At 39.6% G+C, this 72089-nt stretch overlaps 3 protein-coding genes across 15 annotated transcripts in view; 2 read left to right on the top strand and 1 right to left on the bottom strand.

The window, feature by feature from the left end:
- The window catches only part of LOC113535654 (uncharacterized), a 20130-nt gene extending 4087 nt beyond the window's left edge, over positions 1 to 16043 (top strand). For 3 of the 8 annotated variants that reach the window (XM_053240006.1, XM_053240005.1, XM_053240002.1), the window contains 4 exons: positions 1 to 5841; positions 6378 to 8947; positions 9037 to 9308; positions 10723 to 16043. The exon at positions 1 to 5841 is cut by the window's left edge. In XM_053240006.1, coding sequence (XP_053095981.1) covers positions 7798 to 8919 — 1122 coding nt within the window. In that variant the 5' untranslated portion in view covers positions 1 to 5841; positions 6378 to 7797 and the 3' untranslated portion in view covers positions 8920 to 8947; positions 9037 to 9308; positions 10723 to 16043. The remainder of the gene's footprint in view (positions 5842 to 6377; positions 8948 to 9036; positions 9309 to 10722) is intronic. The other 5 variants (XR_008303751.1, XM_053240003.1, XM_053240007.1 and 2 more) reach the window with 5 other exon arrangements.
- Positions 16044 to 18365: 2322 nt separating this feature from the next.
- Positions 18366 to 51802, top strand: LOC113535751 (uncharacterized). 6 transcript variants are annotated; one of them, XM_053240376.1, is made up of 14 exons: positions 18366 to 18481; positions 23272 to 23317; positions 23419 to 23532; positions 23672 to 23800; positions 27371 to 27449; positions 36840 to 36895; positions 36995 to 37080; positions 38345 to 38608; positions 40096 to 40135; positions 43458 to 43580; positions 43665 to 43822; positions 47661 to 47821; positions 48411 to 48530; positions 49192 to 51802. In XM_053240376.1, exons 1-9 carry the CDS (start codon positions 18452 to 18454, stop codon positions 40132 to 40134), a joined length of 843 nt encoding a protein of 280 aa, XP_053096351.1. In that variant the 5' UTR covers positions 18366 to 18451; the 3' UTR covers position 40135; positions 43458 to 43580; positions 43665 to 43822; positions 47661 to 47821; positions 48411 to 48530; positions 49192 to 51802. The 6 variants fall into 6 exon arrangements, with proteins under 6 accessions (XP_053096351.1, XP_053096350.1, XP_034167314.1 ...); XM_053240375.1 differs by having other exon boundaries at positions 43665 to 47821; XM_034311423.2 differs by lacking the exons at positions 38345 to 38608; positions 43458 to 43580; positions 43665 to 43822; ... (1 more) ...; positions 48411 to 48530; positions 49192 to 51802 and adding exons at positions 33012 to 33151; positions 33247 to 33326.
- Positions 51803 to 64715: 12913 nt separating this feature from the next.
- Positions 64716 to 67220, bottom strand: LOC117599184 (uncharacterized). Its single transcript, XM_053240023.1, has 4 exons — positions 66766 to 67220; positions 66411 to 66566; positions 66194 to 66286; positions 64716 to 65735 (listed from the first exon to the last, which is right to left on the bottom strand). Exons 1-4 carry the CDS (start codon positions 67090 to 67092, stop codon positions 65427 to 65429), a joined length of 885 nt encoding a protein of 294 aa, XP_053095998.1. The 5' UTR covers positions 67093 to 67220; the 3' UTR covers positions 64716 to 65426.
- Positions 67221 to 72089: the final 4869 nt, after the last annotated feature.

The following is a 72089-nucleotide window of genomic DNA, read 5'->3' as shown; positions in this document are numbered from 1 at the left end:
CGTCATGGGGACATCAAGAGCAGGGGGAGTTCCGCTCCTCCCCTTTTTGCGGGGATTTCCCCTTTGAGCAGTTGCGCAATGAGAGCCTCAGGCACACTTTTGACCAAGTGAGAATAATCGATGGTCAGCGAATTCAGCCTAATGCTGCGCTCTCCCGCCCCTATTTTTCGATTATTAAGGATAGGTTATATTGAGTGACAAAGGACACTCAAACACAAGAGGAGATGACCCAGTTGTTGGTTCCGAAGAGCTGTCTAATGGCACGTTTCTTCTGGCTGGGCATTCGTGGTGATGTTCGCAGGTGGTGCATGGCATGTCGCGAATGTCAGCTAGTAAACCCGCCGGCCACCCCAAAAGAGCCCTTGAAAGGGCTTTGAAAGAATTGGCAGGGACCTCGTCAGGCCATTAGGGCATCGCTTTTGTATTAGTTCTAGTGGGCTATGCAACGCGATACCCGGAAGCAATGCCAGGACAAAAGCATGGGAATTTTTTGTGCAATTCCTCTGTAAATTTGCATGTTCGGTTGGGTATTGTTTCAACTCAGGACAGCTGTTATTTGATGCTACTATCAACCAACTGTTTGATGCCATACACAACAGTGCTTTGCCTTGGCGCGTTCGCTGAGTAGGCTAATGGTTGAGAGGCAGGAATTTGGCCAATAGTTGCTGCAAGCCTTTTATAATCAACCAATTGGTGTGCAAGAAGGCAGGAATAACAGAGAGGGGTTAAAGCAATGTAAATACGCACACGCATAATGAAGTATTAGACCATAAGCACATCATAATGAAACTTAAGCCAAATCCTGGACATTTTCACAAATTTAGAAATCCCAGCCGGATGCTTTTTTAAGGTCTGAAAAAGAGAAAATGTCTGGGGAAAAAGAGGACGTATGATCACCGTAATTTTCGAAATCAGATGTTATTTTTCATTAGTGATGGATCTGCCTGAAAGCAGAAAATCTTGTAGAAGTAGATGGTATTTAGTTGGTACAGGGATATTCAGTAAAATTTAGAATAATTTGCTAATGTAATAGTATATATAGTAGGCAGTATTTTATGTAGTATTTTAGTAATGTAAAAACACAATTTTCTTTACATGGTACCATATACCATTTACTGTAAAGGTAAGCAGCATTAGCTAATGTAGCTGCTGGCTAAATAATTCTTGCAATTAAAAAAGTAAATATTGTGACATTGTGTGCTGTTTAATATTTATGGATAATGTATCAAGTGACACTTTTTTTTTATAAATAATTCTAGAATTGTGCTACTAGCTGGCTAGCAATCTTTGTTGATGTAAATCATAGAACCACCTTAGTGTATGGAAATGGAAAACAGCTAAACAGCTAGCACAATCATACCGGGAGGTGAGAATGTGCCCTCGTCATAGAGTCTCTCATGCAGCACTGCCTTGTGGGAAGAAATAGCCCATAATCCACAATTACCACAACCCAAGACCTGCTTAGAGCTCCCTGAAATTTATACATAACTTATAAAATTGAGCCTGAGTTACCTAATGTTATCTAATGTTAATTAGGTTGGTAAATTAAGTAATTGGTATGCTTATATCAAGCTAAGTGACTGATCAAAGTAAAAACGTTAAATCAGCCCCTAGATATATCCATCCAACAACTGTCAAACATAAGTTTTCAAATTAATTTTATTAATTATTTATTGATTAATCACGTTTTCAATCTCTTGATAAGATGAAGTAATGTCATATTTCAAAGTAAGCATCATATTTAAATGCTTACCTCGTACAGATTTTCTGAAACCACTTCACACCGAAGACTCAAAAAGACGATGTTGCTGGGATAGCCTGGGGTAGTGGTTGGCCGCTGTATGTCCCAGGGTGCTCTCATGTCTGTGTTACCTTCTGGGTCTCCCTTTTAGTTGTCCCTTTTATGCTGTCATAGCTAGTCTTGCCAAAGTATCTGACTCATCCATCCTGATGCCCTACTTCTGGTTGGAGTTTTCATCACCTGAAAACCACTAACTTCTGCTGAGGATGGCCCCACATGGACAGTCTAAATATCAATGATCAATGATTACTGTGGATGGTACCACTTAGAAACCATGAAGATGGCTTTGGACTTCAGTTGATATGAACGGTTTTGTTACAATGGTTTAGGACTACAATTGCTTTGATAGTTTTAGGACTACAATTCCTATAAACAGTTTTGCACTCAAGTATCTATCAGTGAACAGTTGATAACTTCAACATAATAGACTTATGAAAGAACTTAATAATAAATAAACTTAATAATAATAAACTACAAAGAACTTTCATGATCACACAATTGCACCTTTTGACTATATAGTATACAGTTTAGAAGGGAATTATTTGTAATCGCGCTATCTGGTGTCACCCAGATGAGGTTGGGTTCTCTTTTGAGTCTGGTTCCTCCCAAGGTTTCTTCCTTATATCGTCTCAGGGAGTTTTTCCTTGCCATCCTCGCCTCTGGCTAGCTCATTAGTGATAAAAATCATAAATGTAAAATTTATATCTTGAATTTATATATTTCTGTAAAGCTGTTTTGTGACAGTATCCATTGTTAAAATCACTGTACAAATAAAATTGAATTGAATTTAATTGAATTGGGTCAATATGTCACAAGCACATGATCAGTGACATTCCACATGTAACCACATGTAAGTAACCATGTGATTGATTTGCTTATATCTGTAATGGCAAGCTGCAAAATGCATTATAGGCGTCATGACGTGTACCCTAGGCAAAAGATGAACCCACCTCCCTGTATTATTATTATTATTATTATTATTGTTATTATTGTTGTTGTTGTTACCATTATTATTAATGATAATTAATTACTCTTATGAAGTATATAACAATTATGAATATATGATAATAATGGTGGAATTAATCTATATTTGATATGTATCTAATGCATTTATTATAAAATATAATTTAATTATTTTTTTATAATAACCATATTTACATTGTTTCTGTTTGTTTTTCCTTAGACCTACTCCTCTATACCCCCGTTGTCAGTATGTCGTCCAAAACAGTTTCCTGCAACAATCGGAGTTTGGGTTAATAAAGGAAATATTCCATGTAGGTCTATATGTAGTGGAGGTATCATCTCCCTGCTACATCAACTATTTGTCCTAATTTGGCAGAGACACTCGTATAATCATTTGATGGTGAGTAAACAACCAAGGATGTACAGTGGGCAAGAGATAAAAAGTGATGGCCAGTATGAATCATGAAGTAAAAACTGCTAGAGTAGACATTGTTGTTGGGGAAGAGGGAGTCAGTCACAGTCACTTTGAGCAGAATATATATTTGAGTAAATACTTAGGTAACAAACATATGTCACAGGGAAGTCCCCTGAACCAGCACTATGAACGTCATGTGGATGGTTTTTTTGTAGGGTCGCCAAAACATTATAGGTACATTCTTATGGGATATTTACTCTACATCCAGTTGCTTCATAGAAATAGTCAGATTCATCCATTCTTGCTGGATAATGTTCAGTTTTCATGAATATGCGACGGTCATCCTATTGGTGTTTGTATTCAGACGGTCTCAATAAAAAAAATATCTGTTTTTTCTCTTGTATGTTGTCTTCAATGTTCCCTTGTATCTCTTGTATTCAGAAGGTCTCAATAAAAAATGATCTGCTTCTTCTCTTGTATGTAAAACAGCTGGAACCAAAAACATGCAAATGAAACAGCTGGAGCCAAAATTGCATGTTTCATGTCTGTCTTAAAAATAAATAGGGTTTCTATTCTATCACTTATTTGTTTATCCTTATGCACCAAATAATATAGTACTATAATACAGCAATAGCCTAGGCATGCATATGGTCAAATAAAGGCAGCGTTTAAGAGATGTTCACGGAAGGTCTGCTGGACATAGCACAAACGTCCTATGAGAACATCCATTTAATGTTTAAGCGATCCTACAAAAAACATCCACAGGACATTTGTAGTGTTAGTTCTGTGGCGTATTTTTGTTTGCTGGGATGACTTTGAATGCTTTTACATGAGAATACATGTTACAGTTGAGTTTTCTTTTGCCATGAAGCTACAAATTAAGTTCATCCAGTAATCACAACAATTGAAAATGTGAGGTACCATATCAGCTCTGTGACAGTTTTGCCTTTTGTCTGAAGAAATATGTTTATCTCTAGAAGAAGCTCGTAAACACAGCATAAAACTCTGCCTTGACTCACTCAGAATTCCGGTTGATTACATTGCAACACAAAGCCTGCAGGTTAATTAAGAAGTGGATATGTAGGTGGCATGTTTGGCCTAATTCACCCATGTCCTTGCTGATGATGCCTAAACAGCCCTGTGTTGTACTGACCATGCTCTGTGCACCATCAGTTGCAGTGTCTTATATGAGTTATTGTGCCCCCCTCCCCCCTCCCCCCAGACCAAGCCCTGTAGCTTTTTATTAATTAATTTATGTGTGTCATATTAAAAGTGAAAACATTTCTGCTAAATGTTTTTGTAAAATGAAATAAAAACAAAAATCAGGAAAAAATAAAGTAAAAACACACCGTGTCAGTCATATTTACATGAGGTCACATTTGGGGAAGTGTGCTCATTGGTGTGGTGCTTGACCTATGACTGCACAGAGAAAAATGGATATAAGAAAATGGCTACATGGTGCTGCCTCTTCTCGGCCTCCTCCAGCTCCAGCAACTGAAGAGGGAGCAAATAATGCACCCTCCGGCGCTACCCCTGAAGAACAAGAGCCTTCTTTGGGGAGCGGCCATGATACACCTGCTAGTATAAGCGATAGGCCGAAAGAAGTTAATGTTAACTGTGGAAGACAACCTGTATATGACTTTAGAACTGACCAGCCCAACTAAATCATTTTACAACAGTACCCGCCCAGACATTCAGTTGTAGAAAGTGTTAATTTGTCTCCACTTGGTATCACAACCAAGACTGGCTTGAATACAGTGTCAAGGTCGATGCCGCAGTTTGATTTTGCTGTCAGCAATTTACTAGCACCATCCGGTCACTGGATGACTTTGAATGAAGGCTTCCACAACTGAACAAATGCTGTGGAGAGAGATTGGGGATTTCATAAACATGAATCCTCAAATGAGCATCTCTCTTGCTATACACTGTGGAAGGAGCAAGAGTGGCATGTCAATACTGGAAAGGAGACCAACTATGAAAGAAGAGGTACTATGTTTCCTCCCTCATAGATGTTCTTGGATTTCTCATGGAAAACCAATTACCTTTACGAGGGAAGATAGAGGCCTTTGACAGCCTGTCGGAGGGGGGAAGTGGGCTTTTCCTCTTTCTAGTGGACTATACAATTAAAAAGGACCTTGAATTGGCTGCCACGGTGAAGTCAATTCCTCGGAACGCCACTTACACCTGTCACGACATGCAAAATGAACACATAAGTACACTCAGCAGTGTGGTGACAGAGGCTATAGTGGAGGAATTAGGCAACTCCTACTACACATTTAAAGTAGAAAGTAGAACCCATGACCCCACCAGATGCGATTTCATTCAATTTGTAAATGAGGCATACAAGGTCACAGAGTGCCTGCTAAAAATAGCGTCAGCTGCAGCATGGCTGCAGGATGGTTCCCCAACCTGAGTCGGGTGGTGGTGGTATGTGGCAACAGGAGTATGGTTGAGCATCAGCAGCAGACGGAGAGGAGGTGGGTTGACCTGTGTATTGTTACTGCCACTCTGCATATTTGTGTTTCTTTTTGCTTTCAGGGACAGCCGTAAACAGAGAGAGAGTGAGTGATCGAACTAGCAGAACGTGCAAAACACACACACTCCAAGGAGCATGAACATGAATGGAGCGAAATCCTTGAATTCATGATGGACACTTTTTTTGGTTTGTTTTTTTTTATTGACTTTTTGAAAGTGAAATGAAAATGAAAATCTTCTTATGCATAATTTTACATGCACTCAGGAACAATATAAGGATACAAACATTTTTCTGAATTTACATTATTTTCATGAATAACAAGTTTCTTGTGTACATGCCTGTAGTAATGATTTATGCATAAATCTGTTCATATTTAGATAAATTGATAAATATGATAAATTCTTACTGGACTTCCTTTGTCTAGCGTAACTCTAGTCATACATTTAATTTGTGGATTGTTAATGCTATACTTATTAAATGTTAGGAAAGACTGATGTTCTATTTTTATAACTGTTATGTAAACAAGACAATAAAGTTTGTGTTTAAATGTATTTATTTTATTATTTATTCCACATTTTTTTTATAATAAACATAATGTAATTGGACTCTCATTAGTAATTATGCCATTGAAGCCAGCTAATCTATTCGGTTCAGCATAGTCCAAATACAAAGCATGTTGTAGTAAGATTTGCCCATATTTATGGATGCTCTCTTTTCCTCAGAGAAACCTGCATCTGCCAGAATGAAGCTACTGAAGGGAGATGTCACTCCTGATCTCCAGACTGAAGGGGAAACAGGAGGTGAAAAGGATGTTAAGAAATTTCCCCCAACGTTCCAATGCCACGCTAAAAGCTGCCGCCACTAAAAATCCATCTCCTGCGAGTGCCACATTGGTGGGATTGCCGCACCACCCCCAGAGACGACACCTCCCTCACCTTTCTGCTCCTTCCACTCTCCCTTCACAACTTAAAGATACTGCACAATGGGAGAACTTGCCCTGGGAGGACTGGGCACCAGCCCTCGCTCCACTTCTCACAGGAGAGGCCCAGCTAGCCTACCACACCTTGACGATTGAAGAATCGGTCCACTACTAACTACTTGAAATCCTCTTAAAACTACAAAATCCTCCTCCGCTGCAGCATCTCCCCAACCAGTGCCGTGGCAGAACACCATTGGTGGGTCTACAACACCAAAGCCATCCCTTGGAGCCAGATGGACAACCTACTGCCCATCACTAAGCGGTGGCTCCAGCCCAAGCTTCTGACTGCCACCGAAGTGGCCGAGAGGGTGGTCATGGATTTATTCCTGAGGGCCATCGGGATCAGTGGCACCCAGAACCTGAAGGAGATGATAGAGGCTCTGGAGCGAGCTGTAGCAACATTAGAAATTGGCAGGGGCAGTCCCTCCCAAGCTTCCCACCATCGATGTGAGGGTCAATGGCCACCCAGTCTCGGCCCTACTCGACTCGGAAAGTACAGTAACTCTGGCTTGACCCTCCATCCTCTCCACGTTCCACCCCGCAGGCACCCTTAAAGTAACGTGTGTATGGGGATGCCTGGGAAATTCCTGCCACCCAGGTGAGCGTGAGTCACAGAAACACTGAATTGTCCCCTCACAGTCGGCCTCATCCCTGAGCTCCCCGTCCCTCTGCTCCTGGGCCAGGACTGGCCAGGATTTGCTGCAGCCAGGGCATTGTGGGTGACGAGGAGGAGGAAGGCCAGGATGCCGCAGCCGCGGATCCGGCAGTCCTGCCTGGTGCAAGAAGAGGGCAATGACGGAGCAACCTCAGCAGGTGAGCCAACACCCCTAACTAACCCTATATCTGCTGTGTCTACCCAGGTCGCTCAGGACGGAAATTTCAGCCGGGAGCAGAAAGAGGATCCCAGGTTGAAGAATTTTTGGAGCCAGGTGCGGGTCATCAAATTGTCCTGCAGCAACCAGACCAACACCTACCCACCACACACTTTCTGGTAAGGGGGGGCTTCTCTACCAGAAAACTGAACATCGAGGAGAGCCCTGTGACTACCCAAAGCCGTACCAAGGCTCTGATGCACCTGGCCCACTCGCGTCCCCTGGGATGGCATCTGGGGGCTCGTAATACCTTGGAAAAGCTGCGAGATTGCTTCACATGGCCCGGCATGGATGCAGAAGTACAGGCCTTTTGTCAACAGTGTTCCCAGTGCCAGCCAACAAGCCCCCACAAACCTGCTCCTGCACCACTCATTCCTCTCCCCATTATCGGCGTCCCCTTCGAGCAGATTGGCCTGGAATCTCACAGGGCCGCTGCCTAAATCTGCCCAGGGTCATGAGTATTGGTCATTGTGGACTATACCACCTCAGTGGCAGGGCCCGTACACAGTCCTTGAGTGGGTAAGTCCAGTTAATTACCGGCCGCAACAAACCGGTAAATGCACAGACACCCAAGTTTATCAAATTAATCTACTTAAAAAATGGACTGACCCTGACCCCAATGTGTCCACACTTGCTTTGCTCAGCACAGATTTGTCCAAGCGTGCCTTGGTCCACCAAGGAGAGGAGCTCACACCAGCTCAGTCCCAGGAGCTGAGGGAGATGGCGGACCAGTTTGCAGATGGCTTCTCCTCAGTCCCTGGCAGAACGCATCTGGTCCAACACGACATTAAAACCCCTCTGGGAGTTGTGGTCCGACAGCAGCCCTACTGTGTCCCAGCAGCCCACTGTCAGGCAATCGAGGAGGAGGTCCACCAGATGCTCCAGGACAGAATCATCAAGGAGTCGAGCCCCATTGTTTTGGTGCCCAAGCCCGACGGGAGCATCTGGCTGTGCAACGACTTCTGGAGGCTTAACTGGGTATCTGATTTCAATGCTTACCCCCTCCCAGGACCTGGTGGAGTGACTGTGGAGAGGCGGTTTATCTCCACACTCGACCTCACAAAGGGCTACTGGCAAGTGGCTTTGAACCACTATCTCCGGCAGCCACTGGCAGTACCGGGTTCTCCCCTTCAGGCTGCATGGGGTGCCAGCTACGTTCCAGTGACTCATGGACATCGTCTTGAGACACCACAGGCCTTATACAGCCACGTACATCGACGATGTGGTAATACATTCCTCCACTTGGTCCGACCACCTCTACCACCCGATGGCCGTGTTGGAACTCCAGAGGTCTGGGCTAACCACCAACCCAAAAAAATGTCACCTGGGGTTAACGGAGGCACAGTACCTGAGGTACCGCATCGGCCGCGGACTACTCATGTCACAAGAGAAGAAGATCTAGGCGGTGCATGAGTACCCAAGACCAGTCACAAAGAAACAGGTACGTGCCTTCTTGGATTTGGCTGGATATTATTTAAGGTTTGGGCCTAACTTCTCCTCAATTGCTTCTCCCCTCTCTGATCTCACCAGGAAAGGCCAACCGGACCAGCTGCAGTGGAGTTGGGAAGCAAAAAAAGCATTTGTGGAGTTGAAGAACGCACTGACGATCTCACTGATGGTTTACTGTGATGGCCTGCGCACAAAAGACACATACTTTCAGCACCCCCATTGTTTTGGACAGCCAGAGCGCATGTGGCTGCAAGGCGGAGCACTTTAATCCTCCACGGGCGGCAGCCAATCCCCGCCACGGCTATAATCTACGGAGGGATATAAAAGGAGCCCGCGGCAGCTCAGGGAAAGAGGTAGGGGAAACTAATGAGCACACTAACCTCTGTTTGTTTTTCTCCTCTTCCAGAAGACACCTCCCTCACCCTTCTGCTCCTTCACTCTCCTTTCACAACTTAAAGATACCGCACTGACTTTTTCCCCACATTATAAATAAAGAGCATATCCCCCTTTTCCTCACGAACTCAAGTGTCTGTTCGTGGCTTGCGCATCACATTACACAACCAGTGAATGATGCAGGAATACTGTTGTGGTCTTGACCTACTGTTCATCACTGGTGGAATTTATGACTGTAACATGCTGGCCAATACTACCTCCCCATGGTTTACCACCATGCTCATTGTTACATTCCACCTGGCGCTAACGCAAGGGAAGCGCTGAATAGACTCTAGGGACTTTCAACTTGAGTCCCGAGTTAACCCATGGAAAGCTGCTGGTCCTGTCAACATCCCTGCTCAGGGAATGTGCTGATCAGCTTGCAGATGTCCTTACAGATATCTTGAACATCTCCCTGAGCCAAGCAGTTGTCCCTTTGTGCTTCAACACATCCACCATCTTCCCTGTGCCAAAGAAATTGTCTGTGTCCTACCTCAATGACTACCGGCCCATTGCACGCACACCTATCATCATGAAGTGCTTTGAGCGGCTACTCATAAAACACATAGACAGCAGACTTCCGACCACACTAGGCCCATTTCAGTAGGCCTACTGTCCTAACTGCTCAAAAGAGAATGCCATATCTGCTACCACCTACCTTTCTCTGACCCACATGGACCAAAGGAAAATTATGTATGGATGTTGTTCAGTTCAGCAGCTCTATTGTCTCATATTTATCTTTTGATCTCAAACCCAAATGTCTTCAGTGTATAGCAAAAACCCCAATTCAAATCCCAGCTGCCACTGCTGGGCCCTTGAGCAAAGCCCTTAACCCTCAACTGCTCAGCTGTATAAATGAGATAAATGTAAGTTGCTCTGGATAAGGTCGTCTGCCAAATGCCATAAATGTAATATAAATGTAAAAACAAAGGAACTGTCCTTACCATTCCAATACTTATGGAGGGGACTGTATGTTCATGGGAACATTGCGGGCTTTGAAAGAAGTATGGTTTAATGTATGTTTGGATCTTGTACCTGCTACCCTTTCTGGCAGCATCTTCATTCTCTTAAATAATGAGATGTGGTGGCAAACAGAAAGTGCCAGTTTCACATATAATTTGGTATGGCTGTGTAGAATATTGACTTTTGATGTCATCAGTTTGTTCTAAAAATTATATGTAGACTGTTGTATTATTATATATATGTAATTATATGTAGAATCTTAATGTCTGACTTTGTTAAAGAATTATTTTGGATTTTAAAAAACTGTTTCCCCCTTGTCTGAACAGTGGTAAACAATGTAAATAATATATGAATATTTTTCTTTTTCCTCAGGAATCCTGATGTGCTTTGGGATGGCTAAATGAAGTGAAGTGAAGTGACTTGTGGCCAAGTATGGTGACCCATACTTGGAATTTGTGCTCTGCATTTAACCCATCCAAGTGCACACACACACCGTGAACACACACCCGGAGCAGTGGGCAGCCTTTTTTGCCGCAGCGCCCGGGGAGCAGTTGGGGGTTCGGTGCCTTGCTCAAGGGTCTCACCTCAGTCGTGGTATTGAGGGTGGAAGAGAGCGCTGGTCATTCACTCCCCCCACCTACAATCCCTGCCAGACCTGAGACTCGAACCCACGACCTTCAGGTCACCAGGTTACAAGTCCGACTCTCTAGCCAACTCTCTATCCATTAGGCTACGACTGCCCCCATAATAAATATTTCCCAAATTCATGCATTCATGCATTCATGGGCTTTTGGAATACAGTTACGAAATTTGAGTATTATTAAACTATAGCTATCTATGTTATTAAAATTAAGGATAATTTTATTTTTGTTGATCTGCTTATTCTTTGCTGTTAATTTTTAAAAAGGTTAACCGTATTATGGATCCTTTATTCTGTGTAATGTTTTTCTAGTTAAAAGCAGGCTCTGTAAAATAAAATAGCCCAGGCAGCCCATATAATAACCAGATAGTGCCTATGTACAGCCCATGCAGGACTCTCAATGTACCCATGTTACCATTCTATAATAATCCACATTAAGCCCATGTGGGGGCCACCATTTTTGCCTAAAAGGGCTCTACATGTGGCCTGTCTGGGCCCCATCATTAGCCCATATGGGCATCTACATGTGGGGCCATCATGGAAACTGTGGACAAAAGTTGGTGGGGCCCAGCTGGGCTGCCTACATGGGCCCCAGCTTCAAGCGTATTTGGGACCCATGTGGGCCCTGCATGAACATGCTGGCTCAGGTGCTGTTATACGAAAATGTTATACAATAATGCATGCTTATATTGTACCAATCTGGCTAATAGCTTCCAGACATGTATACGCAGGGACAACACATGATCCTGATTGTTACTTGATCCTGCTGTTTTTCACCATAGCAGCTGGTAGCCAATAAAAAAGGAATGGATTCTTTAAAAAACTAATTATTATAATAACCGTTAACATGTATTCGTGCATATACATAAATAGATTCTGTTTGCTCTTCTTTCTACTACGAACATCCTAATCTAATTTCACTGCCTAGGTTATTGGTGTTAATTAATAGAATATGTTAAATAAGGTTTAAAAAAATTAATAGCCTTAGATTATGGCCCTTAGGGGTCTCACAAAACACCGACACCCTTAATTTAGCTGTATATGGCCAAAAATAAATAAATTACATTTTCAGGTCAACAGGATAGTATTGAGCTACAGAAACACTATCCCACTGTCCTTGTGAATGGTTGTGCAGAAGTTAAAAGTAAAATAACATTTTAAAAAAACATATGGCAAGGAGCCTGCAGTTATTCATTTTGATACAAATATTATATTTCACTGGCAAGCATCATCTTGAAAGATGATGATAATGGACTTTAATAGAAATTATATTTCACAAAACACTAAAACAGGCAGCACTCTCAGCATACAGGTAGCACTATCAACCCACATTGCCCCTCAAAAATCAACACTATGATCAAGAAACAATGCAGTTGTATACTGGTTTGGAGGATCATGCTGTTATTTGAGTTAGGGGCCTTGATTCAGATAGATTGGGGTGGAAAAAACATATGGGGACCTAGTTAAGCACACTTTTAGGTACCTACTTTTATTTTGTTTTGAAAGAGGCGGTCCTTATTTCTCTCTGGGCACCATGAGAGACCCCTTAGAGGTTCTAATGGAGCCATTATTTTGTATTTTATTCTAGGATTTCTTCTCAGAGAGAAAAAAAATCAGGCAAAAAATTCAGACTATAAATTTAAAGCCAGACAAAGTAATAATTAACCCTGTAGATAACAATATAACTATATCAGTTCAGCAATTAGAATGTTTTACTCCCCTTCGAGAAACCAAACTAAATTCACTAATTTCCTCATCAAAATCATCAACTTGTGTTCTAGATCCCTTACCTACGTGTTTCTTCAAACAGATACTACCAGAAGCAATCGAACATCTTCTAAAAATAATCAATTCTTCCCTTAGCACTGGCTATGTTCATAATTCTTTATATCATTTATCAAACCCCTAATTAAAAAAACTGTCCCCGAACCCTGTCAGCTGTCCAACTATAGGCCAATATCAAACTTCACCTTTATCCCCAAGATCCTAGAAAAGGTTGTATCACAGCAGTTATGTTCACACTTGTATATGAATAACATTTATGAAATCTATCAGTCAGGATTTAGGCCTTATCATAGCACAGAGACAGTGCTGGTTAAAGTGTTAAATGACCTACTACTGGCCTCTGATCAGGGTTGTGTTTCTCTGCTTATGTGACCTTAGTGCAGCTTTTTGAAACCATGGATCATACTATTCTTCTTCATAGATTATAAAATGTTGTTGGCTTTAAGGGAACAGCCTTCTCCTGGCTCAGGTCTTATTTGTCTGATCGTTATCAGTTTGCAGATCTAAATGGTGACTTCTGTACGCATACTAAGTAAAGTTTGGTGTTACGCAAAGTTCTGTTTTAGGCCCACTGCATTTTTCTTAATATATGCTACCTCTGGGTAAAATTATTCTTAAACATGGTATTAGCTTTCACTGGTATGCTAGTTCACTAGGTCAGGGACTAAAAGTACCATCAAGAACATTTTGTGAAAACCAGTCATTTTACATTATTGGTATTAATTAAAGAATATAAAAAATATAGAAAGTGAGCCAACACCAACCCATAAATTAAGACAAATAAAACTACTCATTCAATTATGAAAAAAAAAGATGCCTGTCTGTCTTCACATAGCCACAAGCCGTAAACAAATGCCTCAGCTGACAGAAAATTTTAGCACTCACTTTTTATTATTAATATTATATATTATTAAATATTTTTATTGTCATAGTAGTGAGTTAAAATAATTTCCACTTCTGATTTTCAGGCTTTACCTTGATTGATTGTTTCATTCTCACAGCTGCCTGTGTACCTGAAATTTTTGAAACATGTAAATGAGCTGTGCCATGCATGTGCTTGGTAATTTGCACATACTTGCTAATTTACAGGTGATTACCAATTTTCAACATACACGCATTTAAATCCTTTGTAAATTTTTAGTTCAGTTTGGTTTATGGAAACATTTACACTCAACTTTTTTCTCAAAGATTGATGAATGAGGCCCATTCTCCATTAAGCTGAACTTTCACATGTCACTTTCACATTTGTGCGCGTGTGTGCATACATGTGTCTCTCTCGCTCTCTCTCAGTCTCTCATTATGGCAGACCCTGAAAGCGCAAAGAAACACACATGAACCCATAGTCCTCAGGCACAATGAATGTGAGGACTTGCCAGGGTCACAGGGGCCTGAAGCTGGAGCAGATACCACAGCTAATTTCAATATTCAAACATAGCCTTTCTGTGATGGGTTCATGTTGTCCAGGATTACCAGGGTTAAGCAGGTTGTATAGTAGTTGTGAGATGGCAACATAAGAATATCTGTCAGAGCTCCTAGCAGGCAAATTTCCCCTATAACTATATTAGGAACCCACTGCCCTAAATGCTGCACTCAATCACAACATAGTTAAGCATTTTCATGACTGACTTTCATGACTTGCTTTGTGACCTTTGCTCGCAAGAGATCCAAAAGTGCCATTAAATCTTTGTGTCTTTTGTTCCTCACTACTCAATAACTCACTACTGGAGGTCTATTTTCAACGAACTGAATGATAACAGTGTAGCGCAGAATGCACTCTGCCTGAGAGAAGGCTGTATAACTTTGCTGATAAAGTAGTGATTTGAGCTCCAATATCAACAAAACATCCAGTTCTTCTACCTGAACGTCAACAAAAAGGCAGTTTTTTAAACAAGTTTACTGATGGCACAAACATGGCAGACACAGCAAGGCAAATTAGTTTAATGCAGTTGACTGCCATTGACTGCTTCCCACAAGGCCTTTACAATGGTTGATATGTGTAGGTGAAACAGCCCATCAAATTAGCTTTCTTCTGGGTGAGTGGTACCAGTTTTAGAACTGTCCACATGTGTAGGAGCAGTAGTTGAAGTAGAGTATTGTAAATCATCATCTAGATGGTAAAGGTCATGCTTGAGCTCTGACCATTTGGCCTTTCTCCATTTCAACACTGTAGTTACTAGTACCTCATGGAGAGCTAGCCTTAATGAATCAACTGGTTGTGTGAAATGAGGTCCTGCATCAGAATCTTCAGCATTATCAATGAATTAATTTTCAATGCCAGAAAGGTGCAGAAAAACTGTTTCAAACCACTCACAAATATTTGCGGCATTTGACACCCAAATGATCCAGTATTCTACTAACTAGCTGCCTGCTATCTGACATATTAAGCACTATTGCAATGGCATCATTAGGGTATAGAGAGTAAAGATGTAAAGTAAAGTTTTTTCTTTTGCAAGAGATCTATGAAATCCAGCCCCATTTGTCTTGGGTGTTTAAACTCGGTTGAGGTAAGTGCTTTGTGCAGGCCTCTCAACTTCTTCTACACCAGCCTTGACAAACCATATCTTCATGGACCTCACTTTGTGCATAAGGGAATTGTCATGCTGGAACAGGTTTGGGCCCCTTAGTTCCAGTGAAAGGAAATTGTAATGCTACAGCAAAGACATCCTATACAATTGTGTATTTTAAATGTACCCCTTTACTGGAGCCCTCCACCGTGTGTGCCTTGCATGACCCTCCCCTACATGACTTGCTTTTTTGCTTATGCATTCCTTTATTTGTGCAAGCCCGGATTGTGATGATTAATGACGTAAGCAGAATGTAGTAGTTTTCTTTAGTCACAACTCTATCATTCGAGTTTCTTCATCATACAATGTGACATGTAGAACATGCTATCACAGTCTGCTGTAGAATTCAAGATATTTTTGGGATCATCTCATACAGTGTGACAAGTAATATTGCTGAAATTGTAGTGTAAACCAGATTTTAGTAATGTCTTTTACCAGTGATCATTACTCACTATGAAAACATTCTCTGTGATATATGGCAATTGAACGACCATGTTTGTTAATTTATTATTCATACAGAAGATTTGAGTTTAATTTACCGAATTAAATAATTATGTCAGGAATATAAATGTAATGTTTATTAGTCCCCGGTTACTTGGTTCCATATATACGGTTTTCCCTAGGGAAGTTTTTGTGGAGGACAAGAGACTTGGAAAGAGATGAAGTGGTGTGTGTGTGAAAATGAGCTAAGTCCTGTCTTGCTGTTTGGCTGCAAATAAAAAAAGTTTTACAGACGTTGTAACCCGAATTCTCTTTCCACACCACTAGAGACTTGTGAGACAATCATGCTACCCAACACTACCAAATCTAAGGGTTACACTCTTATTGTTGGGAAAAATAGTTTTATAAGTTATAGCTAGTCTAGCTATAACACATTTTAGTTAGTCCATATGTTTTATATTACATAATAATATATAAATAAATCTTTCTAAATCAAAGCTTGTTAGAAGTAGTAGTTAAAACTGTTAACTACAAAACATTGTTTCAGTAACCATTTTAGCACTTTTCCTTCTTTTCCTTCCAGTGAATTCAGTTTAGAATTTCACAAGGTCACTGATGTCATCATCATTTTCGCAGTTGATCTGAAAGCAGAATAACTTAATTTAATTTTATTTTAGCATTTTTACATCAATATCCCAAAGCAGCTTGTCCAAAATATAGATCCAGCACTCTAAGAGCATGAGGAATAAACAAATGAGAATTATTGTTAGAGAAATGAGAATAAACTGAGAAACCAGATCAAACATTGACTATCAGTCTATCAAAGATAATCTTAAAAACCATATAAAACGATCTGTTGAACTAGCAATTGTTTTAAATATATCCAGGGTGTTAGATATGAGAGAATGGTAGGTAGTGTAAGACAGTATGGTGCACATTGTCCAGAAACATATTAGTACTACAGAGATTATGAAAATTAATACAAATTATAGAAAGAAAATACTCTTTAGAGGAAACATTGCCACAGTTTCATGCCTCTGTTTTATCTATATCTAGTGAGGTTTTTCAACTCTTCAACTAAGTCTTCAACTATCCAACTTCGGCGAGCTTGTGCCCACTGTAGCTTCAGATTCCTGTTCTTGGCTGGCACTCCTCCACAAGGTTTGAGTGTTCTGACATGCTTTTCTGCTTGCCACAGTTATAGAGTAATTATTTGAGTTAACATAGCCTTCCTGTCAGATTGATCCAGTCTGGTCATTCTCCTCTGACCTCTCTCAAACCTGCAGCCCATGAAAGTAAAAAAATTCCACACAAGCTTTTTTTAAAAAAGAAAATCAGCAGGCCTTTTTGTATCACTTTAAAATCTGTTCAGTCCGAATGTATTTGTATTCATTTGCATCCCCCAGAGGTAGATATGGCAGCACTGGTACTAAAAGCATGGTGTGTGAATTCTGCCTCTGACATTTCTATGTCAGTTCATAACTGGTTTCTTTTTTATTTTAGATCCCACCTGTGCAGTTATTATTTTTGTTTGTATCTGCCAGAGAAATGTTTCCCAAAATATAAAGTAGTGACCTGATTTAAACAACCATGACCCTGGGAGCACCACAGGTCAGGAGCACCACACATACATGTTAATGAACATTTTCTTTGTCCCAGGAGTTTCATGCTTGAGCATGTTTGAACACACATTGCAGGAAAGTACCACCTCCTGCTCCGCTTTTTTTGTTGCTACCCGAGATCTAGTCTCAAAAAGATGCTTTATTATTAAAAGCAAATAGTGTGCCTCCTGTATTTGTATTTGTGTAGGACGCATTATTTGTTCAGTCCAAACAATATTCGGTTACATCCCGATAGACATGGCAGCTGAAAAAAATAATCAGGATCTTCCAGAAACTACAATTTAAAAATATTACTCATCCAGTGTAGTTGTTAAAAGCTTTGCAATGTTCGCATTTCCATTAAAAAACATGGGTAGTGGCTAGGTCACCTTATCTAAATCGTGAAATGGCTCATATCCAGCAGGTCTATATATATATATATATATATATATATATATATATATATATATATATATATGAAAAAATTAAATTAATTTCCTATTTTAGTAAAATAGACCATTCTTGTGCTTTCTGCTTGTGCTTGTGCTTTTCTGATCTCTAAAACTGCTTCAACCCAAACAGTAATTAGTTAATTAATTTTTTTGTTAAATTTCTTATTTTTATATGAACAAATTTGGTATTAGTGAAAAACAATGTAGGGCAGTAATTTTGGTAAACAGTATCAATATGGTAAATGTATAATATTAATAACGCCACTATTTTTGTTTTTTAAAAAGGGTTAGGAACTTGGATTTTTGTACAATCCTAAAATAGCTGTAAGCTTTTTCAAGAATTAGAAAACATGGCTTCTTTTGACGTAGAATTGCCATTTTCACTTTTAAATACTTTAATAGTGTACAATTTACTATGAAATGTCGTAAAATACGCTTTAATGTCGTGAAATTGCACGCATGCGCAGTGCACATCGGGGCCGCGTAGCAACGTGTAATGAAATGTGCGCATGCGCAACAATTGCACCGCAGGACTGCGGATTGAATAGCCACAGTGCCTCCTGGTGGGGGTTGTTCACCGTGCCGCAGCAAAGGTGTTTGGTGGGTCATTCTTCTGCCATGTCAGTGAATTTGCCTCTTTCTGTCAAAGTAAGTGGTTCTTGGCTACATTTACTGACGAAATTTAGCAGGTTCTCTGGCGAAGCAAGACATGCGAGGCAAGTCGGGGCATAATACAGCGTTCACGACAACTAGGAACTCGGAATTTTCCAACTCGGACCCTCCTACTTCTCACATTAGAGCGTTAATGCGAATTCAGCTGTCCGAAGTCGGAAATAAAATTAATTCTCACTGTAAGCTGTTTACAAAAACAAAAAAGAGTTGTTTGGTTGTTGCTTAATTTATTTATTTATAGCGCCGAAAATTAAACGAAAGACCAGTTTGATTAAAATTTTATTTTAAAAAATGTTGCAGAAAGCGAATTAACGTTTAAATTATTAAAGTAACACCAGTATTTAATGTTTATAAAATATTAACCGAAACTCAAAAGACTGCTTAAGAACTTTAAATCACGTTTTTTCTTGTTCGTATGCTGCGTACGTGATGCCTTATAATTTGCAAAGTTGTAATATTGTCGTTTACCACCTCGGTACGATCTGGGAAGTGGAAAAAACCATGGACGCCTCAACGGAAGCGTCCCTTTTGTTTGCTCTGACAGAGCACATAAAGCTCATAAAATTAACACCTTTACAGTTACAGGCCAGAGTGACTCTTGGTACTGTTGTACTAGAGTAGTCTTTAAACATTCATGCAACATTTTGAACTGAAATTGCAGCACAGTAGGCACAGAGGACAATAGCGAGTAGCATTAGCAACAGGCTAGCCAGCGGACAATAGCGAGTAGCTTAGCGAGATGATGAAGCCTTTATTTGTCACAAATACATTACAGCACCGTGAAATTCTTTTCTTCGCATATCTCAACTTGTTAGGGAGTTGGGGTCAGAGCACAGGGTCAGCCATGATACGGTGCCCCTGGAGCAGATAGGGTTAAGGGCCTTTGCACAAGGGCCCAACAGTGGCAGCTTGGGCTGCGATTTGAATCCCTCACCTTATCAGTAATCCAGAGCCTTAATTGTTGACCCACCACTGCCCAATGTTAGCCAGGTACCGCTAGTGATAAGTCTAATATTGATGATTACCATCTCAAAACAGCGATTAGTATGGTCAGTGTTATAGGCTTAACCAAGTACTGTGTCTGTCTTTTAACTGATCTGAAGCCAATACTGCTATAATCTTATTTAAATGTAGAGAAGGGGCACTGTTCACAGTGCATGCGGCCATGTTTATTTGACGTTACTCTGTAAACAAGGGAGGAACTGGTAGTTGAGAAGACTACCGCAAGTGGACAAGTTAAAATTTCAAGTTGAGGGGGCACTTTTGGTGGTTTTTAATAGTTGTAGGCGGAAAATGACAAGATTTTCAATTTCAATTAAAAAAAAAAATATGGGTAGTGACTAGGGCGGTACCCTTATCTAAATCGTGAAATGGCTCATACTCAGCAGCAGACAATAGCGAGTAGCTTAGCGAGACGAAGAAGCCTTTATTTGTCACAAATGCATTACAGCACCGTGCAGCCCACATCTGCCTCAATTTTAAAACGATTCGAATCTGTAGCATGAAATGTATTTTCTTAAATGACGGTTTTATTGCACTTACAATTTTAAGGATTGTTAAAATGATTATCCCCTTCGTTTGATCAGACAGAAATTTCATTCAGCTTGCCTCCTATTCCGATGAGGAGTACTTTTTTTTTTTTTTTTTTTTTTTGTAAATCGGATTATTAATGGATTATTAGACTGCATGTAAACGTAGCAAATACGTTTGCTAACTAATACGTAGTCTAATCTGAACTGGAGAACACAGATTGTATGCTAGATGTGCAAAGTGGATTAACTGAAATCCGCCAAAAAATATTGTGCTCTGTTACACTCTTTATTTTTCCTTTCATGTTATCCCAGCAGTACCTCACTTCCCTGTGGTGCAGACAGTGGGGTGTCTCGCTGTCTTGCTTGAGATTTTTCATTTCATAACAATTTGGTAATATGTTTTCTGTGTGTGGCTTGAGATCTAATTGCAATTGCAGCCTCCTTCCTGATCACTGTCAGAATTTCAGCACCTTACAAATTCCACTTTAACTCCTGCAGGTAACATACAGTCCTCTCCAAAAGCACTGGAATGGCAAGGCCAATTATTTAGTTTTTAGATCAAAAGATGAATATTAGATGATAGATCAGCTTTGCAGCTTTCATTTCCTGATATTTGCATGTAGATATCACGGTTAAACAACATAGAACATGGCACCTTTTGTTTGACCCCACCCATTTTTCAAGTGATCAAAAATATTGAAACATGTGAGTGACAGGTATTTCTTGTTGCCCAGTGTGCCCTGTTTGGTTGACTGTTAAACAGTTAATAGCGATGAATGTTTACTCTTGGTTTGAGCCCTGGGTTTTGCCTGTGAAGACTGCTTTTTTTGTTAAAAAGGATAAACCAACATGAATTCAATTCAGTTCAATTTGATTTGTATAGTGCTTTTAACAATGTTAGTTGTCACAAAGCAGCATTACAGATATATATAAATCCAGGATATAAATTTTAAATATATGAATTTACTTCACTTCACTTCACTTATCCGTAATGAACATGAAGAACAGAGATCTGTCTATGGGAGAAAAGCAAGCAATATTTTGAAGCTGTGAAAAGAAGGATTAGAGCCATTGCACAAGCATTGGGCATAGCCAATACAATAATTTGGAATGTCCTGAAAAAGAAAGAAATCACTGGCGTACTAACAGCCAAACATCAAACAAGTCAGCCAAGGATAACAACAGCAGTTGTTGACAAACATTGTGAGCACTGTGAAGAAAATTCCAAAAACAGTAGTCTGTGATATCACCAACAACCACCACCTAACCACTACCAAAGTGATGGAAATGCCAAAGCGTGGACAAAGAAAGGATCTGTTCATGATCCAAACATACGAGCTCATTGGTCAAGCACGGTGGAGATAGTGTAATGCCTTGGGCTTGCATGGCTGCTTCTGGAACAGGCTCACTAATCTTTATGGATGTGATTCATGATGGTAGTAGAATGAATTCAGAAGTCTAAAGAAACATTCTGTCAGCCAGTTTACAGAGAAATGCATCCAGCAGGTGCAATCTGGACCACCTTGACATCAAGAACTGGGGCAGGATCTGCCCAGCAGCATTCCCAGTGATACAGATGTTCCCTCCCACTTCCATTCATACTCTGGTACACATTCTTACATCCCTTTGAAGCCAGGACATTTTCTGAGGATGTATCAGTGACAAATCCTGTCTCACCTACATTGTAGATATTTTGGAGTTTTGTTATGATGTCTGTGATATATATTTACTTTCTGAGCATCTCAAACCAGTGGGTGAAAATGCGAGTGTCTTCCGAGGCCCTCATTCTAGCCACACTGACTTGTGAATGGTCAGCCCAGGATGATCTCACATAAAACTCTAAAACCATATTCATCCTGGTCTCCCATTGGTGAATGGGCTCTGAATGCCACTAGCCAGAATATATTACTCAACACAACCTAAAAGGTCTGCGTCAGTTGTGAGTGATCTGCATGTTGGCATCCTTCATGCGCCCCCGCCGACTCTCCATCCACAGCTAACGCTCAACCACACCCCTGCCGCCACACCTGAACACAAAAGATGATTCACATTAGCTGATGCCTGTACAAGTAACAAGTAACTCCTTGTTGCACACATTGTTGTGAATTTGATTTTGAATGGATATACTTGCTATTTTTACCTCTCAATCTACAATTAATTGCCCATATATAGGAAGTGAAAATGTTTTTAGAGATTTAAGAAAATTAGAAAATTAATTAAAAATCAAATACTGAAATCTCTTATTCAGACAGTTTGCTGTGGCACTCTAAATTGTGGCCTTGTCGACAAAACAAAAGAATTGGCCTTGTCATTCCAATACTCTACCTTGATTACCAGTGTCATTCATGTTTGTGGACAAGGTTTGTGGACATTTTGTCAGTAATGCAGGTTTCATAATGATTTAGAAAATCTTTCAGTGACCCTTTGGATCATCGATGGGGTGAATCGGCTCTCAAAGCATTTTGATTTTGTCTTGTTCGTTATGCAGTCATGCTGACTTATAAGCTCTCTAACTACCAAAAAACAAATTTAATTATAACCGTTGAACTGAAATGCATGGCGTTAGGTACGTAGGTTAATATGAATGTGAACTACTGAATTGGTTGAAATTCTGGCCTAAACAATTTGTTACCTCAAAAAACACCTTTCCATCGGTTTTAAATCAGAGACTGAGAAGGTCATTGCAAAATATAATGTTCCAACAAACATTCTGTGTGATTATTATCTGGACTAATGAGATTTTATATGTATGAGATATTACATGATTTGGTCACATGCAGCAATACAGTTTCTGGAGGTTGAGACCAATTTAAAACAGTAGAATTGTTATTCCAAAGAGGACAATTTAACTATTCTTTAGGGGTGTCAATCATTTTGCTATTTGTAATGTAGTATTTTCTAGTATATTCTCAGACTTTAGAGTCTGTAAAAAGCAGAAAAAAACGAGGAAAATAATAAATAAAAAGCAAAACAAATTGACAATGGTCTACTAATTTACAATTTTTACTCAGTTGAAGTACTTATTTATATTTCTTTGTACTTAGATATATACTAATGAGCTTAGCAGCAGCAGCACTTACAGTACATTAGCAAGTTGAATAGCTAGATAGCAGGTCAGAGTTGTTATTCCAAAAAGAAAAATGTAGTGTACTAACAATTTAGTACTTCTGGAGACATGTTTGAATAATAGTAAATGTGTTCACATTGCTTTAATGTCATACCTGTGTCCTCTAGGACATAGTGACCCCCAGTGCCAGAGACGTCAGCCAGGACTGCACAAGTGGGGTTTGGAGTTCTTTATCTTAAGCACAACAGTTTGCTAATAAGTCTACCCCTCGGCCTTATTATAATGAAAAGCTACATAATCCTGTTACAATTTAGGTATGATCATGCCCTCTGGTGTTTCCAGCTTCTTGCTGGATTGTATGGATTCAGATTTGGAAGCAGGTGAGCCACTACCTTCAATCGAGACTTTGTGCAAAGCTGATACTTATGGTAAGTGTTCTTGTGAATTTATTACTAATAGCATATTTTCAGTTACATGATAGTTATATATAATAACCATGTCGTTAATCTTGACTTTGTCTTAAAATGAACAAAATGTAATGTTTGTCTGCCTTTTTATCTGACTGAGATGAGGGAACAGGTTTGATCAGTGAAGATGAAATGCTGCACTGCTATATCAAGAACTCAACGCTTCTCAGTTTCAGTGATGCTGTGAATATCGGCATGCAGCACCCTCCAAACCTCTCCTCCATTCTGGGTATTATATGCAGACCAAGGGTATATTTTAACATAGTGTGGAAATACTTAAATCTCCATAGACAGATTTGTCAAAATGGGGTCTTTTAAGTGGCATTTCATTATAATGTCTGTATAATTTTCTGGGAAACATTTACTGGGATTTTCATGTGATAACTATAGAGTTTAAGTATGACAAAAAACACGGGCAATGAGCACTGAATTTATTGAATTATTATTTTTGGGAGATTCCAGCAGAGATATGCTGCCCTGCACATAGCATGCAGTCTGCATGGGCTATATGGAGTGACAGCTCTGTAACTAAATCAGAAATGTGTGCATATCACTTGTTTCCCATGCAAAGACTGGGGAAAAAAATGCATCTCCCTTGTTCAGTGCCTGAATATTTTGAGCTACTTTCAAGTTTTGTTTTTTATTTTTTGTGTGTTTTTGAGATGGGGTGGGAATTGTCGTGCAACTTGGCAACCCTGCCCGCAAGCTTCATAGTCTGTGCCTTTCTGTTCCATACTTTCTTTCTATTCCGTGCAATTCGTGTTCTTATCTCTGTGTTTGTTTAGTACACATCTGTTTAATCAGATTAATATATTCATATTCGGTTACATTCTTAATGTGCACACAGGTGGGAACTAAGAGTTGGAGGGAATGTGATAGGCAGTAAAATCACCTTATTTGTTTGATGTTTACAAAGACCACTCATTCTAACACATTTGACTTTACTACTTACTGTGTCAAAATGACTTAATATATACAGTGGATATAAAAAGTCTACATACACCTGTTAAAATTGCACATGATTATGAAGTAAAAGAATGAAACTAAGATAAACAAAGTTGGGGCAAAAAAGTATACAAAGTGGAAAACAATCAGAAATATTTTTAGGGGGAAAAAGGGAAAAATATAAAGCCTACAATAACCTAGTTGCACAAGTGTGCACATCCCTAAACTAATACTTTGTTGAGGCACCTTTTGGTTTTATTACACCACTCGGTCTTTTTGGGTAGGAGTCTATCAGTGTGGCACACCTTGACTTGGCAATATTTTCCCACTCTTTCCTGCAAAAACGTTCTAGATCCATCAAATCGTAAGGGCATCTCCTGTGCACAGCTTGCTTCAGGTCACCACGCAGATTTTTAGTTTGATTCAGGTCTGGGTTCTGGCTAGGTCATTCAAAAACATTGATCTTCTTGTGGTTCAGCCATTCCTTTGTTGATTTGGATGTATGCTTTGGGTCACTGTCGTGTTGAAAGGTGAAATTCCTTTACATCTTCAGCTTACTAGCAGAAACCTGAAGGTTTTGCACTAAAACTGGTAGGTATTTGTAGTTATTCATGAGTCCCTCCACCTTGACAAAAGGCCCAGTTCAAGTTCAAGTTCAAGTGGAGTTTATTGTCATTTCAGCCATATACAAGTACATAGTGAAACGAAACAACGTTTCTCCAGGACCAAGGTGCTACATAAGACAACACAGAACGACACAAAACTACGGGGACTACATAAATTAAACATAAAGTGCACAAGTGCAAACGTGCAGACGCACAAGACAGAACAAGACAGTACAATAACTACAACGCCAAACAGTACGCAGTTCTATTTGAAAGTGACCAAGTGACAATAGTGCAAATAGTACAGAGTTTGATATAAATAGTTGAAGTAATGTAAACATGGTATTGTATATGTGTAAACATAGTAGTAGCAACAGCAGCATAAAACATGTGCAAAACATGTGTAGAACATGTGCATGGGAGATGTTCAGTTGTGTGTATGTGTGTATATGTATGCGTGTTTGTTCCTTCCTTCAGTCCAGTTCTAGGTGTTGAGGAGTCTGATGGCATGAGGGAAGAAACTATTGCACCGTCTGGTTGTGAGGGCCCGAATGCTCCAGTACCGTTTACCAGACGGCAGGAGGGTGAAGAGTGTGTGAGAGGGGTGTGTGGGGTCATCCACAATGCTGGTGGCTTTGCGGATGCAGCGAGAGGTGTAAATGTCCGAGATGGAGGGAAGAGAGACCCCGATGATCTTCTCAGCTGTCCTCACTATCCGCTGCAGGGTCTTGCGATCTGAGACAGAGCAATTCCCATACCAGGCAGTGATGCAGCTGCACAGGATGCTCTCGATAGTCCCTCTGTAGAACATGGTGAGGATGGAGGGTGGGAGATGCGCTTTCCTCAGCCTTCGTAGAAAGTACAGGCGCTGCTGGGCTTTCTTCGTTACAGAACTGGTGTTGAGCGACCGGGTGAGGTTCTCCGCCAGGTGAACACCAAGAAACTTGGTGCTCTTGACGATCTCCACGGAGGAGCTGCCGATGTTCAGCGGAGAGTGGTCACTCTGTGCTCTTCTGAAGTCAACAACCATCTCTTTAGTTTTGTCCACATTCAGGGACAGGTTGTTGGCTCTGCACCAGTCCGTTAGCTGCTGCACCTCCTCTCTGTATGCTGACTCGTCGTTCTTGCTGATGAGACCCACCACGGTCGTGTCATCGACGAACTTGATGATGTGATTCAAGCTGTGCATTGCTACACAGTCGTGAGTCAGCAGAGTGAACAGCAATGGACTGAGCACACAGCCCTGTGGGGCTCCAGTGCTCAGTGTGGTGGTGTTGGAGATGCTGTTCCCGATCAGGACTGACTCAGGTCTCCCGGTCAGGAAGTCCAGGATCCAGTTACAGTTCTGCTCTGGCTGAAGAAAAGCAGCCTTACAGCATGATGCTGCCACCATATGGATATGGTGTGTTTTTGGTGATGGTTTTTTTTTTTTTTTTTTGCACCATAGCTTTTGGAATTATGGAATTATTAAACCTTTTGGAATTGGTCTCATCAGACCGTGACACATTTTGCCACATGGTTTGGGGTGATGTAGTTGAGCTAGGATGTTTTTTATGACAAAGGGCTTCTGTCCAGCCACCCTACCACATAGCCCAGATATGTGAAGAATATGAGAGATTGGTGTCACGTGCAGAGTAATCAGTACTTGTCAGATATTCCTGCAGCCTCTTTAATGTTGCCGTAGGTCTATTGGCAGGCTCCCTGGTATTTTTTTTGTCTTGTTTTTTCGTACATTTTGGAGAGATGTTGAAATGTTGCTGTGGTACCCCATTTTCTCCACTTCTTGATGATGGCCTTCACAGTGTTCCATGGTATATCTAATGTTTTGGAAATTCATTTATACCCTTCTCCTGATCGATACCTTTCGATAAGTGAGATATCATTCATTCTCTTTGAGGACCATGGCTTCAGGAGTCAGATGAAACCAATGAGAGGTCAAGAAAAGCTTGTGGAAACACTTAGGCAGCCAGGTTACTGTAACTTTCTAATTTTCCCTATTTTCCCTAAAAATGTTTCTGATTGTTTTTCACTTAATTTTTATACATTGTAATTTCACATTGAGGGTGGAAAAAGTTCTGACATGATTCATTTTTTCACATCACAAAAAACCTGCCATTTAACTGGGGTGTGTAAACATTTTATATCCACTGTAGATGATATAATAATACAGTAATAATACATATAATGTTTAATTTTTACTAGAGAAATTTGCATATATTTAATTTGATGTTTTCGTATTGTCCTCATAGAGCTGTCACCTGTTATTGATGGAAAAATTGCAAAAGAGTCATTTTCTCTGCCCCCCTCTCAACCTGTGTCACCTCTTGGGTAAGGTTTATTGCATACATATCTAAGTCAGCAAAGCTTAAAACTAACACTTTTCACTTCTTATTTAATAACACAGTTGTAATGTGATTTTTTGATGTGATCATAAATGGCTTGAATGTAATAAAACAACGAGTTAAATTTTGTGTGATGTTACATTTGTGACACATTGTGGGTATGTTTTAGCAGAGGAGTGTGACAGTTGTTATAATTAACCAATATACAGCCGAATCACAGCCAAGCTGATATTTAGTACAACAGCTGGATTGCAGGTGTGAAACTGCTTTTATACCAGTTCTATAAACAAGAAATTAATACAGAGTAACTGACATTTTAGAAAGAATATGGCCAAATATTTTGTTTATTTTTGCTCTGTCAGAAGAAGCCACAGCTGGAGTGTTGTATGTTTCCATGCAAAGCACAGACTGACTGAAAGAATGTAGTAAGTGTAGTACAAGTTTCAACATGAGGAACTATACCAATAAGCCATAACATTAAAACCACCTGCCTAATATTGTGTAGATCCCCCTTGTGCCAGCAAAACAGCTTTGACCTGTCGAGGCAATTATTCCATGAAGGGCTGTACTTGGTCTGCAGTAATCTTTAGGTAGGTGGTAGGTGCAAAGTAACATCCACATGAATGCCAGGACCCAAGGTTTCCCAGCAGAACATTTCCCAGAGTATCACATTGCCTCCGCCGGCTTGCCTTCTTCCCATACTGCATCCTGGTGCACCCAGCTGGCCACATGATGTAAAAGAAAATGAGATTCATCAGACCAGGCCACCTTCTTCCATTGCTCCATGGTCCAGTTCTGATGCTCACTTATAGGTACTTTCAGCGGTTAGCTGGGGCACTCTGACCGGTCTGCGGCTACTCAGCCCCATACACAGCGAGCTGTGATGCACTTTGTGTTCTGACACCTTTCTGTCATAGCCAGCATTAACTTTTTCAGCAGTTTCTGTTACAGTAGCTCGTCTGTGGAATTGGATGAGATGGGCAAGCCTTCACTCCCCATGCGCATCAGTGAGCCTTGGATGCCCATGACCCTGTCTCCAGTTCACTGGTTGTCCTTCCTTGGACGCCCCACAAGACCAGCTGTTTTGGAGATGCGGTGACCCAGTCGTCCAGGCATCACAATTTGGCCCATGTCACAGTTGCTCAGATCCTTACGCTTGCCAATTTTTCCTGCTTCCAACACATCAACCATGAAAACTGACTGTTCACTTGCTGCCTAATATATCCCACCCTTTGACAAGTGCCATTGTAATGAGATAATCAATGTTATTCACTTCACCTGTCAGTAGTTTTAATGTTATGTCTGATCGGTGTGTTACTAGAATTGGAATTTTAGGTAACGAACACAGGTAAGTGGTGAAAATGAGGCAAACAGTGAAAAGTACCAGTGCTGCTCCACAAAATATCAGCACTTTTGGTATGCCACTTCAATCCAGTCAAATTAGTGGACCGGACCTAACTGTTGTATAATGTGAAATAACTCTACAAATTGCAAATGTGTTCAATATTTTAGGACACAACACAGTTTATTTAAAAGACGAGCAACAAATGCAAATGAAGTCTGAGGTTCTACAGTCTCCTCCGAAAGTATTGGAACGGCAAGGCAATTTTCTTTCTTTTTTTTTTTTTTTTTTTTTTTTTGTAAATATACTTTATTGATAATATATATTGCAGTTGTCAGCACTGTGTACAAACAGAGGTTCACCTTGTAGATATACAAATGCAAAAATTTGTCAGCAGTACATACATTATCACAAGCATCAAAACAGATGTTTGTACATATACAAAAGTTTTATGCATCATTAACAGGTCTTCAGAGATATTTACAGTTAAATAAATAGTTTTTCAAAAGTGTTTTAAAAAATGATCAATGTGTGCTTGTTAGTACACAACTAGTTTCTTTCTTTTTCAGTACATTCCAAATTGTTGTATTAGCTATGCCCAATGCTTGTGTATTGGCACTAATCCGTCTTTTGTCAGCTTCAAAATATGACTTGCTTTTCTCCCAACTCTGGACTTCATGTTGGTTTATCCTTTTTAACAACAAATGCAGTCTTCACAGGGCTCAAACCAAGAGTAGACATTCCGAACTATTAATTGTTTAACAATCAACGATCAACTTAACAGGGCACACCTGCACATCAAGAAACACCTGTCAGTCACATGTTCCAATATTTTTTGATTACTTCAAAAATGGGTGGGGTCAAACAAAAGGTGCCATTTTCTAAATTGTGTAACACATCTAGATATAAATGTCAGGAAATGAAAGCTGAATTTCTGATTTCATATTCATCTTTTCATCTCAATCCCGAATGTCTTCAGTGTATATCAAAAACAAAAAAAAATGGCCTTCCTGTTCCACTACTTTCGGAGGGGACTGTAGATGCACCCTATCAAATTTCAGCTTAACTGACCTTGCAGTTCTTGCGAAACAGTAATCTGACATTAACTCCACCACTATGTATGACCATGCCCCCAAACTTTGCATATGACTTCAGAATCTTGTCCTGTATATGTGATTCAGGTTTTGTGTGAAGCCATGCAAGCAGTCATTAGTTACAGCTGTTTGAGCAAATTAAATCCTATGACTAGTTAGTAGATTTGCATAACTATGGCAAATTTAAGTGGGGGGAACTAAATTGTCCAAAAGGCAAATAGAGTTTGAGCAAAAGAATCAACCTCAAAAATAATTCTAATTGTGCACCTTAGTTTGCAAGAGATATACTTGTTTTTGTATGCACAAACATGAATAGCAAGATGAAGTACTACCTATTGACCAAGTTTCATGTCTCTAGGATATCTATCATCTCATATCCATCTATTGATCTTAAACCCGAATGTGTTCAGTGTATAGCAAAAACTAAATAATTGACCTTGGTCTTCCAATACTTTTGGTGGAGACTATATATATTGCTTACCAGTTTGCTTGGCCAATCATGAATGTAAACTATTGTACATTATTTCATGCATCTGTCAGTGATCTTACCAAACATCAGAAATACAGTGTTCACACAAATCCCTGAAGTGCTTAAAAGTTCTTGAATTTTGTTGTTTGAAATTTAAGGCCTGGAATATGGTTGATGCCAAAAGTTTATATACAGCTAGGCTAAAGACATTCAAAATGAATTTTTCACTCCAACTCCAAACATTTCAAGGTACCATACATTTCCTGTGTTAAATCAATTAGGATATCTACTTTATTTAAATAATAGGTAATTTCAAAATAATAGCTAAGGCACAGATATATTTCAACATTTGTTCACTATATCAGATTTTCAACTGCTCCCCTGGGCGCCGCAGCAAAAAAGGCTGCCCACTGCTCCGGGTGTGTGTTCACCACTGTGTGTGTGCACTTGGATGGATTAAATGCAGAGCACAAATTCCGAGTATGGGTCACCATACTTGGCCACAAGTCACTTCACTTCACTTCACTTTTCAGTGGGTCAAAAATACACAATACACTTTGTTAATATTTGGTGGCATTGACTTTTATTTGCTTGAACTTGAATTAAGCACTTGGGTAGCCTTTCACAAGCTTCTCACAATACTTTGCCAGTTTATGGGCCTCGGACCTTTGACATGATGCTGAAATGTAGATGTCCTGATAAATCTTGATTGATATACAATAAATGTCTCAATTGTTATACAGTCACCCCTAATATGAACAGAATAGCTGTCCTAAGAAATGTGTGGTAACATGAAATGTGTAGAGTTGTGACAGACTGAGACTGAATACCTTTATCCTAAGTATATGTAAACATTTGGCCTGAACTGTGTCTGGAAAATCTGCATTTTTCTGTTAAAGTACTTCATGGGTTCACCGGCCCCTTCTGGCCGTTTCATGTACTACGGTTGATTAGTTCATTGCTTTCAGCTGTCTCTCATTACCGGCTCTATTTATACCTCAGCGTTTGTCCTGTCTTTTGTCAGTTCGTTGTTTTCATGTTGTGCTCCTCTCACAGTTCCGCGGTTGCGCTGTGCTCATTGAACTCGGGAGGATTTCTTTTCCCAGCTGGCTCCCTTGGACTGTCTGCTCAGCCTGTCTTTGACTGCTACCTCATTAAAAGCCTCACCTTTACTCGCTCTTGAATCCGCCTTCTTTTTTTCCGTGACAGAACGAACTGACCATTTATAATGGATTCAGCGAGTGCCGCCGAAGTCAACAGCTTTCTCTCGGACACGACCGCGTGTCTCGACAGGCAAGAAGAACAGATGGTCGCCACGGGTCGTGCGGTATAGGCCTTGGTGGCGCAGGTGTCCAAGCTCACTGCCCAAGTTCAACTACTGAGAACCGGACCGGCAACATCACCCACTGCGCCAGCTCCCCAACGTTTACCCCCTCAATCGCCGCTTACTACTCAACCCGAGCCACGCCTACCACCTCCCGCCTCATACTCTGGTGAGCCGCGGCTCTGCCGAGCCTTCCTCACCAAGTGCTCACTCTTTTTTTCTCTCCAGCCCCAGACTTTCTCTACCGAGCGATCCAAGGTGGCGCTGGTGCTGACGTTACTGTCGGGGAAGGCGGCATTGTGGGGGACAGCGGTTTGGGAAAACCAACATCCGTGCTGTGCCTCGTTCCAGACACTTGCCGAAGAGATGAGGAGGGTTTTTGATCGTGCCCTGACGGGACGCAAGGCAGCTCGGAAGCTGGCCGACTTATGTGAAGGCGATCTTCCGGTTTCGGACTACTCAAGCGAGTTCCGCACCCTGGCGGCGGAGTGTAATTGGAACGAGGAGGCGCAGTGGGATATGTTCCTGCATGGGCTGGCAGACCGCATCCAGAGGGAGATAGTCATGCTGGAGCTCCCAACGTCCCTGGACAGGCTTATCGCTCTGGCCATTAGGGTGGACGCACGCCTACAGCAGCGGGAACAGCGGGGGCTACGACGCGCAGTTCCGGTTGCCGTGGATCTCCCGGTTTCCCTCTCCAGCGATGCAGTCAGCCCTGCGCACGATCCGGAGCTCATGCAGGTGGGCAGAGTCCGACTATCCCGGGAGGAGAGGGATCGCCGTCGGACAAGAGGATTGTGCCTCTATTGCGGAGGGGCGGGAGACATTGCCTCGGGCTGCCCGGTAAAAGCCACCGCCCGACAGTAGATCAGAGGTTACTGTCGGGTGGAATATCGGCGGGTAAAGCCTCTTCTACCACTCTCCTTTCGGTACAGCTGCAGCAGGGAAGCACACTTCACCCCAGTCAAGCCCTTTTGGACTCTGGAGCAGAAGATAATTTTATGGACATTCAGTTTGCTTTCCAACTTCATCTGCCTGTGTCAATGCTTAACCAACCCATCTCTGTCAGTGCTCTCAATGGCCAAGCTCTCTCCACTATTACGCACACCACCGGTCCGGTAACACTCATCACGTCGGGGAATCACTCGGAGGAGATATGCTTTCTTCTTGCCGACTCCCCACTCGCTCATGTTGTCATGTGGTCACCCCTGGCTCTCGCTCCATAACCCTCACATTAATTGGCGTTCCAGTACAGTCTTATCATGGAGTGAATATTGTCATGCTAATTGTCTTGTGTCTGCCTGTCCGTCTGTGTCTAGTTCTGTTTTCCAGGAGGAGTTGGTGGATCTGTCTAACGTGCCCAAGGAGTACATGGACCTGAAGGGCGTGTTCAGTAAGTCTCGGGCCGCTTCTCTCCCGCCGCACCGTCCCTATGACTGTGCCATAGATTTATTGTCAGGTAAGTCTCAGCCTAAAGGCAAGTTAGAAATATGGAGAAATATATTTCTGATTCTTTGGCAGCCGGGCTCATCCGTCATTCCTCCTCCCCCGCAGGGGCTGGGTTCTTTTTTGTGGGCAAGAAGGACGGTTCTCTGCAGCCGTGTATTGATTACCAGGGGCTGAACAGCATCACGGTAAGGAACACTTACCCCTTGCCGCTGATGTCTTCAGCTTTCGAGTGGTTGCAGGGGGCGTCTTTTGTCACTAAACTAGACTTGCGCAACGCCTATCATCTGGTTCGCATAAGGGAGGAGGATGAGTGGAAAACTGCCTTTAATACCCCTGGGGGCATTTTGAATACCTGGTTATGCCTTTCGGGCTGTCTAACGCTCCCGCGGTTTTTCAGGCACTCGTTAATGACGTGCTGAGAGATATGGTTGATCACTTCATATATGTCTACCTGGATGACATATTGATTTTTTTCCTCCTCTCTCCAGGAACGTGTTCAGCACGTCAGGCGAGTGCTCCTTCGGCTGCTCGAGAATGGGCTTTTTGTCAAGGCAGAGAAATGCATTTTTCATGCACAGTCTGTTCCGTTCCTGAGGTTCATCGTTTCATCTGGGGGGTTGCGCATGGATCCCGATAAGATCAAGGCTGTGGTGGATTGGCCAACTCCTGACTCTCGCAAGGCCCTGCAGAGGTTTCTGGGGTTCGCCAATTTTTACCGGCATTTCATTCGCAACTTCAGCCAACTCGCCACCCCTCTGACGCCTTGACCTCCACCAAGACGGCGTTTAGCTGGTCGAGCGCAGCCCACACTGCTTTTACCAACCTCAAGAGCCGCTTCGTTTCGGCCCCTATTCTTATTGCCCCCGATCCTTCGCATCAGTTTGTGGTGGAGGTCGACGCTTCGGAGGTGGGGGTGGGCGCGGTTCTGTCCCAGCGCTCCTCCGCGGACGGCAAGATGCATCCGTGCGCCTTTTTTTCTCATCGCCTGTCTCTCACCGAACAGAATTATGACGTTGGTAATAGAGAGCTGTTGGGGATTAAGTTGGCCTTGCAGGAGTGGCGTCATTGGTTGGAGGGGTCGGGGGTGCCTTTTATCTAATCCGGGGATTAGTCGTACTGCCTTTTTGGTCAAACAATGGTTCTGGTGGCCATTGATGGCTCGTGACATTCAGGAGTTTGTTTTGGCTTGCTCGGTCTGTGCCAGTTGTAAGACTTCCAATCGTCCCGCAGAGGGTCTCCTTCAACCGCTGTCTGTCCCTTATAGACCCTGGTCCCACATAGCGTTAGATTTCATTTCCGCCCTGCCTCCGTCCCAGGGCAACACGGTGGTTTTGACCGTGGTGGACTGGTTCTCGAAGGCGGCCCATTTTATTCTACTGCCCAAATTGCCTTCTGCCAGGGAGACGGCGGTTACTGTCGTTGATCACGTCTTTCGCATTCATGGCCTCCCGAATGATGTGGTTTCTGACAGGGGTCCCCAGTTCGTTTCCAAATATTGGAGAGAATTTTGTCGGTTACTGGGGGCGAGTGTTAGCCTTTCGTCTGGTTTCCACCCTCAGAGCAACGGGCAGTCCGAGCGAGCAAACCAAGATCTGGAGCGGGTGTTACGATGTTTGGTTTCACAGAACCCGTCCTCTTGGAGCCAACAGCTCTCCTGGGTGGAGTACGCACAAAATTCATTACCAGTGTCGTCCACAGGCCTTACTCCGTTTGAGTGTAGCTTAGGGTACCAGCCACCTATTTTTCCGAGCCTGGAATCCGAAGTCGCGGTCCCCTCTGCCCACGCCTTCGTCCAGAAGTGCCGTCGCACCTGGAGAACTGTTCGTCAGACACTTCTCCGGGTGGGTGCGTGCACCAAGGCTCAGGCTGATCGCCACCGGCTGAAGCCTCCCGTCTACGTCGTTGGTCAAAAAGTGTGGCTTTCCAGTAAGGATATTCCGCTCCACTCCGTTTCGAGTAAGTTGGCTCCCAAATTCATTGGCCCATTCATTGTCACTAAGATTCTTAGCCCAGTGGCAGTCCACCTCAAACTTCCTCCAGCGTACAGGAGAATCCATCCCGTGTTCCACGTATCCAAATTGAAACCTGTTTTTCACTCGCCTATTAATCCGCCAGCCGCCAGCTGATGTTGTGCTCTTCTCATAGTTCCGCGGTTGCGCTGTGCTCATTGAACTCGGGAGGATTTCTGTTCCCAGCTGGCTCCCTTGGACTGTCTGCTCAGCCTGTCTTTGACTGCTACCTCATTAAAAGCCTCACCTTTATTCGCTCTTGAATCCGCCTCCTTTTTTTCCGTGACAAAAATATTCAACAAAGTTTAATGACAACACATTGAGGTCTGTTCTGATGACCACTTTTAAGCCAACTGAATTCTGAACTAGCTACATAGCAACTCACAGAAAAGCCTAACAACAATCATGGTCAGATGGACACCAACCTTGTGATTGTACTGTTTTTCCTCCATAGAACGGTGCGATGGCCCTCTGCAGTGAAATTTCAGAACCCCTCAGATAAAACACAGAAATCTATCGTCCCCTTTTGTGTAATACATGTACTATAGTAGTCTTTTTATTGCTGTATGAGTGCTCGTTCATCATAGACTCACAACATTTTGCCTGAAGTCTGAGAATTGATGCTATGATTACGCATATATGAGGACATCTACATCTCAGCAGATGTAGATGTCCTAATATATGCGTAATCATAGCATGCATAATCATAACAGTCTAATTCTAACATTCTAATAGCATTGCACACTCTTTCTCCAAACTTTGCTACACTTCACCATGCTTGGGTCCCCAAGCAACTGTATCCTTTGCTGCCCTCTAGCATCAGCTCTGTGTACAACACATGGAACAGCAGGGATCTGAGAATCAGAAAAAATAAGGACATAAGAATGTACAGTACATTGGAAAAGTCTTAGGCACCCTATTTTTTTTAGTACAAACTTTTACAGCATTTGGCAGACACCTTTTCCAGAGCAACTTACATTTATCTCATCGGCCTACAAGTGAGTAGTTGAGGGTTAAGGGCCTTGCTCAAGGGCCCAGCAGTAGCAGCGTGACAGCGTTGGGAGTTGAACTCATGAGCTACCACTGCACTATTTAACCACTGAGCTTAGTTTAACCACTGAGCTACCACTGCACTATAATGTTATTATAGATTTTTATTTTATGACTTGTACATTATCGAGTCAGTACAGAAACATTTTAGATTTCCAAACATTAGTTTTCCAGCACAGAATTAAATGTTACAGAAAAATGTTTATATGTCAGTAAAGAAAGCAACATATTATATAAGAGACCACTTTTCAGACAAAAAAACACAATGAGGGCTGCTGGGTTTTGCTGCAAAAATAAGAAGCAAATGTGACAGTCAAAGTCTCTAGAAGAACTGTGGCTGGTTGTGTAAGATTCTCATTAAAACTAACCAGCTAATTTCCCTATAAAACTACACAAATTGTACCTGAGACTACTATTTTATTTTTTAAAGCAAAGGGTCGTCTTACCAAATATTGACTTTGTTTAATTTATTACTGTTTACTGCTCTTTCCAGTATTTTTTTAATGTAGAATTAGATTTTTTTTTTTTAAATGATGGACACCCTTCACAGTGGATTATATGCATTTTTTTGACATTTGTTAATCTGTTCTCTTGTGCAAGGGAGGCAGGTTTGTTTAGAGCTTTTTTCTCTGTTTGTAGCTCCTCACCTTTGGTTGGGCCATGTGAATATTTGACATCCCCAAAAAATACCTCAGGTATTTTTTTTCTCTGTTATTAAATTTCTCAATAAGTTGATGAAAAATGGCCTATATTGCAGGAACGCCACATTAATTCCGACCTTGTACTGCTTGCAGGAGGTAAAAGCAAAACCACTGGAGTTGAAGAAAGGACACCTATAACTAAGATAGTTGTGACATTTTCTCCTGTTGTGAAAAAAAAGGTAATAACAAATTGCTTTTCATATTAAGCTTAATTGTGTCCATTTATAAAACTGTGTAGAACCGTGTAGAGATTACTCAACAGTCCCAGGAATTCTCTACCAGTCCCCGGGATTCGTGTACACTACGTGGCTAAAAGTATGTGGACACCTTAGTAGTGAACATCCCAATACAAAACCATCACCATTAATATTGAGTTTTTCCCTCTTTGCTGCTGTAACAGCCTCCACTCTTCTGGGAAGGCTTTCAACTAGATTTTATAATGTGGATGTGGGCATTTGTGCCCGTTCAGCCACAAGAGCACAAAAGGTTGGGCACTGAAGGCCTTGGCTAACTGGTGAATTTCTGTGAATTTCAGAAAGTTCTGTGAAAATGTGCAGTAAGGAATTTGGATCCTATGAAATCTTAATGAATATAGATGAAATCATGGAAAATGCTGTAATATCATTTTAACATTTTTTACCCTTAGCTATAGGGATGTAAAGACAAAAAGATTCAAACTGTATTGGTTTAAAAGCCTATATCCATGCACGCTCCCTAGCGCAAGTGACAGTGAGTGAGAGTGAGAGAGAGTGCAGCAGAGAGAGCATCTTGAGTATTACAAAACTTTGGAACTACTTCGGATTCAACAAAAGCTGAACAGGAAGCCTTCACAAAAGCACTGCTTTCAGCTGTAATTTGAGCATATTCTCATCCAAATTTTTTTTTTTTTTTAAACAAATTCGATTTATGCATATTCATATTCTATATTTCATTCCTCTAAAGGCTGCTAAAGTTTTTTACATATAATCTACTATATTTTATTTTATTTTATTATATTCTGTTTTATTATGTATCATTGTTGCACTGTGGGATGAGGCACTAAGGAAAAACATTTCAGTACATCACATGTACGTAATATGTACGTGACAAATAAAGAACCTTGAACCTTAAAACAAATCGGGTGAACAGTGTAGGAATTACAGCACTTTTTATATATATTTTATATATATATGGTGCTATATGCAAAACTTGGTATACACTCCAATAAAATGCACTGGCAGCGCCACAATATTTGTTACAAGCCTACAAAAATGGCATGAGGTAATGTTAACCAGAGCCTGCAGCTAAAGATGCAACAGGTAGAGCTAGTGTTAGCAGTTTCTTTCAGAGCTCACTACCCCACATTTCTAGCCAGTTGATGGCCATAACTGAACCAATTGCTTACTTTATTTCTGATAAGAGATTTAGTGCAGTTTCTTTACCACGTGCAATGCCTTCACTCAGCCTCTTACAGGAAAACAGCCCATAAAATGCAGAAAGGTGACCTTCAGTGATGTCATCAGGACACAGGCCATATCAGTGCTTAATCCTAGTTCAGTGAAGCCTCAAAGAAGAGCCTATAATGTTCATAAGAATGACATGAGGAGGAACACCAAAGAGCGTTCTTTGCAGACAGCAAGATTTTTTGACTTTGCTGATGAATGTGAGAAGGAAGCTTTTTTCCAAAGACTGAAGCTGACCTACACCTTTCAGCTTCCTGCTAAACTGGTAACTTGATCCCTTATATGTATTTTGAAGGAAAAAAACATGTGGTACATTTCATGAAAATGATTCCAGTCTTGAGTCAGTAACTGCTGCTCTGTAGCATATTTTAATTTTAAAAAAAGAGAGAGAATTGGAGTAGCCTTTACTGGCCAAAATGAAATTAACATGGATTAACATTGAATATCCTTACCGAATGATCTAGAAATTAGCTTATATAGTCAGGTCCGGAACTATTTGGACATTGATGAATTTATTGTTAATTTAGCTGTCTACCACAACATATTGGAATTAAAATTAAATAATGTACGTAAGCTCAAAGTTATATTAGACTTTCAGCTTTAAGTTGGGGGTATTCACATCTAAATTGAGTGAACAGTGAGTGAACTATTACAGCACATTTTATGTGTGCCCCCCTTTACTGCAGCTGTCTTCAGTTCTTGCTTGTTCTTGGGGTGTTTTGCCTTCAGTTTTGCTCAATTGGATTTAGGTCAGGTGGCTGGCTTGGCCATTGCGGAACATTCCACTTTTTCGGCTTAGGTTGTTTACAAAGTATGCTTCAGGTCATTGTCTAACTGCACTGTGAAGTGCCATCCAATGACTTTTGAAGCATTTGCCTGAATCTGAGCAGATAATATAACCCTATACACTTCAGAATTTATCTTGCTGCTTTTGTCAGCAGTCACATCATCAATAAATACAACAGAATTGGTTACAATGGCAGCCATGCATGCCCATACCAAAAGATGAGGTGGTATACTTCAGATCATACTTCCTTCCCTTCTCCAAACTCTTCTCTTCCCATCATTCTCATACAATTGATCTTTGTCTCATCTGTCCATAGGATGTTGTTCCAGAACGGTATGGGCTTTTTTTTTTTTAGATGTTGTTGGCAAATGCTCATCTGGTCTTTGCTTTTGGGACCTACCAATGATTTACATCTTGTGGTAAACCCTCTTTATTTACTCTTGTGAAGTCATCTCTTGACTGTTGACTTTGACACAGATACGCCTATACTCTTACCTTCCGTGGTCCTTTGGAACTTTTGGTGTTCCTGACCAGTGCATTCTTTCTTTTTTACAACCAAATCCAAATGCAAATTCTACACATGAAATCAACTCTGCTTCTTTTTTTAGTAAAATAATGATGGAATAGCACACATCTGACCATAGAAAAGCTGAGTAGCCAACTGTCTACTTTTGGTCCCATAAAAAGGGGGGGACCACATATAAAAAGTGCTGTAATTCCTACACTGTTCTTATTCCTTGTTTAATTTCAACTTCAGTATACTGTAGTAGGCAGCTAAAATAACAATAACTTTGTCAAAATATTTATGGACCTGACTGTAATTTGAAGTGTCTTTTGAAGCAATAACGATGCTAAGACCCTTGAGGACTGGAATTGTAATACATCTGTAGTAATTATTGACATAATGTGTTATTTGCAAAAGTAAGTTGTATGTTGCAGATTTTTGCTTTTTATTCCTTTTCTAGATCACCTTCACAGACCTGCCGAAGACTGAGGATGTGTGAGGTAGAAGAATGGTTTCCTTTTTTTTTTTTTTTTTTTCTTTTTTCAGTGTGCATTGGTGCTCTCACTTAGCTCTTGTTTACAACATGATGGAATAAAATCTGTTTTTGCATGCCTCTAAAGCCCTATTTTGTGATCAGCAAACCAGGACCTACCTCAATGAGCTTGGAGTATAAAATCCATTTACATCCATTTCATACATATTTCAGAAATTAGAAACCACTCTCAGTGTGACACATGGTATGAGTCATAGGCTACATTCACAATATATACTTATTTATTATACTATATACACTTGTTAGAAGAGGAGACAAGAAGAAAATGGAGAAGTGCAAATACAATGAAAAATGGTAGGAGGATTAAAAATACCAGGACTAGTTGACACCATCAAGCAAGTGTTTTAAGGTTAGATGCAAAAAGTGTCGAGACATTTCAGTAAGGCACTTGATTCTCACATGAGAAGTACAAGCGTTATGCTAGCAGTCAAACTGGTAGCAGTTCCCTGGCCAGGAATCTAACGTGGGGCGCAGCGGTGAGAGTACTGTGGCCTAACCACTAGTCCTCCAGGGACCCTACAGAAGTCCAGATATAAAATTTAAATTTATCCCTAATGAGCAAGCCAAAGGCAACAGTTGTGAAGAAAAACTCCCTGAGGCGACAAGAGGAAGAAACCTTGAGCGGAAGCAGACTCAGAAGGGAACCCATGTTCATCTGGGTGCAACGACTAACATCCACAGCCAGCTTTAGGGTGTCTGTGTGGTACCATCCACATTAAACCCATGAACTGTAGGCTTTCCATGAGGGGCCATCTTCAGCAGCAGCGAGTGATTTTCAGGTGAACAAGGCAATTGTGAGGTCATTGCGATCTGCCATACATTTTGGATTATGAATTAATGAATAACAAGTGTACTCACTTAATAGGGAGTTTGGGCCTGCATTGATGCATAGATCTTCCAGTCGTGGTTTATAAGGACTCAAGAAGAGTCGCAAATCGTCTTTTAACCTGAGACTAGTGGCACAGAGGGAACATAGAGTAAGATGACCTCTAATGGGAGCAGCCGAAAGAACAACAACAACAGATCACTAACTTCCCATCTCTGAGCGCCATAGCATGGAATAACATGGAATTATGAGGGCACACCACTCAGCTGCAGTTCAGCATTATGACTGATGCAAACCCACTCAACCATGCTTCACAAGTGTTATGAAAGTGGACAACCACACTTTGTGAGACTTCTCACAGGCCATGCCTGGCATGAATTTTTTGTCACTGCCCCCAGCTACAATATAAGAGCCATCTGAAGAGCTGTTAGCCTATAAACTCCAAATTCCAAGTCTTCTGAAGCCATTCGATAGCTTTGTGTGAGAGAGACGGATACTCTTCCCTCCGCTGCAGAAGTCATCCATTCAGCATATACAAACAGCGTGTCGCGGTCGGTTACAACAGTCAGCACGGTAAAACTCTCTCCAAGATGTTCCACTGTTGATTTTGCATAATCTGTCGATAAAGGTCTGTGCTTTTGTATAAAAGGACTTTAGTGGATTTGAATTGTTTCCAATTCCAAATAAATAGTTTACGATCCACAAAAATTAAACAAATTAATTTGAAATTGTGGATTTTGGAGCAGCTCTACTTGGGAGAGCACATCTGGAGCAATAGTTATGGGTTGGCAACAGAAGAGTATATGGTGTTCTTAATTTACATTCAGACGAAACCTCATTTACATTGGAAGCGGGAAGATTAGGGTGAACTAGTATAAAACGCTTGAGTAAATGATGATCAGGATTCATTCTGACTCCGGTGGAACCAAGGTGCCTCATGTACTTTGTTACTGCTGTGCTGTAAATAAATCTCTTCTTCATCAATATTGTCGATGCCTCTTAATTTTTTCTGGCAACTCGTTCAATAGCAAGATGCAGCATAGAAAGAATCCCTGCTCTTGGACCAAGAGCGGGTAATTTTAGTTACAAAAAAAAAACACAACAGACATTCCTATGAGCATAGTTATTTTACAATAGTAATGACAAAGACATGTAAGACAAACAAGAAAAGACATGTAAGATAAACAAGTAAAGACATGATGGAAAATGAGAGAAGAAGGGAAAGACAAGAGGACAGACGACTACAGGCAAGTACAGTTAATCAACAGTGATCCATGTTTGAGCAATATTTCTTAAAACGGAGAGCAAAATGTGGACCACATAGAATAACCATGTAGTAGAAAATAAAGTCTCATAGTAACCTGCAAGGATAAGGCCTGTGTAATAATTTTTTCTTTCTTATTCTCAACATAGGCTACTAAAAGACAAAACCTACAATGCATTTCTCCTACTTACAAATATCATCAGCCAACACCAGATCTCATATCTGGGATTCATAGAAGTCCATTGCTGTCAAAAAACTACTAGAACTCCAAGAGCCTTACTGTTTGCTTTTCTCCGTTTTCTCAGTTTACTGTTTGCTCTGCACAGCACATCACTGCAAGGGCACTGATGACAGCAATAAATGGTCAACACATGTGAATGCCAGTACCATGATAATTGAGACTACGAATGAAAATCCTTCACTACAATAAGCTACCTTTATTTTTTCATATGTATGAAACCAGAAATTGTACATGTGATGAACTTCAAGTTTATTAAAGAGGTCATATTATGCTTTTTGGATTTTTTCCTTTCCTTTAGTGTGTTATCTAGCTTTTTTTATGCCTGTAAAACATCTGCAAACTTACAAAGCACAAAGTCCACACAAAACGGATTTACTCTCTACCACAGAAAACACTGCTCCTAAACTGCCTGAAACACCTTGCTTTTCTTCTGTGACTTATCTACATCACTATGTAACACACTTGTAAAATGCCTGCCTAGTTTGGCCCGCCCTCAAACAAAGCTAGAGCAGAGGCAGGGAAGACGTTTCGGTTTGACCATTCACAACAGAATGCTGACCAATCAGGGCAGAGGGACATTAGGGACAGGAGCTGAAACTGAATTTTTCAGACAGAGGGTGAAAAGAGGCGCTGCTGCAATGCACAGTATGACAAAAATAATGTTTTTTGAACATTAAAGCATGTAAGCCTATTCTAGTAGACCCCCAAAATATAATTATGAACCTGAAAATGAGCATGATGTGGCTTCTTTAATGCATGCTTTCATATAACAAATTGCCTTACCAAAAATGTAAGTACCTAAAAGATTTTTGAATATATTTTTTTTATGTGCCTTGGCATTTAAATAGGAACACTATTTATAGGAAGTTACTTGCGTAACTGGTTTGTTTTTCAAGAATTTAACTAGGAAGTAATAGAAGATTGTTGTTGTTACATAGGTCATCAAGAGAGAATGGACCTAGTTGCAAGTTTCCCCCTCACAGGGTGGAATTACCTTTCAATTCCATTACCCAAATGGCTCTCGGACATGCAGAGGTTTTCAGCTGCAAAGCCACATACAAGTACCAGCCAGTTTTTTAATCTACATTATTATTGTTGTAAATTTTATGATTTAGAAAAGTTTTTAACTGGTAACTGTTCCCTAGCATCTTATATGCTATGCTGGAGTTGAACGCTCTGCAACGGAGTCTCTCTGCCTGAGATTGTATAATCCTGATTTGACCATAACAGACTCATCAGCGGGGACCATTGGGGACTACATCACCCAGTCAACAACTTTGGTCAGTGGGTTGAAGTTGAAGAGGTAATTTCTAAATTTTCTCCTTTTTGATTGAAAACTAATTGCACTCTGTGAATATTTAACCTTAACCTTAAAATTAGCTGACACCCACACCACTAATCAATTTGTGATTGATTTAGACATGTTGAAGTTTGTCAGCAACATCCCTTTGTGGACTTGTATAATTTACATAGCAGACAAAAGAGAAGGATAGAGAAAATTTGCTTTTTTGTATCAATACAAGGAGGTGGTCCTTGGAGGATTACAAGATGAGCACAAGCTTTAACAGAATTGATTTTAATTACATAGCATGTCAAAATGAGCAAAGCGGCATAAACATATATATATTGTTCATAATGTTCAAAAAGGTTTCTCAAATTTTGTTTAGCGCAGATGGGTAATATTGTTTCCCGCACTAGTCTCATAGGTTCTAATATATTTACCCAGCTCTCACACTCACTCACACTCTCTCTCTCTCTCTCTCTCTTACTCTCTCTCTCTAACACCCACACACACACACACACACACACACACACACACACACACACACACATTGGGAGATATCGTCAGGGGTGCCTTGGTCAAAAAATGTTTGAACCACTGCTTTAGAGTAAGCCATTGCTTTCATTTCATCTTAAAGAGTTGCCTCTACCTGCATGGTTCTATTCACCTCTACGGTTGCCTCTACCACCATGCCTTACAGGGATGGCTCCTCTTCCTTTGGCAAAATATTGTATTTTTATTATAAATCTTTCCAATAACAGCCTTCTATTTTATTTAAAAACAAAAAATCCGGGGGGGGCCTGTGTGACCTGTGTGTTCACCGTTACATCAGCATCCCCCTAGCGCAGCATCCAGTGATACTCGCTAACCTTTTCATTTATTATTAACATAGTAACCAGAATTAAATGCTTACCCCCACCACTCCTTGTGTTTGATTGATAGGAGTGGCAAATTTTGACTAGCCTTTGACCCCTTCCCTTTTGCGCAGTGTAGTCCTTTATGAAGCCAGAAACTCAAGCATGTGTAGTAGTTTAAGGCTTATATCTCTGGCTTGATGCCAGCTGAACTGTGAGCATAGCTGTCAACTTTTCTACAAATACATGAGAGAGCCTGAGTGTGATTCCCCTTTTTAAGATGCTGATAATATAGCTTTATCACCTTACAGGGATGGCTTCCCTTCCTTTGGCAAAATATTGTATTTTTATTATAAAGATTTCCAATAGCATACTTCTTTTTTTATTTAAGGCATTAACATATTTTTGTTAATTATTGACCATAATTAATGTTATTAATTACACCTATATTTACCCTGTGATGATAAACCCATTTTCCACATTATGTTTCCTAAGTTAGTAGCACATAACACCAGCAAATATAACACATTGAAAATCTGCAACCCTTGACTACGTGAAGTGTTTATTCTATTTAGAGAACTGCTGCACAATTAGAGAATTACATGGAATTAATTATTTTTAGCATACCTAGTGCTAACCATATTTGTCATATTTCAAGAGATACAAGTTGATAGTATTTTTAGAAGGAAAGTGAAAAAATGGTTGTTTTATCATTGATGTTTTGAAGTTTGTGTGGTGAGTTTCTGAACTTGATATTGATTGCACTCCATTTATGATTTGTTCATCCATTTTTTAAAATACCGAGGACCACAATGGAAATAAGCCGATGGCTTTTTTGTGTATTTTAAAAAGCCATCGGCTTATTGTGACATGAGTATGAATTAGTCTTTTTGGACTTTTTTGTATTATGTCTTAAATTTTGTCAAATAAAACAAACAAACAAAAAAAGACACGTTACTTGGTTATATCTATAATTACATAGTTATATGAGCTCGGATAACATTGCTGTGATTACTTGGTTTTCCAGCCATGACTGGTTTTCCAGCCATTACTTGCTGAGTCTGAGGGAGCCTGGCCCCATGTCCAACTGTGTAAATGTGGTGAGGGCCAGTGTTCTGGAGACCACTTTAAGGACCTTCAGGAGCTGCCTTTAATCCCTGCAGACAGTTGGACATTGTATTTGTAATGTAGAGATTACACCGTTACCAGCAGGGGGTGGATGCAGTTGATGATGGGAAGGTGCAGTTGATGATGGTGGTCCTCCCCGGGAATTTCTCATGAAAGCAGTTCTGGAGTCATGGTATTTTGTGGGGCCGCAGAACTGCAAGAGCCTTGCTCTTGATTCTCTTGGTATGTACATCTGTTGTGTAATATAGTAGGGAGCAAGTTGTATAATTTAGTGAAAAAAAATTTATTTGCAACAAGGTTTCCCAAATTTCAGAAATATGTAAAGGTGTAAAATTCCATGGGAATTAACAGGAATAAAATGGAAATTTAGGAAGTATTTACTCAGGCTGTATGTACCATGTTGTATGCAGAGAGAAACACAAACCTTTTAGAAGCAAATCAGAAGAAATTCATCCTAATAGTAAATAAAAATTAGTTATATGACCTGAAGTTTCATTAAATTAGTTGACTATGTTGGGTTGCATGCAGAGGGTTGTAATTTTACTGCCTTCCCATTAAATGGGATGCTAAAAGTCTGTCAGTGAAGCCACTCTGCTCATCTGGATAACCAAGAACAGACCCCTTTTTCTTTGAATGGTGAGTCATCTGTATCTAAGAATCTTTCATACATATCATAATTTTACTTTCATATTTGAGGTCACTGGTAAATTACTGACAACCCAAAGTGGTTGTCAAAAAATACAATATCACAAATATTACAATATTACAATATTATTACAATATTATTACAATATTACAAATATGTTTTTCCACGTATACCAGCTTCTATGCATGCACTATCCAGTTGATCTGCTATGGAGTCCTAGTTTACCATGGTGACCACTTTGGGAAGTGTTCAATATTAATTGAAAATGTAACATTTCGACTCAAGATGCTGTAAATGATAATTTTACTAAACATAATTACATCACAATTATTTTCTCGGAATATGTTTACTTTGTAGCAAGTACTTTCTGTTACAGTTCAGAAAAGAAGAGTACCCAAATGCAGGACAAATGCAGAAATTAACAAAAGTAAACTTTAATAAAACTGACAGGTGGAGTAGACAAAGGCACTATCCAGTTGGGGGAATCCAGCTGGGAAATCCAGAAACAAACAGGTGAAATCTAAACAAAGTCAAACAAAACAAATTCTAAGAGTAACCAAACAAAAGAAAGAAAGAAAAAAAAAGGAAAGAATGACACGAGGAACACTGGCAATGGATCACAGGGTACAAACGCAGGATTAACAGACAAATTGACATAATCAGTGAGGAAAGGCTGGCCAATAAATAGACAGAACTGATAGGATAACGAAACACAGGTGAGTACAAAATTGGAGTGGCATAGAACTCGCACAAAGACAGACGGGGGAGACACAGACAGGGAAGCAAAGGAGACACAGGAAAAGGGAAAACAGAAACACATGGAAAGAGCAAAGGAAAAAAAGGGACATGGCAGAGACCATGACACTTTCGCTGTTGCTGCGAACTTAAGTGTTACAGATTCTTTTAAAACTACCATCATTATATAGACTTTCTCTGGATGCTGGCAATTGCCTGTACATGAGATTGTAGATATGGAGTGCACAGCATGAATGCAGGGTTGCAGTAAAACTAAATTTCAATGTAAATGTAAATAAAACTAAGTTTCAATGTATTTCAAACAAATCATGCTGCAATACCTAGTATTGCCGTTATTACAAGTAATTCCTTCCAAAATAAGTTCACTATAATAAGATATGATTTTTTTTTTTTTTTGATACTGGGGGAGAATTTCCCAAAAGTTTACAACTCTAATTGCAAGACTGATAAAAATGTCTCATGTCAATTATTACAGGCTTGTCCAGGGGAACTTATAAGATGATGAAATCTGTCTGCCTTGTCCATGGGACCCGGTGTGCTGTCCAGATGGCTGTTTGCACAGGTGTCAGGGCTCTCTGCTCCCTCAGTGGACATAACGAAGGTTGACGACACAGAGCTGTGTGATCAACTGGACAGGTAAGTTTTATATCTGCCCCCTTTGTTGTATCATTTTGATACCAAAGGTAGAATCTGTAATGTCGTTAAAACAGCAACCTCTAGGCCAAAGAGCCCTCTTGGTATTGTGCTTTGTTTACGTATTTTGTTTTGGTCTGATGAGTGGGTATAGATGAGTGGTTGCTATTTATGGCCATACCAGACAGCTCTGGAAAAAAATCATAGTACAATAAGTTACTACCCACTAAAATCAAACTTGCACATCGAAAAAAAAATAATGTGAAATAAAGTGCTTTACCAATAGGGGCAATAGGGCTATTTTGCCTACAGGTCAATGTTTGACTGCATTAAAGAGTTTACGTTCAATCAACACTGACAGATATTTTTGACTGTACTGTACTGTACTGTAGTGCTTTTACACTGAACCAAAGTTTAAGGTTAGTATAATTTAAATGTTTTTTTTTTTTACTGGCGTTCAAATCCAACTCAAGTTTTGTAGTGAATCTGGCATTATGTAGCTATTTTGCAAAGAAGAGTCACAGTTCACATTGACTGAAACAACAGCTTAATCTTCAACAGAACCTCTTGTCTTGCCAACCTCAACTTCTAGATCCAAAGTGCAGAGACCATTGAAGAGGCCCGCACAGCCATGGTGGAGGCATCAAACAGACCTGGTCCAGGCCGCCCTAACCTTTTATGTGGAGGGACGGTTGGAGATGCTCCTGAAACAGTAAGATTGTTCAAACTTGATCACCCCTTCTGTATGAACACATAAATTAAAAGTAAAAACAACATAAAGTGTCTTAGTAAGGTGTTGGGCCACCACGTGCTACCAGAACAGCTTCACTCTGCTTTGGTATTGATTCTACAAGTCTCTGGAACTCTATTGGAGGGATAGAACACCATTCTTCCAAAAGATATTCCCTCATTTGGTGTTTTGATATTGGTGGTGGAGAGCCCTGTCTAACCCGTTGCTCCAAAATCTCACATTGGTGTTGAATTAGGTTGAGATCTGATGACTGTCAAGGCCAGAGCATATGATTCACATCATTCTCATCAAACCATTCAGTGATCCCTCATGCCCTATAGATGCCATTGTCATCCTGGAAGAGACCACTCCCATCATGATAGAAATGCTAAAAGAACAACTTTCTATTTATTTGCAGTGACCCCTCCAAGTGTTCCCTCTAAGGGACAAGTAGACCCAAACTATACCAGCAAAATGCCCTCCCACACCATAACAGGATCACCAGCCTGTAGGGGTTAAGGGTTCAGGTTTTTCCTTTAATTTGTCACCTGTCTGTACATTTCTTTTGCATGCCAAATATTGATGCAACCCTACTGATAATAGAAGATGTTTGAATCTGAGAACATATGTCCTTATCTTAAAGGCTGAAGGAAGGACTAGGAGTGTTGGGGTTATTAATGGCCTAGAAGTGCACTCTGCACTTATGGAGGACCTCTTCTGTGGTAGAGCCTTTATGACCAGGAGCCTTGTTGGCTGCCTCCTCTTCTCAGTGGAGTACTCCCCAAGAAGAAGCAGTAGGAGGGCTTTGGAGGAGGTAGCAGTTGATGGGACTGGCTGATCGTGGTAGAAGTTGAGTTCATATAATTATATATAACAACAAAATATATTTATATGTATAAGTTACACAACTAAGCCAATGATTAGGGATTGCTTGATACCACCTTTTAATTGCCCACACCACAACCTTGAGTATCTACTGATACCAATCCGACAGTCTTCCACAAACAACTATGCTGTTATTTATATGGATGCACTTTGCAAGATGGCCGTCTAAAAAAACATCATGCTGAAACTGTGAAACAAATACTCTATTCCCATAAAGGAAGAAGAGGGTAGCCCACTGCATGACTACATGACTCAGTTTTTATCATATGTAAAAAAACATTATCAGCCGGCATGCTCTCTAAACATTGGTATCGGCCAGTGAAAAACCATTAATAGCCACTGGACTAGGAGTAAATGCTCATAATATACAATGTGACTGTGTAATTAATGACTGTGCAAATGTGTAGTAACTTTACAAATGTAACTTTACAAATGTAAAGTTACAATTGTAAGTGTTAATGATTTGAAATATGAATTTTATGAAAATAAATGAATATCACCAGTACATTCTTTAGATAATTGTATATATGTTATATAACGCAGATGTGTTTGTCTTGTTGTTTAAGAATCTGTTACTTTGGTTTATATGTTACAGATGGAGATGCAGAGGTCCAGGAAGATGGTGGGGACCTCATCGAAGTGACCTTGGAGGATGTGCTGGTGTTTGCTTCAGGGGCATCTGCCATACCTGCCTTTGGTTTTAGGGAGATTCCAACAATCTCTATAATGACCTGAATGGCATCAGGCGGATGTTCCCAGAAGCAAACACCTGCACCATCACTTTGAAACTGTCCCTAAGTCATGATTATGGAAAATTATATGATTTCGGGGATCATTCAGTCCCCAATGTTTGGGGTAGCTTAATGAATTTGCTGTATATTCAATTGGCTCTCAACATTTTGAACCAATTTTGAACAAACATCAATTGATTATACAACTGATTACAGTTGTATAATCAATTTGATGTTTGTTCAAAATTGGTTCAAAATGTTATTGAATGAGGTCTTTAAACATTTAAATGATGACCTAAACCTTGACTGTCTGTTATTCTTCCTACCAAAGAAAATTTTCAGTCTAACATGATATTTAATTTAACTCTGTATACATGATTTTATGGTCAGAGTTTTATAGGATATAACTGCAGTGGTGAAAGTAGATTTGACATCTAACTGGTGATGTCAGTCTGTTCGCTAGCAACAAAATTCCAGTGAAACTGTCTATACACACAACAACACAGACTGAAGAACATGGACTTTAACAATATTTTTCCATCATTCAAGGAATATTGTTTTTAATGTCACTTTCACATTTCTGGTACAAGCTGGACTAACTCACAGGATTTAAAGATTTAGTATAGCATATAGTTAAATTAAAAAGAAAATTAAAAAGATATTAACAGTTGGTGGCAGTAATGCTCCGGGGTATAATTATTCACAATTAAAAAAGATGTCATCAGCGAAGCCCACACGCTCTTCTCTTCCCAGTCTGCAAATGGATTTCTGTCGGGAAGCTGTGCAGGTAAAATCATAACCACAAACATTTGGAGAGCCAAATCGATTGCATCTACGTTGCATGATGCCTTCAATCTCTGTACGTAAAGGTTTCTCCTTCAATTTTCTGTACCTATAATCTGTCATCAGTAATCCAGTTCTCTCAAGATGGGTGTAGGCCCTGTGGAAGATGATGCCAAGCAGTGTAGCAAAGTATGCTATAAAGTGTAGCAAGTTTAATAATTAAACTTGTATTTTAACTACATTTTGCAGTAGCTTACAAATATTGAGCAATATTTCCATAGTGATTCAAGTAGTTCAATATTTGAACTACTTTTTTGTGATTTTTTGTGATTTTTTTGTGTAGTTAACTACTGAAACTACAACCAAATTTGGGATATAAAAGGAAGGGAATGATTTTTAATTCCAGCCCCATCATCCAGACCGCTGTGAAAGCATGGGCAATGCATTCTTCACGTAGCCACCACCACACACTTAAGTAAATCTGCTGTGTGCAATACCCTCACCTGGACTCTAGTTTACTCTAGTATACAAACCCAAAGCTGACATTCCTTGCACTTTTCCATAGTTGGGTATTAGTTTTTTGGTTTATGTTTATCCCAATAGTATGCTATAACCTGTGGACAAGTGGACAATTTGTGTGTGGCATTTTTGCTGGCAAATGACTTTTTTATTACGTTTTGTTATAATTTCATATCATATGTACATTGTCAATTTGATCTTTTTTCTTTTTTTTTTTTTTAAAGTACATCTACCTTTTCTAAGTAGCTTTAGTTAACCAAACTATATTTCTCCATAGGGTAGCTTTGCCAGGAGCCAGGATTGTTTGCTCTTTTGTTTGCTTGCTTGAACTGTATAAATAAACCAGAAAAATGCATAGACCATGTTTGGACAATAGACTTCTTTTGCTTGTGTATATTACATGCTCGTGGTGCATATGATTATGATTTTGAATTAGATTTTTGACAAATAGCCATTATAGACTCTTTGGCTATGTTATAATATATTATGATGTAGGCCCAGGCCACAATAATGCTGACATTTTCTGACCATTTAAACCAGATTAGGAAATGGACAAATATTTTGTTTTTGGGAGATGATGAAAATATTTTATACTGTGTCTTTTCTTTTTGCCATCAAAGTTTTTATTAATTTTTCATTTCAATCAGTCATTATACATACATATGACTCATGAATGTCTTATGTTAGCGCTTACATCTGATATGAGTCAACTTTTTATTCAATTATTTTGAAATACTAGGGTTATGGAAACTGAGTTATGGAAATCACATCTCTATACAAAACTGCATAGTTTTTGCCTTAAAATACATAGTATATAAAAAAAGCTGAGGCTCTTGTGGTTCCAATAACCACAATTTCATTTGGTCATAATTATTTTTTGCTAAAAGATTGCCAATTCCAAGCCTTAACCTATTTATCCCCTTTCCATGTAAGCTAGCATGGCAATGTGACCTCTGCTATCAATATACTTCTGCTATCAATATTATATAAGCCAACTTTTTATTCAATTATTTTGAAATTTTAACTCTATTATTACAACTAAGCCTGCTAATGAAAGGCAAAGTAACTCTAATGACATAGAGGCTAGCTTGCTATAACCAAATCAACCAGGTACATTGCTGGGTTATTTGGTGATAACTGGAAAAACAAAGTTACTGCAGATGACACATTGTAGATGTCAAGTAGCTTCTCCCGTGGCCCATTCTCTGAGGAGAGGGGTGATGATGCTTCTTCTCTAAAGTCATTGGTCATGGCATCAGTTCACCTCAAGGTAAGCAACAATCGACATGATTGGCTGCTTAGTTGACAAATCAACCAGGTGGGTCAGCTTTCACACCCCATAATATAACTGTTATGAACTTTTCAATGTGGAGCGAGGCTCGCCCATGATTCCAAAAAGCAAGGCTGCTTTAAAGTGCATCATTCTGCGCTTTAATGTACAGGGTGGTTTTCTCAAGAAACCACCCTGTCCCAAAGTCACTAGCTAATCACAACCCAAAAATGGGTTGAGTTCAGGTTTTTTAATCACATGTTTGATAACTGCTAGTTTAAAAGATTTAGGAACATAGCCATAGCTTCTTAGAAGAATTGATTATTTTTAGAAGAGGTTCGAATGCTTCTGGAATTATCTGTTTGAAGAAACAGGTAGGTAAGGTATCTAGTTGATGATTTTGATGAGGAAATTAGTCCTAAAGCAGTCCTAATGCCTAAAAAGCAATTGTAGTCCTAAGCCATCATAGCAAAACTGTTCATATCAATTTAAGTTCAAAGCCAGCTTCACTGTTTCTAAGTGGTACCATCCACAATAATCTCATGTAACTTTAGGCTGTCTGTGTGGGGCCAACCTCAACAGCAGTGAGTGGTTTCCAAGTGATGAGAAATACAACCAGAAGTAGGGCATCAGGATGGATCAGGCAGGTCTGGAGAGCTGAAGGGGTCAGGATCACTGGCATCTCAGGGGTAGCATGTGTAGAAAAGCGAGAGAGAGGGAGGGAAAGAGAGAGAGAGATTGTTAGGTATGCTAATTGTCACATAATGGTTAAAGACTATGTACTCTGTGTGCAGAGTGCAAGCAGGGACTCTGGCAAGACAGCATAACTAAAAGGGAGTACACACAATAAAACACAATAAAAAGAAAGCTCTGCCCCTTGTTGTAGCCTTCACTATTCAAGGTAGCATCAAGTAACCTAACCGGAGTAGGACTAACTGGAGCTTGTTTATGCACCTACTGGAACATCCAGGCAGTAAGGCATGTTTATGCAATAATCCAACCTAGAGGTAATAAAAGCATGAACTAGTATTTCTGCATCGTGTAGTGACATTAAATTTCTTATCTTAGCAATATTTCTGAGATGAAAGAAGGCTATCCTAGTAATATTATCTACATGCGTTTCAGATGAAAGACTGGAGTCAATAATCACACAAAGATCTTTTAGTGCTGCACATGATGAAACAGAAATGCCATCCAGAGATGCTATCTGGTTTCTGCAATCAGAAACCATACTTCTAGCTGCATTTGTTCCTACTTCTGTCTTGTCAGAATTAAGTACAAGGAAGTTAATAAGCAGCCAGTGTTTACACATTACACATTCCTCAACTTTATTAAGCTGGGGTCTCTCATCTGGCTTCCCTGAAAGGGGAGTAAATCATTCTAATCGCTGATCTGGATGGCATTCTGTGTGTCATCAGCATAACAGTGGAAGCTACTTCCATGTTTATGAATAATTTTACCCAGCGATAGCAATATATAAAGAAAAAAGGGCCTAAAACAGAACCGTGTGGAACACCAAACTTTACTTTAGTATGAGAAGACATCTACAAGTTTGATAACAATCAGTCAAATAAGACCTGAGCCAGGAGAGGACCGTTCCCTTAACACCAACAACATTTTCTAGTCTATCAAGTAATGTAAAGTATGTAATGTAAAGAAAAGTAATGTACTGCTATTTGTACTGGTTTGATAAAGGGGAGGTTTGATATTGGCCTATAGTTGGACAACTGACAGGGGTCGAGGTCGGGTTTTTTAATCACAGGTTTGATAACTGCCAGTTTAAAAGATTTAGGAACATAGCCATAGCTAAAGGAAGAATTGATTATTTTTAGAAGAGGTTCGATTGCTTCTGTAATTATCTGTTTGAAGAAACATGTAGGTAAGGTATCTAGTATACAAGTTGATGATTTTGATGAGGAAATTAGTGAAATGAGTTTGGTCTCTCGAAGGGGAAATCGTTCTAATTGTTCTTCTGTTATGATTATATTATTATCTACAGAGTTATCAAATTGTCTGATTTTAAATTTATAGTCTAAATTTTTTTGCCAGATATTTTCAATTATGTCATTAAAAAAATTCATGAAGTCATCTCTGCAACATATTGATGGTGTGCAGGAACTTGTTACTGTGGTGGTCTTATTCAGTAGTTATTTTTAACTACTGAAATACTGTAGTTATTTTTGCTACAGTATTAAATAAGAATCTAGGATTGTTTTTGGTATCTTCTATTAGGGTGGAGAGCCTAGGGCATTGATCTAGCAGCTCTAAGAGCTTTTTTATAGCTCAGGAGGCTTCCATGCAGTGAAATACTACCAATTTAGTTTGACGCCATTTACATACATTTTTGAGTGATGGTGCGACAGGAGCGTGTATGATTGTTATACCAGGGTACTATTTTTTTCTCTCTAATTATTTTTTGTTTCAGTGAAGCATGTAGCAGAACATCGACTAAGCATCTAGCATGTAGCAGAACATCGACTAAGCATTTAGTTGCCTGATCAATTTCTGTGGGGTCAGATCAATCATAGTTGATAACTCTGGGAGATTATTGATAAATCTCTGTGCAGTAGCTGACATGAATGTATGTTTGACCTGGTAGCATGGTAAATTGCATATGTTATGACTAAGACACATTTAAAACGAGATGAGGTAATGATCTGAGATAGCTTCAGACTGTGGAAATGTGACTATATTTAAAATGAATGTTTTAAATATAACATTCGCTCAAGAGTGTGGCCACCATTATGACTGTTATGTTCTGATTAACCCATACTGAATCTAGAATGGACACAACCGCTGTTCTCAAAGGGTCTTCTGGATAATCAAAATTAATATTAAAGTTTCCAACAATTAACACTTTGTCTAAAGAAACAACCAGGTTTGAAATGAAGTCAGCAAATTCAAAAAGAAATTCAGAATATGGCCCTGGGGGTCTGTAAAGAATAATTAGTGGAATCAACTGGGTAGACTTATTTTTTTGTGGCTACATATGTACAAGAACTTCAAAAGCATTGAATTTGAGTTTCGTGTGACACCTAGATTATCATTATAAATAACTGCAACACCTCCTTCTCTGCCAGTTAGACGGGGCTGCTGTAACTGTATCCAGGAGGATTAGCTTCATTTAATGCTACCTACTCATTTGGTTTAATCCACGTTTCTGTTAAACACAGTACCTTTCAGATCAAAGGTACTGGCTGTATGATTTAATGATTTAACTTTATGGTAATTAGGTTACTACAGCAAACCTTCTGAGTTTTTCTACATTTTTGTTTAGCTTGGGTCTCATTATAGTGGAACCTGAGTCGTCACTCAGGTTCCACTATAATGAGACCCAAGCTCAGTGCAGCTAGCGGACGGTCAGTTTACCCTGCTTGTAAACTGGCCTTGGCTCTAGATTGTCACCGATTAACTAGGCCTGTTCTGAGACTATGAACTATGCTGCAAGAAATGAGAACAGCACCAACCTTACCCTCAAAACTACTCCAATTAAAGCCAACATTGTTTTCGAAGCACCACCTCTACATCCAGCGGTTCAGTGACCATACTCTTTCTAACCTCTGATTGACAAAGGCATATAGCAATCCCGCAACTCCGGCATTGGAGCCCTCACAGCTCCTACATGAATCTATCATGACTATGACATGACTATCTTTGAAAACCTATGCCTGCCTAATAAACTTGCCTAATAAACCTAAGATTACCTGCAATGCCCAGCACTCTGTCTCCTGGTATATGCACCTAACTAGTGCTGCTGCTAGTGCTGCTAAAGGCCTATCTGATTTCATGTGACTTAAGATAGAGTCTCCTATAACCAGAGCTCTTTCAGGGTTCTTAGTGGGTGCTTCACTGAGGAGAGCAAACCTGTTAGACACGTGAAGTGGAGAGGAGTGGTGCTCCCGTGGGCGAGCCTTAGCATTAGCTTTGGCTTTGCAGTTATGCCGCTGAGCCGTCACCCATTTGCCCCGCTGTGAGGGCTCTAATGCTGGAGTTGGGGGATTGCTAACTCCACCTAAAGCATCCAGAATTTCCCCTACAGAAGCTCTCACTCTCTAGAGGCTGGATGTGCACCTCTAATGCTGCAATCTTCTTAGAGAGCTAACTAATATACACTTAGCACAAATAAAGCTATTACTAATGACTGAGGAACATCCTGCTCTCAACACACTGGAAAATCTGAATGTTTGCCATGTTGAGTGTTTAACATACCTTAGTTGCAGATGCACCTTAGTTGATATTATTTTAGACAGATCCGACATGGATGGCCTCCGCTCACTGTCTTTAGACAAAAACAAAAGTGTTCTTCGAGAAAATGAAAATGTGCCAAATTATTGAAAAAACGGTATAATTTAAATGGCGATGTAAACAATTCGAAAACAGGAACTATGTCACAGCTATTTGATCCATTTTTCTGCCTATTATGCAAAATATTTTGACCCAAATATTACTGAGAACAACAATGTTAACATACCAATTTTAAATAAATTAAATGTCTTAACATTAGACACTTACTAACTGAGCCCCTTGTCTCTCTCTCTTAAGGCTAAAGTTGATTTTGTGGGAGAACAACATTGAAAAACTTACCTTTCCTGATGGCATATGAGAGTCACTTGATGACCTGCTCACCTCAATTAAGTCTGCCTTTGGGATAAATGGCAACATCAGACTTCATTACATGGACCACGATTTTGGCAATGATTTCTTCAATCTGAATTCTATTGCTGCCTTTAAGGATTGGGGGACAGTCAAGGTGATCCATCAGCAAACCAGTCCACCTCTAAACAGTACCACTGAGACTGTATCATCTCATTCCTCTTCATTTGACATCTGTTGCTTCAAACGAGACAATAATCCTGTCATCCCCTGAATCCAGGTAATCACAAATGGAGCAGTGGCCAAAGGACTTACCAATTCCCCGCTTTTCACTTGAGACTGAGCTCCAGCTTGAGAATGGAAATTCTGACTACCATGTGAGCCAAAAAACTTTTACAGTGAGCTCACAAACAAAGTCTTATATACTGAATAGACAAGCGGAGCTAATTTTCAAACACACATTTCAAACACAGGATGTACATTTCTGCCTAGTTGCAGAGGCCTTGATCAAGAAGCACCCTTGTTTGAAAGAACCTGGGTCTTTCAATGGCTGCTAAGGTACATCCTCTTTGTTTCAGTGACTGAAGCATAAAATGGGAAACTACAGGACATAGCTCAATTTGCAGGGGTGCGTAGAGGTATCTGTTAGTTTACAGACACCTCTATGCACCCCTGCAATTTGAGTCACTTGAAGCCACTGAAAGCCAAAGCAGCCATAGATGCTTTCCCTGCAAAAATAAAAGTCAAAAAGCTGAAACGAGCAGAAGCAAACTTTTACCCTTCCTTCCCTGTTGGACAGTCTCCAGATAGTCTTGGGATAAATGGCAGAGACTTGAACTTTTAAGCTTGAGAAAAGGAACAATGAAAGGAACAATGTTAAGGAAAAAATGGCTCTGACATTTGCCTACAGATTGCAGGAAGTGGTGGGCCAGGAGCCCCGGGTCAAGGATTTCAAAGCAAGATGGCCTGCGCTGTACAACTTGAAAGACGTAATAACAAAAGAAGAAAAAAAAAATACAAATGTAACTGTTTTTGACAATTTCTTGGTCATTATATGGGCTTGCTCCCTCTTTAGGGACATGCTTTTGTTTATTTTTGGTTTGAGAAGACATCTGACATCATGCAAATCTTGGATCAGGTACTTCTGTGTCTCTTACATTACTATGGACAGTTTTTCATAAGGAAAAATAAATCTCTCCCAACTAATGCTGTAAACTATACAGGGAACTCTGTTGTAAATCTTTCTGGAGGGTCAAAAATATGGCAGTTTCACCAGAAGTAAGATGACTGAAACATCAGGATTCTAAGAGCCAGGTTATAATAAAAGAGATGGTTTATTGCATGCACAAAGACAGCCTGGGCATGCGATGGTCTAAGTATAAGTTGGGCACAGTCAACATTTATTCTAATGCGTACGTGCAAAGGACACACTCAAGACATATTATAGATAATAACCAAGTCTAATAAGAGGAAAAACATAAGAGAGAAACTTAAGAGAAAAACATAATCAAGGACAAAAACATCATGACCCAAAAAAACAGGAGTGAGCAATTTGGCCCTTCACAGCATGCAAATCTCTTTAGAAAATGGTAATGGTGTTCTTTTGTTTCATTTACACTACTTTAGGATTCCCAGGGAGATGATGCCCAGAGAGAGCTGGAGCAGATCGCCATGGCGGTATTTGTTATTCAGAAGGAGGGGGAAGAAAAGCAAGAACCACTGTATAAGCTTTGAACCTTTGGAGACATCTTTTGTTGTTCAAACTGCAAAAGCAGAACAAAGGTAAGCAATTGGGTGAGCCAGGTTCAGGACATTGAGGACATCCAAGAAGCAGGGCACAGACTGACAGTTCATTCAAACAGACATTTCATTCAAAACTTCCACTTCTTCAGTGACGATGCCAGAAGCTGATGTTGCAGCTTGAACAGCAAAAGTGTCTTCAAAGTTTCAAAGCCTATATGACTCCAAGTCAAATACTGTTATTTATATACGGTTTATATACCGTTATTTATATAAGAATGTATGCAGGTGTATGTAAGAATGTGTCTTTTAGTTATATGGTTGTTTATAAGAACGTCTGGTCGTATGTCAGATTGTGTCTAGTTGTTTGGAAGAATGTCTCAAGTTATATGGTTGTGACAATTGCATGGTTCACCTTAACTGGGCATGGGTAACCACGCTCAACACCACCAAGCTGTTGTAAGATATTTCCAATATCTTAATATTTTACCTTGCTCAGTTTAGGGCGTAAACATGTTCAGTGCAGTTAGAGCACAGAAATTTTAAAATGCAAAAAGGTGATTGTATGTTTGAAGTGAATCATGTTTGAGGTCATTTTTCATCATAAACATGTAAAAAGTCATTTAACAGCAACACACACACACAGCTGCGTTTGAGCCATTGATTGAAAAATGATTTTAAGCCATTGATTGATTTAATTTTTAAAATAAACATGCATGTTTGAAGTCATTCTTCATCATAACTATGTGAAATCATTCATTTAACGTTTACACACACACACACGCACACACACAGCTGCGTATAAGCCATTGATTGAAAAATCACTTTCTAAACCTCCTGGTTCCGTGAAACTCTCTGAATAGCTTTTTAAGCCCTCAGTCGTGTGCACACATGGGGATTTGTTATGAAATGGTCTTTTACAGCGCACATGATCAGAACAAGATTTCAAAACAACTGTTTCCATTGTTTTGACTTTTTGTCCGTTTATTAATCAGATTTTGAATTTTAATATAAACAATCATGTTTGAAGTCATTCTTCATCATAACCAAGTGAAATCATTCATTTAACGGCTGCACACACAAACACAGATACACACACATGATCTGTGATGGGAATGATAGAAAAGTCTATCATTCGTGAATGCGAATGATAGAAAAGTCACTTTCTAAAGCTTCTGGAGCCGTGAAACTTTCTGATTAGCGTTTTTAGCGTCCTGTCGTGCGCACACATGGGGATTTGTTGTAAAATAGTCTTTTACAGCTCACATGATCAGTACAAGATTTCAAAACAATTTTTTTGACTTTTTCCTCTCTTTAATATTCAAATTTTGAATTTTAATATAAACAATCGTGTTTGAAGTCATTTTTCATCATACCCATGTGAGAAAAGCAATTTAACAGCAACACACTCGGATTCGTGAATGCCAATGCTCGAAAAGTCACTTTCTAAACATTTTCTTCTGGAGCCGTGAAACTCTCTGTATAGCGTTTATAGCGCCTGTAGCGCTCATTCATGTGCACATATGGGGATTTGTTATGAAATAGTCTTTTACAGCGCACATGATCAGTACAAGATTTCAAAACAACTGTTTCCCTTGTTTTAACTTTTTGATACTTTGCTATCCAAATTTTGAATTTTAATATAAACATAGATGTTTGAAGTCATTCTTCATCATACTCATGTGAAAAAAAGTAAATTAACAGCAACACACATGTTTATGCGACTGATCGAAAAGTCACTTTCTAAAGCTTATGGAGCCGTGAATCTGTCTCTGTAGAGTTTTTAGCGCCTGTCGCGATCATTCGTGTGCACACATGGGGATTTGTTAGAAATTAGTCTTTTACAGCGCACACGATCAGAACAAGATTTATAAACAACTGATTCCATTGTTTTCACTTTTTATCTCTTTAGAATTCAGATTTTGAATTTTAATATAAACATACATGTTTGAAGTCATTCTTCATCATACCCATATGAGAAAATTAATTTAACAGCAACACACTCAGCTTCCTGAATGCGAATGATCGAAAAGTCACTTTCTAAAGCTTCTGGAGCCGTGAAACTCTTTGTATAGCGTTTATAGCGACTGTACCGCTCGTTTGTTTGCACACATGGGGATTTGTTCTGAAATAGTCTTTTACAGCGCACATTATCAGTACAAGATTTCTAAACAACTGTTTCCATTGTTTTGAGTTTTTATCTCTTTAATATTCAAATTTTGAATTTTAATACTAAATGTTTGAAGTGATTCTTCATCTTCATTCTTCATGTGAGAAAAGTAATTTAACAGCAACACAGTGAAATCTTCCATTTAACGGCTACACACACAAACACAGAAACACACACACACAACTGCGTGTAAGCCATAGCTTGAAAAATTACTTGTTTCTGAATTTTAATATAAACAATCATGCTTGAAGTCATTTTTCATCATCACATGAAAAAAGTAATTTAACCGCAACACACTGAGCTTTGGTAGGCGAATGCTGGAAAAGTCACTTTCTAAAGCTTCTGGAGCCATGAATCTGTCTCTGTAGAGTTTTTAGCGCCTGTCGCGCTCATTCATGTGCACACATGGGTATTTGTTCTGAAATAGTCTTTTACAGCGCACATGATCAGTACAAGATTTCTAAACAAATGATTCCATTGTTTTGACCTTTTGTCCCTTTACTATTCAGTTTTTGAATTTTAATATAAACAATCATGTTTAAAGTCATTCTTATCATATTCATGTGAAAAAGGTGGCAACACACTCAGCTTTGTATTCGAATGATCGAAAAGTCACTTTCTAAAGCTTCTGGAGCCGTGAAACTCTTTGGCTCTCAGGCTTTTATAGGTAGGCGAATGATCGTAAAGGTAAAAAGGTAATTTAACAGCAACTCACTGAGCTTTGATAGGCGAATGATCGAAAAGTCATTTTCTAAAGCTTCTGGAGCCGTGAAACTAGTTTCTAGCGCCTGTAGCGCTCATTCATGTGCACACATGGGTATTTGTTCTGAAATAGTCTTTTACAGCGCACATGATCAGAACAAGATTTCTAAACAACTGATTCTATTGATTTGATTTTTTTGTCTCTTTAGTATTCAAATTTTGAATTTTAATATAAACATAGATGTTTGAAGTCATTTTTTCATCATAACCATGAAAAGTCATGGAATAGCAACACACAACTGGGTGTATGCGAATGCTCGAAAAGTCGCTTTCTAAAGCTTGAAAGCTTCTAAAGCGTGAAACTCTCTGAATAGCGTTTTTAGCGCCTGAAGTACTCATTCATGTGCACACATTGGGGATTTGTTATGAAATAGTCTTTTACAGCGCACACGAGCAGAACAAGATTTCAAAACAACTGTGTCCATTTTTTTGACTTTTTGTCCCTTTACTAAACAGATTTTGAATTTTAATATAAACTATCATGTTTAAAGTCGTTCTTATCATATCCATGTGAAACAAGTATTTTAATAGCAACACACTCAGCTTTGTTAGGCGAATGATCGAAAAGTCACTTTCTAAAGCTTCTGGAGCCGTGGAACTCTGAATAGCGTTTATAGCGCCTGTAGCGCTCATTCGTATGCACACATGGGGATTTGTTAGAAATTAGTCTTTTACAGCGAACACGATCAGTATAAGATTTCAAAACAGCTGTATCCATTGTTTTGATTTTTTATCTTTTTTAGTATTCAAACTTTGAATTTTAATATAAACATACATGTTTGAAGTCATTCTTCGTCATAACCAAGTGAAATCATTCATTTAACGGCTACACACACAAACACAGAAACACACACAACTGCGTGTAAGCCGTATTCCGTGAATGTTTCTGTATAGCGTTTTTAGCGCCTGCAGCGCTCAATCGTGTGCACACATGGTGATTTGTTATAAAATAGTCTTTTACAGCGAATATGATGTATATGATGATTTATTTATAAAACTCCTTGTTCCGTGAAACTCTCTGAATAGCGTTTTTAGCACCTGTAGCGCGCAATCGTGTGCACACAGGGATTTGTGGCAAAATAGTGTTTTACTGCGACCTTAATCAGTACAACATTTCAAAACTTCTGTTTCCATTGTTTTGATTTTTTTGTCCCTTTACTATCAAATTTTGAATTTTAATATAAATATTCATTGTTTGAAGTAATTTTTCATCACAACCATGTGAAAAAACTAATTTAAGAGCAACATCATTTGTGTGTGAGTGATTGAAAAGTCCCTATTTAAAGGTCCTGGCACCGTGAAACTCTCTGTATAACTCTTGATGAACACACTCCTATTCACACATTGGTTGAAACACAGTTTGTTTTATAGAGCACCGTCCTGGCACCGTGAAACTCTCTGTATAGCCTTTTAAACTCCTATTCACACATTGGTTGACAAACAGTTATAGAGCACAATACATGATTTCTTTTTTTTCGCTATCGAATCATAACATTTTATATAAACAATCATGTTTGAATTCATTTTTCATCATAATTATGAGAAATGTGTCATGTAATAGCAACACACTCATCGTCGTGTAAGCAAGTGAATGAAAAGTCACTTTTTAAAGCTTTTGGCGCTTTCTCTCTCTCTATAGCTTTTTAGGCGCCTAGTGTTTTACGCTCACACATTCCTGTGCACCCATGGGGACTTGATCATATAACAGCGTATTTGACCAATATAAGAAATCAAAACATATCTTTTCATTGTTTTTACTTTTTTTCCCCTTTTTACTCATATTCATGAATACATATTCATCCTATCATATATGAGTTTTAATATAAATTATTGGGTTTTGAAGTCATTTTTTCATCATAACCTTATGAAAACTGTTGGAAAACAGCAACACAAACAGCTATGTGTACTTGATTGATTGAAAAGCCATTTTCTAAAGCTCTCTCTATAGCTTTTTAAGCGCCTGTTAAACCATACTGCCCGTCTGAATGCTTAATAATATTGAGTAGTCCAGATTACTTTAGAAGCTACAGTTCACCAGGATGGGGAGAGTGGTGCCAGTATTTAGATATAAGAATAGAAACTAAGAAATCGATTAAATTATTGAATGTGACTGTTTTAATAAGTCTAAAGGCAAACATAGCGTGGGTTAATTTCAAGGTGTTGTATGGTGTTATGGCACCCGGACAGTGACTCTTTCCAGTGACCTTTAGATGTCCAGAAGAAGTCTAGATGTCATCATGCAACAGTAACAGTACCTGACAATAATCTAAACAAGCAAAATAACATGGCAAAACAGGCAAGCACTAAATTGGTTACTGGCTGAACAAGGAGGTGTGTTTGTTTTGTTCGCTGATCAATGTTGTACACTGTAAAAAATAATGCGCTGAATTTACTTAAAAATATAGTGCATCATTTTTGCAAGCCACTTTTTAAGCATATTCCACATGGAAGTTTAAGCAATATTATCTAAAAAACCTTAGCTGGCAATGCCCAAATTTATGAGTTTCCCCACCAAAGATTTTACTTAAAATATTGTATCATGTCAACAAATAAATTTAAGCTTTTTAAACCTAAGAATTTAGGTTTACCTCATTATGCATTTTAAGCTCATTTAGATAAATTATTTTAAGTACAATCATCTTCAAAATCTAGGTAATGTTCCTTTACTTCTAATTAACTTTAAATTAAAATGACTTGAAAATTAAGAAAACTGGTGAAATTAAAATGTTTTTATTGTTATCCTTTCATCATAAGCTGTTACACAAACAATGTTATTGGTGATGAGAAATACATCACAGCATAAGTTTAATAACAGTTTGGTATCCATGGATAAAGTGCACTGAGTTTGTTACATGTATGCTGTATGGGTTGTGTGTGTATTTTGGTATGTGTTTGTATGTTGGAACATGTGTGTTTGTGTGCATGTTGTCTTTATATGTGTTAGGTGGTTGTGGACTGTACAACGTTGTGCACTATATTCTAATGTTCAACAGGCATTTGACAAAAACTGTGGCTGGAAATAAACATCACAGCAGCCCAGCCAATGTCTGAACAGGCAAATGTATGTGAGAGAGAGATGTTCAATTAACTGTGGAACAATTAACAACAATAAGTATCATCATGGGTGAAATGTGTGTGTGTGCGTGTGTGTGTGTGTGTGACTGGGGCGTGTACGTTTCTATGTGTGTGCATCACTATGTTTGATACCTGTGGGTATAGTGTTGAGTATGTTTTTTATGCAATCTATGTGCTGCTGTATGCGTGTATGCTTGCATATGTGTGTTTTGTGGGCCTTGTATTGGTCAGTGCTATGGCATTTAGTATGCTTTTGCAATATCAATATCAGGAAATATGCATCAAAGCAATAACAAATAACAATAACCAGCTACCACAAGCATCAACTTGACTATTCAATGAGAATTATTTTAACTGAACAACTTGTTCTTCAAAGACAGAATCTTTGGTGAAAGTTTTTCACTGTCTAGCTCAAGCAGAATTTTCTGGAAAAATTCAAATGTATACCTAAGTGTTTTAGGGTAACTCAGGTTCACAGCATACATCAGGCCAAATAGGGCAACACAGGCCTTTGCAACACCTGACAATCCTGACAGGACCTGAACACCTTCCAAGACTATTCCTGCCTCTAAAGGACTGCCATCCGCCGAGCCCCCTTTTGTGACAATCTTCAGTGTGTGCTGTGCGAGGTCATCTTGGCTTATTTCACCACGGATGTCCTGAACCAAAACAATTGAATAATAAATGTATGCGGTCCTATTTGTACACCTGTATGTACTAATACTAAATACATACACAACTGAACTTACTGATCAATGGAGCTATGCTGACAGACTGTTAGGCTAAAGTTAAAATGCCACTGATCATGGAGCAACGTCTTGTAACTTCACAGATAAAATTAAGAGAAAATGTATTCCTTTATCATATTTGTTGCTTGGGGACAAGGAGGAGTATGCAAAAATTCCTCCATATTGGTGTGAATCACATAAATACATACAGGAAGCATTAGGTTGCATTTGGGTGTAACCAGTTATTGACAGTAAGGGGGCAATAATTTTTTTACACACTGGGTGTTATATAACATGAAGCGTCACTTTTATGCATGCATAAGTTTTGGTTAAATATTTTCACAGGACTGTAGCACTGCAAAAACAGAAAAGTAACCATGTTCACTAACCGTGTAATGTGCAATGAGATGCTCAGCATTTTCAGAGAGGTACACAATCAAGCAGCATATCACTACCTCTCTACGCTTGTCCACGCCATCATCCTGAGGGCCAGCAGACAAACAAAAGCTTGTCAGTGACAAAATGACAGTATGCACTACACATCACACTGAACACCCACAGCTTAATAGCTCAAAAGAGGTATGTTGGATTTCCAGCAAATGATACCTGGTCCAGCAATTTCATAAAATTACGGATTTTGCACCCAGCACTTCCTCCCTTTGTGCGAAACAAACAGAGGAGCTTCTCCGTGTAATTGTCCAAGTTTCCTATAAATGTTGACTCCAGATCAACAGCAGTCAGTCTTTTGAATTCTTCTTCGATCTTCAAAGAAAGAGAGAATTAACAATGTCAACTCCAATTTCTGATGCATTATGAATTTTACAATGATGTTGACAAATACACCAATACCACATACCATAGTCAATTTCCATTACTAACTAAATCCGCCAACAGCAAAAGGACATTCAGTTGCATGAATGAAATACAAAATCCCCACAATATAAAACCTTCAACAACATACCTGAGTGCTATGAAATAATGCAGGCCATCTTTTCACCAGCTGCTCTATGGCTGGGCTGTCCTCAACTATTTCCTTCCTCCGACTTGAAAAAGTTCTAGCCATCATCTCATTAACGATCTTCCAATTATTCCTAATGTTGACCTCCCTAAGAAGTTCTACACGGATTTTCTCAAGATTCTGGGTTGTTTCTCCAGGCGGGTGTGGGGGGAGGTAGTTTAGTTCAGCTCTGCGTGGTTTTTTGACAGCAGCGGGCCTCTTGTGTTGTGATGAGTTGACAGCCAACTCTGGGCATCCAAGATATTTTAATTTTTTCCGGTAGCTGGCCATTTTGTTTTTAAGTCTTGACAGCCATCCATCGTACCCTGAAACAGATCCTGGCTCCTTGAGGCAAGGATGCTTTTCAATTAATGCCAATTAGAGCATATCTGTTTGCTGGTGGGATATTGCACAATGCTGGAACATTTTCTTAACTAGTGTGTCAGCAACCTGAGATTTCACATTGTGATCATTGAGAAGAACTCCATTTTTGTGGAGATTTTCATTCCCAGACTTCAGAGTCAGCTCTGTATCATAAGGAAATTGAGGAATTTCAATACAGGATGGCCAATGTTGTGATCGCAGACCAGGACTTTTTGGAGGGGAAAGCAACACGGTGTCATCTGATGATCTGAACGAAACTGACGAGACAGCTGATGAGGCATCTGACGAGGCAACTGACGATACAACTGACAAGGCATCTGACGAGGCAACTGACGAGGCATCTGATGGTGGTGAAATGCTCTCAACTGTAGTTAGAGTCACAAACGCAGGTTCGACATAAACCACTTTAATGATGTCTTTGTCATTAAGATCTGTTGGTGTAGTCAAAGAGAAGAAATCCCCAAACTCCAAATTTCCAGTTAACTGAAATGTCTCTCTGACCACCATCTCCAGTTCTTTAATTGTATGCGGAATCCCAGAAGGAAGGTTGAGTTTGCGAATATCATGCTCATCGATAATCACACGTAACTTTGCAGGTCCAGACATTGTCGGAGTCTCTAAAAAAAAGGTAAAAAAAAAAAGTGCAAAACATGATTTAGCATACATAACATGTTCTTACATAACCATTAGGAAATGTCAAATATGCCACTGATTTTTTTTGTAAGGACGCACAATTAATAAAAATTAACTCAGCTTAGAAGAAAATGTTAAGATGAATTACAGACATGGCAATTACTTAATGTTATCTGATTAAACAATAAGGTATAAGTGTGGCTAAGTATTAGGCTAACCCACATCTGAACATTGCTTACCTAAAATAGAACATTGATGTGGCGCTTCAGGGTAACCATACACTTCCCCCCCACAGTGTATGCAGCTAATGGCACAACATCATTTAGGTCATTCTGAACAAGGAATTCAGAATGTCCCAGTGCTTCCAGCTGAAACGATCTCATATGCTCATCATACCACGCCCTATGGGTCTTCACTACAAAACCAACAGTGTTCTCAACAATAACAATTTGGTGTATTTGCACAAAATCAGTGAGCCCTGCAGTAGAGCCATGGGCCAAAATCATACTGGTGCAATATTTTGTTCCATGACAGAATACTGTTTTAGCCAAGTGCACTGATGTCTAGTTGGGGAATCTGCTGTGTATTGCTTCCTGTATATCAACCTTCAACAAATCCAAAGGTACAACAGAAACATGTGACACAGAGAGGGCTGGTTTCATAGAACTACAGTTCTGTGACTGATAAGCCATTAACAGCTGATGTTTCACTGCAAGAGACAGCAAAATGTTCCTAAATGAATTTGTATGCCGTACCACACGTTTAAAAAAACTGTGTTTTCCCTCGAAACGCATCGTCCACATACCTACAAGGGGACCAAAGGCCTTTATCAAATCTGGATAATGCTCAAGAAAATGATGCTTTGGTGTCAATTTCTCCATTGGAAAAACATCCAAAAATCTATGTTTGTGCTCAGAAATTTTGATGCCTAAGTAGCATATTGTTTCTTGTGTATGGACTGGAGCAACTACTAGCTCAACAATTTCTTTCAGGTCCATTAGAATCAACCATGCTGGTTCATCAGTTGGAACTTTCAGCCCAATGAGAAATGGAAGAAATCTTAATAGAGCCCAGTTCTCATGAGCATTTCCCCCAATAGTTTTCCGAGTAGAAAAAGTCAAAGGTACAGATTTGGGACAGTTAGTTCTGTCTGACCATTTAAATGGATAATGTTGGATTGCGTCATTGATTTCTGACAAAGTCAAAAATTTCTTCTGTATGAGTACATTCAAGCATAAGGCTATTTCGATAGGAACAATTCCTTCAAAAATGTCATGCAAGATGTCTGGTGGATAGCCCTTTAAGACATGAAAATGACTCAATTTTTCTGTCAGGGCACATTGTCTTTTGACACCAAAGGAATGGGTACAACTTTGACCTTGCACTGTTTGAACATGCACCAAGTGCTCCTGTTCTGTCCTTACTTCAAATGCACCAGTGCGTACCTCCTTAGACTGATAATCTGATCGCTGTCCGAGACAAAATCTGCATGGGTACTGTCCTGAAAAGCTTTCCACAAATCCACCAATTGAATGGGCACCTAAATTGTCTGCGACCACACACTGCACTGTACCTTTGATATATCTGGCAAGACTTGAAACGAAAATTCCTTCCCTCTCCAAGGTTACAAGATCTTTCAAAAGTGGTTCTAGAACCAATGAATAACCATGCGTTTTGACATCATCTGCCTTGCTAAGCACTGCCAAATAAATGGAAGTCAAATCAGACCATAGATGTGACGGTATGTTTCCTAACACCCAATAAACAGCAGTTATCTTGTGTTTTTTTCTCGATGTTCCAAGTGGATTACAGACCTCAAAGTCATCTACATATAAAATCAGGGAAACCCTAAATTCGTCTCCAGCCAGAAATGTGTTGTCTTTAAGGTATGTGCCATCATAGAAAGATTTGTACTGCATGTCTGATCTGGACACCTCATTTTTTGAGTTTTCAAAGCTTTCAATAGCTTTTTTCAAGATATTCTCATTGTTTAGGAGTTCAGACAAAGACTTAAGAAGTGGAACATACTGAAAACTCCTTTTTCCCTTTGCATCAATGATGTACTCCACAGGCTCAACAACACTGAAGTTTTCTTTAAAATACCTTTTCCTTTTATACCTAGTGCAGAAGGGACCATCTACCCCAAGTGCTGTGCTTAATGGGCCTGATTCGCAAAGTTCTTTTACCAAGTCTGTGATTAGTGATGGATCAACAACACAATTGTGCTTCTTTACAGTTTGTTCAACAATAGTTCTAAATGCTTGAGCTGATGCCTCTCCTGAAATAAAATGGAGCTCTTCTACTAATTGATCAATGCAGTTGCTTGGCACATGGAAGAGGCATTCCAATTTAAGCAGCAAAGAACCAACTTTTTTTACACCAGCATTTTGTAAAGATTCACCCTGCTCATCCAATGCCAAATAAAAACTGTCATCCTCACTTTCCTCTGTATTAGTTACACCATCAACAGCATTACCAGGATCTGATGTTCTCTGCAGCACTGCAGGTTTAAAATCAGTTACTGAATGAGTTGAATGCTTTCTACTTTTATGAGAAGCAAATGTTCCATACACATTTGTCCGAAAATCGCAACCACTGAAAACACACTCAACAGTTTCTTGACAGCTCAGATGACGTCTAAGGTGTGCGAAAAATTCCTTCTCTAATGTAAATTTGTTGGAACCACAATTTTGACACGAGAAGGACAAGAGCTCACAGCTTCTCAGGGTGTCAGTGCAATGGTGCCTTGCCAAATGTGACCGAAGTGCACTCAAAGTCTTAAATGAACAGGGGCAATCAGAATGCAGACACGGCTGTGACTGGTTCCGTCCTAAACAGTCGTGATTTAATCTGTAATGTTTCAGGAGGGCTCCTTTCTTTGGAACTACTATGCCACAAAATTTGCATAGCCACTTCATTTGACACTAGGAAAAAAAGAGAACAAAAAAAAACTACTACAAGTTTAATAACTTGTGATCTGGTGAATCATTTAATTAAGATTATATTTATATTTTGGCACAATGTCCTCTTCAAAAGACTTGACAGTGGTTTTGGATTTGGTTGCTAAGAACTGGCATAATGATCACTGAATTTATGCAATACATGGACACACACAGGTTTTGCTACATCATCTTTAAAAAAAAATCACTGCAAATGTTCTTACCTCTATCCAAGTCAGATGTCACAAACAAAATGTATTCTTGTTAATTCTTCCTTAACAAACCTTGAACAGATAGAAATAGAGAGATTAAAAGTCTTAAAAAGCTGAGTCTGTCTCAAAGCTGAGCATTTTTGTAAAGCAAAGTACCAGACTTTCTCAAACGTTCTCCATCGATTATCTGCAACACGATGCCCACCGTGAGTGAGTATCCCATGAAGCATATTGTATAAATAATCTTAATTTACTGTCATTTATTTTTAAAATATCATTTGCATAAAATCATTAACATTAGCATAAAATCATTGCCTTTAAATGAGCTAAAACAGTTATGCTACGTTTACCTGAAAGCAATGTTTAAAAAAAATAAATAAAACTAAATTAAAAAAAAGCCTTCTCACGCACAAACCAACAGTTCTTGCTGTGCCTGTGCAGACAGACAGCTCGCAGCAGAAGGAAGAGGTAGTGCTGAAGTGAAGCACAGGGAGCTGCTCGGGAAAAACTAACGGTCGGTCAAGTGCGCGGCCCCAGACAACACTGCTGCTCTGCATCGCCTATGCCTCGATCCACCACTTGTTCCCGCCGATTTTACGAGAAATGTTATGACTGCTGATAAGGATTGTTGTATTATAGCTAGTTTATTAATGATCAATAAACAATAGAGGCAAAGGTACTTTACTTTGTTTATTCTTATGCATCTAATAGATCCGGTGCTACAGCTCCTTCAGCCCGCTCAGACTCCTGAGCTAATTAGCCTCACGGTAGCCTCACGCAGGCACGGGTCCAATATACTGTAGTTTACTAGCTATAGTATATTGCAAGTGTAGCTTCTTTAAGTGAACAAAAACTTTGTTTAAAAGCGAATACCTCTACTGATTTAACACAATGTTAAATGTTACTTACCACTGAAATAGCTTTTTACAAAAATCTTGACTTTGTCCACGAGTTTCACTCATCCAAAATGGCAGACCCTAATTTACTTGCTTCAAATTCAATTACGTATTATATCACGTGGTGTCCCAGAGGCTCTTAAAAAATTAGGTAGAGTTTACTAAATTCCAAATTAACGTCGAATTCACTCAAAATTATTTGTTGACTTTCTTTATTATTATGA

The sequence above is a fragment of the Pangasianodon hypophthalmus genome, chromosome 15 (assembly GCF_027358585.1).
Source record: "Pangasianodon hypophthalmus isolate fPanHyp1 chromosome 15, fPanHyp1.pri, whole genome shotgun sequence".
Lineage (NCBI taxonomy): Eukaryota > Metazoa > Chordata > Actinopteri > Siluriformes > Pangasiidae > Pangasianodon > Pangasianodon hypophthalmus.
The sequence above is the reverse complement of the archived record's forward strand: the minus strand, read 5'-3'. Positions and strand labels throughout refer to the sequence as shown.

Bases quoted from the DNA above. Each gene is read 5' to 3' on its own strand.
- LOC117599184 (XM_053240023.1), bottom strand. From the start codon at position 67,092: ATGGCCAGCTACCGGAAAAAATTAAAATATCTTGGATGCCCAGAGTTG. The intron at 66,567-66,765 runs GTATGTTGTTGA...CTTTCTTTGAAG, and splicing joins CATTATTTCATAGCACTCAG to ATCGAAGAAGAATTCAAAAG. The intron at 66,287-66,410 runs GTATCATTTGCT...GCTGGCCCTCAG, and splicing joins TTATGAAATTGCTGGACCAG to GATGATGGCGTGGACAAGCG.
- LOC113535751 (XM_053240376.1), top strand. From the start codon at position 18,452: ATGTCAGTGAATTTGCCTCTTTCTGTCAAA. The intron at 23,801-27,370 runs GTATTATATGCA...TTGTCCTCATAG, and splicing joins AAACCTCTCCTCCATTCTGG to AGCTGTCACCTGTTATTGAT. The intron at 37,081-38,344 runs GTAATAACAAAT...GCCTTCACTCAG, and splicing joins CTCCTGTTGTGAAAAAAAAG to CCTCTTACAGGAAAACAGCC.